Source organism: Lethenteron reissneri, chromosome 13 (genome assembly GCF_015708825.2).
Source record: "Lethenteron reissneri isolate LAM-NWPU_2019-01 chromosome 13, ASM1570882v1, whole genome shotgun sequence".
NCBI classification, from domain to species: domain Eukaryota; kingdom Metazoa; phylum Chordata; class Hyperoartia; order Petromyzontiformes; family Petromyzontidae; genus Lethenteron; species Lethenteron reissneri.
The window spans coordinates 6,183,046-6,255,134 of record NC_083791.1 but is presented as its reverse complement, the minus strand read 5'-3'; the positions used below and the strand labels follow the sequence as shown (position 1 = coordinate 6,255,134).

General features: G+C 46.7%; 2 protein-coding genes across 7 annotated transcripts; one reads left to right on the top strand and one right to left on the bottom strand.

Moving 5' to 3' along the window:
* The first annotated feature begins 12,078 nt into the window (after positions 1–12,078).
* Positions 12,079–57,624, top strand: LOC133342045 (cadherin-2-like). 2 transcript variants are annotated; one of them, XM_061550941.1, is made up of 18 exons: positions 12,079–12,251; positions 20,543–20,609; positions 32,910–32,998; positions 37,374–37,556; positions 38,333–38,488; positions 41,054–41,195; positions 41,421–41,584; positions 42,703–42,837; positions 44,020–44,205; positions 44,894–45,159; positions 45,514–45,656; positions 46,779–47,006; positions 48,334–48,588; positions 49,169–49,326; positions 50,890–51,383; positions 51,819–51,969; positions 54,210–54,307; positions 54,945–57,624. In XM_061550941.1, exons 1-18 carry the CDS (start codon positions 12,195–12,197, stop codon positions 54,997–54,999), a joined length of 3,027 nt encoding a protein of 1,008 aa, XP_061406925.1. In that variant the 5' UTR covers positions 12,079–12,194; the 3' UTR covers positions 55,000–57,624. The 2 variants fall into 2 exon arrangements, with proteins under 2 accessions (XP_061406925.1, XP_061406924.1); XM_061550940.1 differs by lacking the exon at positions 54,210–54,307.
* Positions 57,625–59,248: 1,624 nt separating this feature from the next.
* NAT16 (N-acetyltransferase 16 (putative)) lies at positions 59,249–70,099 on the bottom strand. 5 transcript variants are annotated; one of them, XM_061550936.1, is made up of 4 exons: positions 69,981–70,099; positions 67,308–67,585; positions 65,750–65,974; positions 59,249–64,330 (listed from the first exon to the last, which is right to left on the bottom strand). In XM_061550936.1, exons 2-4 carry the CDS (start codon positions 67,473–67,475, stop codon positions 63,770–63,772), a joined length of 954 nt encoding a protein of 317 aa, XP_061406920.1. In that variant the 5' UTR covers positions 67,476–67,585; positions 69,981–70,099; the 3' UTR covers positions 59,249–63,769. The 5 variants fall into 5 exon arrangements, with proteins under 5 accessions (XP_061406920.1, XP_061406923.1, XP_061406922.1 ...); XM_061550939.1 differs by having other exon boundaries at positions 67,308–67,505; positions 69,981–70,044; XM_061550938.1 differs by lacking the exon at positions 69,981–70,099 and adding an exon at positions 69,606–69,911.
* Positions 70,100–72,089: the final 1,990 nt, after the last annotated feature.

Sequence of the window (72,089 nt, the reverse complement as noted above, 5' to 3'; positions counted from 1 at the left end):
TTGGATTGTTCATGCTTGACATTAAATATTCATACTTTGACTTAGCCAATGACCAGATGAGGGCGGATAGTTCTGTATTTGCATGGGTGACCACCATGCACGCATCAGTTGGCATAGGGTATCAGAGCTATACAGTGGGAAGTAGAGCGTAGTGCAGCCAAATTCATTGTTGTACTCTACTTATATGGCTTTACATCTATGTGCCCCCCCAACTCGCCAAGGCTGGATTATGGACCGGGCCAGTGGGGCCTGTGCCCCGGGGCCTCGGACTGCCAGGGGGCCTCCAAGCCTCAGGCCACGTGCTGTGTGTGGCCCAAGACTTCCTATGGAAGTTGAACCCCAAGGCCCTCAGTGCGCACAGAGCAAGCTGACCACGAGGCCCCTGGGTGCTTATCGCGTGAGCTAACCACTCGGGCCCCCCAGACCCCTCAGCGCTTACAATGTGAGGGCCCCCCCAAACCCCTTGGTGTTTAAAACGTAAGCTGACCACTCGGGCCCCCAGGCCCCTCTGTGCATACATCGAGCGTAACACCTGGGGGCCCCTTGGTACACACAGTGCATGCTTAAAACGAGAGCCTCTCGAAGAGTGTAGTGCTTCTGTACAACTGAGCCACTGGATGGCACGCTACAATATGCTGTGACATTATACAATATTCACCAACAAGTCAGTTCATTCTGCATAATAGGACAGTTTGAAGGGTGTCATATTATGGCAAGCCGTTCGTTGTTTGACTTACTTTAACAAGCTATCCCTTTATTTTATCTAGCTGCCCATGTGATTCAGCTTGTTAATATAAATTAGTTAGCTAGCTGACATTTTTGCCAGCTAGCTGCCCTTACAACCAAATTAGCTGCACTAAAAAGCCAGCGAGTGAGACCGAGGGCTCGTCGTTTGTTGAGAGCTTAGTTAGCCATTGACAAATCCATTATTAAAAAATACAACGTGGTTTTGTGAAACTTAAAACAAATATGCCAAAAGCAATCTTTTTTCATACACTAACGCATATATAAGAGACCCGATCCATAATGAAAGATTAAGGAAAACCCCTTTAATTTTTTTCCATAGACGGTCTGTTTTTAGATCCACGGAAGTAGATAATGCTAACCTTGACAAGCAAATTGTCGACAGCTCTTACGAGGTTTTTTCCCCTCCCCATCGATGGGTTGTGGCCTATGTGCATCGTCTCCACAAAGTCATTTCACTGACTCGTCAGAAACCTTAGTTGGTTGTTCAGCCAATGGAAAAAAAGTTATCTTTTGAATTTCAAACAACATAATTCTCTCTGTGTCAGGCAGATAGACAAGACTCATTCCTAGCAGCAGCCTCAGCCGCACCAACCTCACAATAATAATACAAAACTCCGATCCAGGGGCCTACCTTGGCTCCTCCCCCCTCAACCAGTATATATACAAGGACGGGTCTCTTAGAATTTCTCTTACTTGATACAGCAATCGTGCTGTGACGGTTCTACCTGAAGACAGAAGCTTGTGTTGGCTCCGAAACGTCGTGATTTTTATTTTACTTTTATTAATTTAATTTTTTACCTACGTGACTTTACCGAAAAATCCTAAGAGTATGAATCCTTGCAGTCACGAAAGCTTCAAATCTAGAATTAGGTAGACAAGACATTTTTTGGTAGGAAAAGCCACAGACAGATACCTGTTTTCTTGCTTGTAACGCCACTGTAACATATTCAGAGACTTTTTCATCTTTTTCTAAAACAACAGCCTTTTAAAGGCTAGTTCAACAATTCATCCTAAGGGCTATTTTCTAACAGCCTTTTTAAAGGGTTCGGGTTATTTTTTATGTGCTTTTCTATTTTTTATTTTATCTACTCAAAGCTGCCTATAGGTACAAGTAGACTATAAAATACGACCACTTGATTGTGTTTTCCAACAACAGTATTTGAAGGGTGTTGTCATTATTAATATATATTAATTCAATTATTATTGAATAAGTATTAAGATATGCCATAAATATATTAATATAAATGGGAAACTAGTTATGAAATATCGATCACAAACGTTGGAATAGTGGTGCTTCCAAAAGGAAAGCCAAAAAAGAAAAGGAGGCAAGAGAGGCAGTTTTGCTTCAAAGTGTTCCACTCATTGCCAACTTCTTTCAAAAACCCTCTGATAGCAGAGGTGGGACAAAGTCATTGTTATGCAAGTCCAAGTCGAGTCTGAAGTCATCAAATTCATGACTCGAGTCTGACTCGAGTCCAAGTCACATGACTCGAGTCCACATCTCAGAGATGGGACAAAGTCATTGTTATGCAAGTCCAAGTCGAGTCTGAAGTCATCAAATTCATGACTCGAGTCTGACTCGAGTCCAAGTCACATGACTCGAGTCCACACCTCTGTCTGATAGTAATAATGATGACAACAGCACTATTGTCAGCTGTGACAATAGAGCACTAGTTAAATTTCCAGTAATGTTGTCACTCCCCCCAGAGCCATTCTTTGAAGGCGACCCCTCAACAGCCAATGGTATACAAGAACCATCATGATTTGAAGCTTTTATGACAGACAATTTCAAGCGAGAAGATGGGTACAAGCTAAGCAACCATTGGAATGACCGGTTCCACACTACAAGCATGCACCTACAGAAAAGTGACATTGACATCTCTGTAGCAGCACAGCTTTTGTCTTTGTTGAGGGATTTTGCGGCGGGACAGCGAGACCAGTTAGAGGTTTTTTTGAAAGGGCAGCCTTAAATGTGACAGGTTTCTCTCAGTCTTATAAGCACGATCTTCAGCGAAAGTGGAAACGCAAAACATGTGCAGATGAGAGATCAGAGCCAGGTGTGACACTTGAAGGGAGGGAGAAGTTCCAAATAGAAATATTTTATGTGGTCATTGATAAGCGAGTGGCATGCCTTGAACATCGCTTGGACGCTTACAAGCGTTTGACCAATCTCTTTTGAGTTCTATTTATGTCAGATCACGTGTCTAACAGTGATGTTATAGTGGAAAAGATAAATGCACTCTCTGCTGAATATTCATCAGACCTGGACATGAACTTTGCCAACGAACTCATCCAATTCAAGTCTTTCATGTCTGACTCTGAGGGTGAGAAGTGCCTAACTAAATTGCTTGAGACGTTGCAGGCACTTAATCTGCAGTCAGTGTTCCCCAATGTTTTCCTGGCACTTCGGATTTTTCTAACTTTGCCAGTGACAAACTGCCAGGGTGAGCGGACATTTTCCCTTTTAGGCAGAATAAAAAATGAGCTGCGGAGTAGCATGTGCCAAACACGTCTCAGCTCATTGTCACTTATGTCAATAGTCAGGCCTTGTCAGACAGCGAGATTTTGACGATCTATTGGATGATTTTGCGAGGAGGAAGGCAAGAAAGACACCATTATAGGAAAGCAGAGCGGGGGGGGGGGGGCTCCAAAACACATGTGCCCAGAGGCCTCACGGGACCATGATCCGGCCCTGCCCCTTGCCACCTGCACCAACCAACCCCCAAAATTAGCACCGTTGACTATGTACGGCGTGAAAAAAGTACGTACAAAAGGGGTGAAATATGATCGAACAATTTCCATGACCAAAATTGCTGTAGGGGTTGGTCCTCATCCAGCAGTACATCAACAAACGGGCTATACATGAAGTTTCACTAAATATTAGGCTCTAAAGCCATGTAAACTACACGCAATTTGTTTATGCCCTGGGCCACTTTCTGTTACGTATAAATGATCATGAACTTCGTATGGAAACAGCAAGGCCGTCCCGTTTCATGTTTAAGTATTTTTTTTCTTTCTTTTTGTAATTCCCACTTTCTACCTCTTTGCATCAGTGCAATAGTGTCTGGGATGTCAGTTGGCATTGAATGCTAAGGGCACTCGTTCACTTTTAAGATTTACTAAAACGGTCACTAAACTCCTGATATGACTGATTTTCGTAGCGTTCAAATTGAAAAGTTTAATGCAAGCTCCGATTATCCAATGAAGTTGTATAACGTATTTGGTGATGTAGCATTGTCAGGTGGTACAACAAGCACAATTAATAAACACTCAACACATTTTCCAATAACACTGTTTTAATATATATATCACTGTTCCACACACCTTTTCTGGCATAAGGTATTCCAACGGTTTTAAGGTAATTTTGGGGTGCTGATTCCAAATCTGGTTTTTGAGATATAAAATATTGCATTTTCAATAAAAACTGCAGAAGAAAGATATTAAATAAATGTGGATATCTGTATAAAATGATATTATAAACACACTATCCTAAAAATACACCATCATATTTTAATACCAGTCACTGACTCGCAACAACTTGCAATCATAAGTGACAGAGTTAATTTCGGGTAAAATCAATGAAAATGGGGTATACCGATAGCATAAAAATGAGATGTGATAGAGCAAATCTGAGATCAGATTTGGAATCAGCACCCTGAAATTAGTCTAAAACAGCTGCAAAAGTCCAGGCCATAAAAAAAAAAATTTGTTTACCAGTGTATTAGGCCATGTGTGTGGGCAATGGCTCTTCTTCAAAGCAGATGAAGCTGTAACAACCATGAATTATTGTAAAGCAAATATCTAATAAATTCCCCCATTATGAAGAAAGATATATGAAAGAGAAAATGAACTCTTCGTCAATATCACCATCATCACCACCATCCTTTTTCATTCTACTGATAGATGAAGCCCTCTGCTCTGACTGATTCGCATCACTGAGATAAAGCTTCACTTTGAATCATGTGTTTCTTTGTTCTTCCATCTCCCCTTTGGTTAATCCTTGTTTCGTGTTCTCCAGATTAATAAACGCTTCCAATTTTCCACTCCTTCGAAAATACTTTATGGCAAGAAGAGCATCGTTAAAATATTTAAGATATAACCGCTCAAGTAAGTACCTACGCACTTCAGGCAAACTGCATCCCAATTCGGGGTTTGTGATAGTGACTGCCGCATTGAAAAGACAAAAGTCCCTTTAGATGATAGAAAGTATTAAAGTTAACTACGCACACAGAGACTACTGTCATTTACGCAAGGATTATAAAGGTGCCTTGTTTACGACTGTTGTTTTCACCCATACAGTTAGGCAAATCAATTGAAACAGTGTGTCTCCAGGTGGGGCAAATCTACAATCTCTCTTCGCAGGTAATAAAACTAATAAAACTAAGTCAACATTGTCCATGTTGGCGAGATGTTAACTACCTCGCCTGGTATACAGGAGGTCGTGGGTTTAATCCCTACCCTGACGCCTGCTGTATATTTGGAGTTTGCGTGTTCTCTACCCGTGGTCGCGCGGATATTTTTTTTTTATTATTTGGCTGCTTTCGATTTAAAGCTTTCGTGACTGCAGGGATTCATCTTCTTGGTTCTTTCGGTAAAGTCACGTAGAAGGGAAATAAAAAAATAATAAACTTAAAACATAATAAAATAATTCTCACGACGTTTCGGCCACAACGCAAGCAGCCGTCCTCAGGTGAAGAACGGGTCTGTCGGAAAGACAGCGTCTAAAATTCAGACGCTGTCTTTATTATGTTTTATTTTTTATTATTTTATTATTTCCCTTCTACGTGACTTTACCGAAAGAACCAAGAAGATATTTGGCTGCTATAAATGTCCACGCGGTAGGCTACGTCGTTGAGTTTCTCATTTGTGGCCAGGTCGCTTCTGAAAAAGAGCTATACAGCTCAGTGGAGGCCTTACCTGGTAAAATAAAACAAATAGTACAGTAAATTACCTCCAAAAAACGCCTGCTTCCCCGATCATTCTTGCATTTCATAGCCGAATGCACACATGCGAATGTTGTGACTCCACATCAACACCTCCCTCCTACACGAGCGACTGGTCGAGTCACCGCTCTCAACAGAAAGCTGGGCAGAGTGCAGTATTTGTGTTTGTTCGTTATCCTAGTGATTCAGGTGACTGTTTGCACCTAATTTTATGGTTGGAGGCACTATTGCCGTTGTAAGAATTGGCCGTATGATCTGCACCGGGATTACTTCTGGTTCGAAGATCCACTTAGTTAGTTTATAATTCACACTACAGTAAATCTAAAATCCACAGCACTGGGCGTGTACTTGTTTAGGTATGGACTTTTGTGCTATTCCACTTGTGCATGACGTACATTTCAGTACCATGAATATGTTGCCTTTACACGGCGAGAATAACTTTTCTCAGGCCAGTATACAAATCTCATCAAATGTGATCAGATACGTGTCGCGAGCAAATTCGTGTTGGGTATCGTGCATACGGCTCAGAGAGCCAAACTGAAGCACGCTTAACAGAGAAGCTCAACATATTTGCAAAATAATACTGGTAGGAACCTCCTGGTTACACCAGCCCACAGGGGATTATTGTGTCCGTCCGTCCGTCGTGCAGGGAGGGGCTGGGTGGGGGGGGGGCTGGGTGAGGAGGGGAGGGTGGGGAGGGGCTGGGTGTGGAGGGTGGGGCTGGGTGGGGGTGGGAGGGGTGGGGCTGGGTGGGGAGGGGCTGGATGGGGAGGGTGGGGAGGGGCTGGGTGGGGAGGATGGGGCTGGGTGGGGAGGGGCTGGGTGGGGTGGGGAGGGTGGGGAGGGGCTGGGTGGGGAGGATGGGGCTGGGTGGGAAGGGGCTGTTCACCCCGTGATGCCCTTATAAAACTCAACGTTTAAGCTTGTGATATGCGTGCTTGCGTGCAACTTCCAATCTGGTGTCAGAGACAAAAAGAAATCATGGTTTTATTTCAACTACTCACTCACTGTTGCCGAACATGTTGGTCGACATTGAGATGCATGGTCGCATGCATGCCTGAGTACATACTTCTCCAGCTGCTCCGATGTGTAACCCGGATCTTTCCCGTATCGCAATGTTCAGCTGTCGTTCTGCATGAACTGCAAAAAGCCTCATAACATATACACACACACGCGCGCGCGCACACACACTCACTGGTTGGGCCACCAGCCAACAATGAATGCAGCCATTGGTAGTGCTTCTGTGGTGCTACATGTATGGAATTATTTCCGTAGCTGCGTTCGTTTCTTTATATGTGTTGTAAAATCGTCAAACGTATTTAATGAACGTATTTAATGTATCCTCAATTATCGACTGCATATTAAATGACTTATTTAATATGTCTTTAACTATCGACATCATACTACAGTATATCATTTTGAAGATGAACAAATATGACGTTGTTTACACTACATTATTTAAATAACTGATACAGCATATGTATGCTGAACTTCTTTCGCACTGTATGTAACCAACCGTGCTTATCGGATATGATGGACAATAGAAAATAATGTATACATTTCATAATCGGGGGCACATTAAATCGACAGGTATTGAACATGTTCAGTTATAAAACATGCTACATTTTTCGTTTTCGATTATCATGTTATAACGTATGCACACTCATTCATTCGTGGCACCATCATTCTGGAACAAACTACGTGGAGGCACTCTGAAGTACCGTTTTGAGACGAGGCACAAAAGAAAGCTGTCTCTGGTGTGGACCAATCAGTTTCAAAGACAATGCATATATTATCAGAGTGTGTTTTTTTGTCTTGTGGTTAATGCAGACATGATTCCTTGTAAAATGTTTCAGTTTTGTGTTTTAACATCTTAACACACCTGTTTTGTTGCCAGAAAAAAGATACTGGCAACGGAGGTCCCATGATACATCACCAATGAAACACACTCTCGTACTAAAAACCAGGACAGAGAATGCTAAACAGGAGGGAGTTTGTGCAACGCTGTTATCAGGTGCACACAGGTGCCAGCGATGCTTTGATCCATCGATAGTTCGTCGATTTGATCCGAAAGCTTACGAATACATGAATCGACATGTTTTAGTTTTAGATATGCATGTTTGTACATCGTGGGTTTACGTGGGCCCTCTATGAATGTGAATCACGACAACGTGTGGCGTGTCAACGGCGAGGGGTGAATTTGAACCTCCGTCCGTCTTTCTCTCTTTCTGAGAGATTTAAAAGCGACCCGCATTTAAGGCCATTTTGTAAGCGGCTGCCAAGATTGTGTTTTTTTTTTGTCGGAGCACATCGAGTGCGAATGTACAATAGGGGTGAATGTGCCGGCATGTGTGTACGTGTGTCTGTGTGTGTGTGCCCTCTCTGTCTCGCCACCGCGGAGACAAAGGCGGCCGGTTGCTGGCCACCCACCCACGCGTGTGCCACAGTGACGGCCTTCATCGGTGCCACTCCCTAACAGCACTTGCCCCAACAGTCCGTTAAGGCTATACGGGGAATAGTTGTCTTTGTGTCTGCATGTGTGAGACAGCTGCTTGCAGATTATCTGAACCAGTCCTGGGCCGCCCCTAGGTCGACTCAGCCTCAAATGAGTACACCTTGGTGCAGTGTATCAAACGTCGCCACTGGGGAAACAAAGGCGGCCGGGCGTGGTGTTGGCCACCCACCCCCTCGTGTGCCACAGTGCCGGCCTTCATCGGTGCCACTCGCTAACAGCACTTGCCCCAACAGTCTGTTTAGGCTACACGGGAGATCTTTGTCTTTGGTGGTGTCCTGGGCCTCCCCTAGGTCTACCGAAACAAAAGCGGCTGGGCGTAATGTTGAACTTCTTTCGCACCGTACGTAGCCAACCGTGATAATCGGATAATGGGGAGCGGTGGGTTAGCGGTTAGCGCGCTGTGCGACGAACCCGGCCATCCGAGTTCGATTCCCGCTCACGGCCACCAACACCGGTAACGATTTTCTAAAAACCGGCCCTGGACCTCCCCTAGGTCGACTCGGCCTCAAATGAGTATCTGGTGCGGTGTGTAAAGACCGCCACGAGGGAGACAAAGGCGGCCGGGCGTGGTGCTGGCCACCCACCACCTCGTGTGTCATCCCGGCCTTCATAGGGGCTCGCGAACAGCACTTGCCCCAACAGCCTGTTCAGGCTATACCTGGGGATCTTTGTCTTTGCGTCGGTGTGATTCTATTATTTTAATTGTAAAAATGTGAGTGAAGCATTGGGATTGTGTGGGGTTTTTTTTTTTGACCAGGCGGCTAATTGGGTGTCCTGGCCACTGCAGTTAAAAGTTGTCAAGGTGCTCTTCTCAATGTGAATGTGTGTGGTGTTGCTGTTGCTATTGTTGTGTCTGGTATCCTCAGCCTTGAGATGAGTCAGCCTGCTGCAGCTCATGAACACGAAGCACTGGGGGAGGGGGAAGGGAGAGATGGAAGCAAGGGTGCCGTGGCTTGGTGCTGCGTTACGACAAGCCGTGGTCAGGAATGTCGCATTTGTGTGTGTTCGTGTCTGTACGTCTGTGTGTGTCGATTCCCGCAAACGGCATTACACCAGTGACGATTATCTGAACCGGTCCTAGGCCTCCCCTAGGTTGACTCAGCCTAAAATTAATACCTGGTGCGGTCGGTATACATCGCCACTAGGGAGACAAAGGTGGTAGAGCGTGGTGCTGGCCACCCACCCCCTCGTGTACCGTTCCGGCCTTCATAGGTGCTCGCTAACAGCACTTGCCCCTGCAGTCTGTTAGGCTACACGGGGGATCTTTGTTGGGCGTGTTGGGGAGCGGTGGTGTAGTAGCGGTTAGCGCGCTGCGATACGAACCCAGGGACCACCCGAGTTCGACTCCCGCTCACGGCCATCAACACCACAGTGAAAATTATCTGAACCGGTCCCGGACCTCCCCTAGGTCGACTCGGCCTCGAATGAGCACCTGGTGTGGTGTGTAAATATCTCCGTGCCGGCCTTCATAGGGGCCGTCCATAAATGACGTCACGAACCTAGAGAGGGGAGGGGGGTCAGACATTTGTGACGATGTGTGAAGAGGGGGGGGGGTGAGAAATGTGACGTCACATCAAATGAGCAAATTTAAATAAATATGGAATTGTTATAACAACGCTAATTGTTATAACAACACTCCTACAACATCAGAGTGCAGCGCCACATTAAATACGCACTACAATGACAATAGTTTAAAGCGATTTGAAGCATGTTTTATTTTTAAAATGGAAATATGGTTTTGGGGGGGGGGGCAGAGCTTTGTGACGTCATACTTGAGGGGGGGGGGGTCTGACTTTTTGTGACGCCGTGTGACGAGGTGGGGGGGGGGTCAAAAATCGTCCAAAATCGCATGACGTCATTTATGGACGGCCCCATAGATGCTCGCTGACAGCACTTGTCCCCAACAGTCTGTGAAGGCTCGACAGGGGGATCTTTGTCCTTGTCTGTGTTGTGCATTGCCACACACACCACATCTGGTTCCATCTGGCTACGCAGAGATACAACTTTTCACCGCTCGCCACTGATGTGAGCTGTAGCCCAGCATCAAACTCAGTTGCGCACGGTTCGTAGCACAGTGTGCCAACCAAAGCGCCACCGCTCCCGCCTCGCATCAATACAGTTAATGCCATTTGCAAAAATATCAACAACAGTCCCACGACATGCACCAACACATGTCTGTTTGATCGGCGTGTCGTGCATAACTCGGTGTCTGAGGACAGTGGGAGAGGAGCATCGATAGTATTTATAGAATATTGCTGTTCGCTGCATATTTTTGGTATGGGATGGAGTTCAAGGAGTGCTCGTGCGTGTGTGCGTGTGATATGTGGTGTGGCCATGTGAAGACGGTAGACCCGAAGAGGGCTCTGCGGTTTTCTCCCACGTCGAAGTTGAGTTTCGTGCGGGGTCGGGGACGGTGGAAGCGGTGGAGTAAGAGTTGTTAACGCACAAATGGGGCAGGCTTCTAACACATTCCTGCGGAGGGAGCTGGTAGGAACGTTGGGTTGCTCGGTCAATGGCCAGGGTCAACGGCGGCGTGGTGTATTCCGCAAATATGCCCGACTGTGAGGGCGGGCACAAGCCGGCGTGAGTAGGTTAAACGTTGAGTTTTATAAGGGCACCACGGGGTGAACAACCCCTTCCCACCCAGCCCCACCCAGCCCCACCCCCCACCCTCCCCACCCAGCCCCTCCCCACCCAGCCCCACCCCTCCCACCCCCACCCAGCCCCACCCTCCACACCCAGCCCCTCCCCACCCTCCCCTCCTCACCCAGCCCCCCCCCACCCAGGCCCTCCCTCCCACACCAGCCCCTCCCTGCACGACGGACGGACGGACACAATAATCCCCTGTGGGCTGGTGTAACCAGGAGGTTCCTCCCAGTATAATGCCAGGTCTAATGCGTGGCCATAGGATATTCATGGCAAGTGTCACTTTCCACATCAACGTCCCTCGGTCCCATCAAGGCCACTGGAGCCGATGTCCAGTGGACGCAGTAGAATGGTTGGCATGCGCGCTCCTGGTGCAAGGAATTAAAACTGGGGGCTTCTCAATCAAGAAAGCAACATCAGAGGCAGCTTGCTGGGCGTGGTGGTGTGGGTACAGAGTGCGACGTGACAGCGATAATGTGGGGTGTGTGAGCGGAACAGAAAAACACGGTCATTGAAACATTTGATGGAACAAAAGCTGAAAAGTGCGCAAATTAAGAGCGTGAAGGCGCACACGTGGATTTACACTGCGGGACGGCATTGAGCTGTTTTGGAAGAGCAAGTGTGGTTTGAGCAGGGGCATGTCACCCGAATCAGATGACGCTCGGTGGACGAGAACCCACGCCGGCCACGGCGATGGAGGGGGGGGGGGGAAATGTCGATTGGACGTGTGAAAAAAGAGCTTCATTGCTCATCGGATTCCTCCTGCACAAATACATTTTCCGATTCTGCATAGGCCGTGTGTGCAGGAGACGGGTGGGATTGTTACGGCTTGGGGAGGAAGGCCGTCATCCAGCTACCGATAGGACCATGGCCGATGATGATGATGGCCCACAACGAACGGCCTTCATTGCTGTTTGTCAATGATGTGCAGTGTGTGTGTCCTCATAGAAGTTTGTCACGGGCGGCGTGAAGACGGGCTTGCGCGTAAGGGTGGAATGGATTTTTATTTGGTGGGGGGACAGCAGTTGGGGTTATTATCTCTGACAAGGGGGTGGGTGGTGGATGGGTGCGGCGGTGGTGGTGGTGTAGGTTGGGGGAGGACGCAGGTTTTTTTTTACTACAGGGCGTGGGTTTCAGTGCAGGGCTGGGTAGGTGATGTCACAGAGGGGCACGGGGCCCTATAAGCAATGCCAGGGAGCGTCCCTCGCTCACTTCACGTGGTGGGGTGACCCGCGAACACGCGCGCACGCTCTCTCCACCGTCGACTATTTGTGGAAGTCGCGGGGTCTGAAAGCAGCGGCCGCTTTTGTCCGGACAACAGCCGTCGCCAGCCCAGCGGAGACATGCAGGGCCCACGCACAGGCGCCTTGCTGTGGATGCTAAGTCTGCTTGCTGTGCAGGTGGGTTTGCATAAACCTCAATACTGGCCTGAATGTTTGTGGATCTCTTATTTTTTTGTTACGTGGCCATTTTAGGCGCAGCTTGTTTAGACGTTGCTGCCATCTGAGTTGAGTTGGAATGCATTTTTTTTATTTTGCAGGTAATTTAGTGTTGTGTTTTTTTTGCGTGAGAATTATTTGCAAAGATTTACATAGAACGCGTATGTATATAGTAATACGAATGCTACGTATAGAATAAGAAAATGAATTGTATGATTCCTTGCCAAACAGTACTGTATCTTCTTTTATCTGGGTCAAAGGTGATCATCAAGAGCTGTGATGTAGAAATATGCCGCGATGTTTTGACAATAATGTACCGTCATAAAAACAGAAAAATCTACTGCACATACAAAACGTCATTCAAATTAAAAGTATTTGAACGTAATGCCAATGAGTAATTTGTTAGTGTACACAAGGGCAGTGTTTAAATCAAGCCACTGTGTTCATTTAATATCGGCAGTGATTTAGAGATTTCAAAAACCCACAATCCAAGTAATGTAGAACATTTAAAGTAATTGATCATGCAATGCACAAAGTAAACATTTGGCCAGAGTTCAATGCCAGCAGATGAATATCTGTTTGCCGAAACTATTATATAAATAACTTCATAGATTAATATCTGAACACCGAAACTATTACATAGAGCACTTCACAGATGCTCCTTCCTTATGAAGAATATTGTTGCACCAAAACAATAAACTGAATTGGCATGCAATCTACAAATAACACTTACTCAAGCACTGACCTAAATACATAGTAACAAACAGTTTTTAGTGCAATGACACTTCTGATATTTTGCTGAGTGTTATTATGCACCATTGCCGATGCAGTATCACGAAAGAATGTTTAATATAAAAACGTGTTTCTTACAATGCAGCCTTGTTCTACTAGAGGACATTTTTGTGCCTTCTTGTAGAACAAGGGTGTGTTACTAACCCATGCTTTTTCAAATGTAGATAACAGTGTCGTGAAGGCTCAACCCGCTTCGTGCCTTGTTTAAACATCAAAAGTGGAAAATCCACAATGTTACTTGACACGTGTGCCAAGATAACTTCTTAAAGATGATTTTTAAAACATAGACTGCAAAGTTATTTTTTTTATATTATAATTACAACAATATTTAGACGTACAGTCGCTGGTTATCCATTGACTTGTTTAATCATTCACAGATGTTGGCATTACACTGTTAATTTGCATTGCAACGACCACAAACCTTACTGCTTGGGGTGGCATTTGGGAGCGGGTTGAGTGATCAGCTAAGCAGAACTCCTCACTTCCAGCGCCTACGATCATGACACCCAGGAGCTCCTTTCAGACACATTCAAAGAGAGGCCCTGCAAAAAGCCGTCATGATAACCAACATATAAGGACGCAGACTCGCCTGGTATACGGGATATCGTAGGTTCGATCCCGACCCTGATGCTTGCTGTATGTTTGTCGTTTGTATTGATTTTTCTCCGCGTCCTTGGGTTTTACCCTCCACATTTGGAATGAACATGCGTTTACAGTATTTGGCTGCTATACATTTCAACGTGATAATCCACTTTGTTGAGCTATCATTTGTTACTTCTGGAAGAGAGCTCCATAGCTCAGTGGGTCTTACCTGCTAAAATAATAAAAGTCGTTTTTCGTTTAGTTTTTTATATAATGCTCAATGCGCCACCGATAGAATCAGTTCATGCGCAAGTGCCAGGTTAATTACACTGGTCAACAAAAAAAAACATTTTTTTCTGGCCTGGACTTTTGCAGCTGTTTTAGACTAATTTCAGGGTGCTGATTCCAAATCTGATCTCAGATTTGCTCTATCACATCTCTTTTTATGCTATCGGCATACCCCATTTTCATTGATTTTACCCGAAATTAACTCTGCCACTTATGATTGCAAGATGTTGCGAGTCAGTGACTGCTTTAGTGTTAAAATATGGTGCTGTATTTCTAGGATAGTGTGTTTATAATATAATTTTATGTAGATATCCACATTTATTTAATATTTTTCTTCTGCAGTTTTGATTGAAAATGCAATATTTGATATCTCAAAAACCTGATTGATAGACAAAAGCTGATGACAGATTTGGAATCAGCACCCCAAAATTACCTTAAAACCGTTGGAATACCTTATGCCAGAAAAAGTGTGTTGACCAGTGTAATTAATACTATTGCAGCAGGATGGTGGATGGTGGTAGCGGCTTCAAGTGGCCTTCATCCAGCAGTTAATTGACCATGGACGAGAATAATGATGAATGCTCCACAGCAAATCATGAGTTTCCTTATGCTATTGCTTTTGCATTGAACAGGGTTCCCATATTTTACACGGAATGTTCTTGCCGATAATATCTCATAATCCAGCAGCATTTGTGTTACAAGCCTGACTGCTGATAAGACCAAGAAGGTCTAAGCTTGTCCAGAGTGCTACCTCATAAAATTGGTCTCTAAAGACAATAGGCTGATGGACATTTGTATGTATATGTGCATACACAGAACGGACTTTGCTTATACAGTAATTAATGTTATTATGGATGGTGAACATACAAAATTCGTATTTTTTGGTTTAAGTTGAAAGATATTTCTCCACACTATTATGAACATACAATGCATATGTGCTGTACAATCTAGATTTGAAGTTTTCGTGACTGCAGGGATCCATACTCTTTGGTTCTTTCGGTAAAGTCACGTAGGTATAAAAAAATATCTACGTGGAAGAACGTTAATCAACCAGGTAGGATGTTGACTGTTGAGTTAGCCGACTCTCTAGGATGTATTGCATTATATTTCTAAGTTTGTTATGTTTGTTTTCTCATTAATTCGTACCTGATGATGGTTGCTTGTGTTGCAATTGAAACGTCGTATTCGATTATTATTTGATTCATTTTCTTTCTACGTGACTTTACCGAAAGAACCAAAAAGAGTAAAGCTACGTCAGTTTTTTAATAATCAGTCCCGTTCTATCACTCTTTCCTGCACCTGCGATTAGCACGGTTGGCTACGTACGGTGCGAAAGAAGTTCAGCGTACATATACATAGAGGCTTCAGTTTAACCAGATGATACCCCATTCAAGATCATAGTTCTTTTGCAAGGGGAAACTCGACGGTTCAAAAGCTCAGAAAGGTGTTTGCAAACGGAGAGAAAAACATAGAAACCGCATTAAATGTTATTGTTATTCGTACAACACAAAACACGACCTGTGTAGGTCTCAATTCCGTGAGGTCTCGGCAATGATTGCTTGACCGCACTGCATCAGATTGGGTTGGCGCATGCGGGTAGCCACTACGTAAGGCTCGAGTGAGGAAGCAATGGGATTTTCCTCTTCTTGGTTCTTTCGGTAAAGTCACGTAGAAGGGAAATAATAAAATAATAAAAATAAAACATAAAATACAATTCTCACGACGTTTCGGCCACAACGCAAGCAGCCGTCCTCAGGTGAAGAACAGGTCTGTCGGAAAGACAGCGTCTGACTTGATTTGACCCAGACTGTCTTTCCGACAGACTTGTTCTTCACCTGAGGACGGCTGCTTGCGTTGTGGCCGAAACGTCGTGAGAATTGTATTTTATTGTTTTATTTTTATTATTTTATTATTTCCCTTCTACGTGACTTTACCGATAGAACCAAGAATATGAATCCCTGCAGTCACGAAAGCTTTAAATCGAAATGTAATGGGATTTTCGTTGAACCCACGCATCCACTGCCCACTGCGTAAGCCCCCGCAGCCTATAGCACCTCTTGTGCATGGTGGTGGCCCAATTTGAGCACGATTCCGGGCTTTAAAAAAACAACCCTGCTTTAGCCTCCCAGATGTTGACTAGATCAGCCATGTGGAACACTTTGACGTCTTTGCCTTGCGTACTTTGCGCTTCGTAACGCACAGTGCGGTCAACAGGTCAACGTTGCTAAGGTTCAAATAAAGACGTAGAAATGTCTACTTGTGTTAAGGAGGGAGGGTCGCTTCGTCAAGTTGTGTTAAATGTAACTATGCCATAGAACGTCGCGGTATTTATTTCAAATCATCTACGTTACATTTAAGTTAGAATGCAGTTTTTAAAAAAAATTCACACTGAAGATTCAAATTGCTTTAAAGTTAACATTTTACTTTGGCGGGGGGAAATTAAAGTTTCCGTGATTGTTTCTCCCTGAAAAATGGATATACTGTGATAGAATAATTAACTATTGAAGCGAACAACTGCAATTGCATAGTCTCTGGTTCTTTCGGTAAAGTCTCGTAGATAGAAAAATAAATAAAAGAACACGACGTTTCGGTCGCAACACAAGCGACCGTCTTCAGGCGATGATCCACTGCAATTGCTTTAAACTCAATACGTAACAAGACAAAGGTCCCCCGTGTAGCCTTAACGGACTGTTGAGGGCAAGTGCCGGCACGGCACACGAGGGGGTGGGTGGCCAACACTACGCCCGGCCGCCTTTGTCTCCATCGTCGCGATGTTTACACTCCCGCACCAGGTGCTCATTTAAGGCCGAGTCGACCTAGGGGAGGCCCAGGACCGGCGTAGATAATCGTCACTTGGCGGTGGTGTTGGTGGTGGTGGCCGTGAGCGGGAATCGAACTCGGGTCGCCGGAGATGGTCGCGAAGCGTCGTGCTCATCACAACCCATCGGCTAAAGCAGGTTTCTGGGAGTGTGTCTTATCAACTGAACACTCCTTTACGTTCACCTTGTTGAGGCAGTACTGTATGTGGACATCTTGTGCACCCACGGGATGCCACAGATGTGCCCTGCCAACTTTATCCCTTCAGGGGAGATGTAAACATCTCTGTAGAATCGTCTTGACTGAAATAGGCAACCTGTTCCAAATAAAGTTTTTTTTATAAAAACAACAGTGGATCCTTTGCAACAACAAAAACTTGCTACATGCAGAGAAAGAGGTTACCGAAGCCTTAATGGAGGGAAAAGTAAAATAAATAACAGAAGAATGCTGTGCTGAGGCCATGAGGTCATTTTAATGGAATGTGGCACGCGATCAAACACTTGGCTGGCACAGACAAATTCTACGCTTAGCAGAGCCCGACTCTCCTGGAGAAAAGACCTTGCCACAAACACATATAAACACGTAATAAACATCATGGGACCTCCTTTGCCAGTACCAAAATACGAGAATAGGTTTTCCCCTTTTTTCTGGCAACAAAACAGGTGTTAAGATGTTAAAACACCAAACTGAAACCTTTTACAATGAATCATGTCTGCATTAACCACAATGCTTGTGGTCAGAATGCAAACAAAAAACATACTCTGATAATATATGCATTGTCTTTGAAACTGATTGGTCCACACCAGAGACAGCTTTCTTTCGAGGCGAGTCTCAAACGGTGTTAGACCAGAGGATGTTTTTGTTTGCATTCTGACCACAAGTATTGTGGTTAATGCAGACGTGATTCCTTGTTAAATGTTTTAGTTTGGTGTTTTAACATCTTAACACAACTGGTTTGTTGCCGCAAAAAAGGGGAAAACCTATTCCCACATAATAAACAATTCAAGGCACAGGATAAATTCGATAATTAGTCCACAATGTTTTTAATGAACCCATACCAGGTTACTCTTAATTTGCAATCCGTATTTTTATACCGATATATCCATAATGCAAAATAAATGATGCCTCCTTCTCGTGTTTGTCCCTCCACACTAAGAAAATATATTTTGTTTGCACAAGCCATCGGGAGAAACGGCTTTCTGGGAGTGGATCTTCATCGCCAATATTGGTTCAACATGGGCAAGTCTCTGGACCGGTTTTGACACCCGGTGTCTCACCCGCAGCCAAGCTTGCTTGAACCATTGTTGGTGAACTATCTGATGTTCATAAGCAATGGCCCTTTCTGTAATTATGATACAGGCTATTACAAGCTGCACATTACTTCATAATTGAGAGAGAAAATCATTAAAGATAAGGCATTTATCGACAATAGAAGGCGTGCATATAATTTGTTGCAAATTTGCTGATTGCAATGTAATGTGATAATGTTTATAACACTAACGTGTGCAGACAGCATGCGTACACGTGGAGGCTGAATGAAAACAATCCTTCCAAAATATTTGTGTTTAATATAACGCTGCAAATAGAATAGGTATGTACTCGGACGTTAAATTAATGCATGACAAAAGGCCGGTAATTAACAACGTAAATGATTATAATTGTCGGGAGTGAATTAGTCGTGGTTCTTAAGTTTTCGTGACTGCAATATTCCATACTCTTTGGTTCTTTCGGTAAAGTCACGTAGGTATAAAATAAAAGAAAACACTTTTTTTTATAAAAAAAATTAAAAAACATTTTTAAAATCACGACGTTTCGGAAGCAACACAAGCTTCCGTCATCAGGTGGGAAACCCACAGCAAGAAATACAATTACTGTAGTGGACAAGAGCCGTTCGTAACAAGATATATTATATACGGCAAGGAAGGGGGGGTAGGAGCCAGGGAGGAGAAGCAGGGGGACGTGGGGGGGTGCGGGGTGATGGTGAGAGAGGAGTCAAAGTTCAACATTTCCAACGAGTTGACTGTGCGACTAACACACGCTGGTACGACCCAAGGCTTCGGTAGCCTTGGGTCGTACCAGCGCGTGTGTTAATGACGGAAGCTTGTGTTGCTTCCAAAACGTCGTGATTTAAAAACAAAAAAATTTCATATTTATTTTTTTATATAAAAAAAAAGTATTTTATTTTATACCTACGTGACTTTACCGAAAGAACCAAAGAGTACGAATTAGTCATCTTCGAATGTACAACCATCGCTTTACACAACCTATCTTATGATTCATATCCCCAATGATTCATATCCCCAATGAATAATCGAGAATGCATCACGTCGGCAGAACAAGCCACGAAGATTGTGGATGGGATAAACATGAAAAAAATGTTAATTGTCTTGACTATATTATCTCAACCCAAACATTAATGTAAACACATGTGTTTATTTAAAGAAAAACACGCAAATATGGATTATATTTTTTTTTGCATTAAAACAATCACATTTTAACTTACTTATTTTTTCAAAATTATGAGCAACCTGGGATTGTGACGGACACTCTTCTTCCGATATTAGGAAGCCACTGGAGTTCTGAATATTTAAATCTCGATAAAAAACTAATTTCTTTAGAACTGCTGTTTGTGTTTAGTGTGTTGTCCTTCCCCCACACCTCTGATAATGATCGCGGTTGGCTATGCACGGTGCGAAAGAAGTTCAGCATACATACATAGACTCGCATAGAGACCAATAGACTCACACAGAGACACATACATCACCATATTTGTCTGGGGCCTTTTATTGATTTGCTTTGGCTATTTCTTTATAATTTTCAGATTTATTTAGTTATTGATTTCCTACACTCCAGGAAGAGAAGATTCATCAATAGAATACGCTATGGTGCCGACTCTACGAGTAACTCAAGCCGAGGAGATTGTTATGAGTTATTGAACAATTTTGTCACGTTTATCAGAGCCACTGTCTGGCCTCACCTGAAAGTGTGTGAATGCTAAATTGGACGTTTGCCCACATATGCCAGGATGCTCGTTCAATAAGAATGTTTTAACGTCTGGGCACAAGCTTCTGATACAAACGGTAGCCAGCCTGTGTTGATCAGTCATCGTGTAAGACGTTTGTATTCTAAGAAGCCCTGGGAAAACACAAGTCACAATCAATTGTCAATTTGAGGGGGCGGGAGTGACTTAAAAAATGGGGGGGGGGGGGGGAATGTACACAAACTATGACTGCCCATACTCTTTGGTTCATTCGGCAAAGTCACGTAGGTATAAAATAAATCAAAATAAATCACCATGACTGGCCAGTACAAAAGAGGAGGAAGCTACAATGGCTTGGGCAATGTTGCTCTAAGACCAGATGCACTTTCCAATCCCGCCCTGCAAGGCCCAGTCGTAGGGATGAGTGAGAGAGGTTGACCATGGAGCAGCTAGATAAACTGTAAACTTTTTTTTCTTTTTTACAAGGTAAGGTCCCAGCTGAGCGATGTACAGTAGCTCTTTTTCAGAAGCGACTTTGGCATCACGAATGATAGCTCAACGAAGTGGAAATGTATCGCAGCCAAATATGCTAAACACACGTTCGTAAATGTGGAGGGGAAAAAAACCGGTTGCGGAACAGAGAGCCCCGGCCGGTGGCAGACTATTGCGTTGCGCATGTTGCAAATGACTGGGAAGTGGAGAGAGTTGATTTCTCAAGCATCGCTGGCATATCCACAGACCCACATGGCTTCTCAATGATGATGATGATGTGCACATGTTCTTCTAATTCCAGGTGCTGTGGACATCCGTGTCAGCCTGTCCAGAGCAGGGCTCCCACAACGGAGATGGCTCGCACGATGGTAAGTGCTCAGGTCGTTCTTTAACTGCAGGAATGGCTTCGAATGAACAGCTGAGGATACTTAATAATGCCAACCGCTTTTGTGTCATTTTTTTCCCACTATAGCTGCACTTCCTTTGTGCGAAGGCAAATCCGTCAAGACTCTTTAAAATGCGATGCCTTAAAACACCATTATCAGATCACATGACAACACGCGACTGACTGCGGCACAGTCCGTGTCGTCGACCTGCGGGTGATGCGGTGAATGTGCCCAACTCGTGGCACGCAATGAGACATCGCGCTGACTGACAACCGATGCGCTCGTCCCTCCTGACATTTATGTGCGGCACGTTTCGGCAGGAAGGAGTAGCTAAGTGAACAACAACAAAAAAACAACCTCCCAACAGGAGAAAAAGGCAGGATGTGAACTCGTGCCAACATCATGTTGCAATGACGCTTCTCAATAAGACGACATTAGATGCCTGCAGAGTAAACCAATTTTGTGCTGCGCTCTTAAGTGACCCACAGGGCTGCAACGCACCGTTAGGCGTATGGGCGACACCGTGTCGGATCTCGCTGGGCTGCATTGGCTTCCGGTTGCCCAACGATACATTACGAGGTCGCGCTCATTACACACAAAGTGCTTGCCGCAAATGAACCACAATCTCGTCAAGGAGCATAAACCATCACGTAAAACTCCAGTCATCCTTGCAGTGGCTTTTGGTTAGCCATTGAACAAAGACGGCCACCGCATGGCACGTGATCAGATGCGCTTCTGCGGCTGTCTGGATCACTCTTCTGATATTGGGAAGCTACTGGAGCTATGCAGATTAAAATCTAGATTGAAAACGAATTTCTTTAGAACTGTGTTTAGTTTGTTGTCCTTCCCCCGCGCCTGCGATTAGCATGGTTGCCTATGTACGGCGTGAAATAAGTTCAACATACATACCTACACAGACAACACGTGCCACTTACAGTACATGCCATGCGTAAAGCTCCTCGTATAACCTGGCTCAATTTCTACACGCTGTTCGTGTGAACATCTGCTGTGGTCTGCCTTACATGGTACATCAAAGGTAATGGCTGGAGCAGCCAATGCACCGCCTGGCTGCTTTGTTTCTGTACAGTGAAGACGGTTTTCTACGATTGGCCGTGGACTCAACAGGACAATGTCAAGTTTGCGTTTTAGGATTTTCGGACGGTTTTTACACGACCGCCGCGTAGTAACTGGATGCCTCTCGGTGCTAACGAAAGCGACATAACCCGACGACGCCGCGTGATGACAATACTTTTGATGGACAAAAATTCGTGGAGTTGGATGTAAAATTAGGGACGTGATTTCCCATGATAGCGCACTTTTTATAATCAATCCGAATTCCGGGTTTTTTTTTACCCGATTGATCCAGAATGTTGGAATGTATTCCCAATTCACGCACCTGGTTCTCCTTTCACTTTTACGCACACATGATCGTACGATTTAAAATACGAGCTATTATCATTGGGGGGGGGGGGGGGGCAATTTTGGCGACCGTGCGTGTACAAGTTATGGGTGGCGGCGGTCAACTTATGTGTGTGTGCAGCTGGTAAATCCAGTAATTGTAAGTGTAAAAGTCTCGACGAGCTAAATTGTCAACCGTTTAAGAGATTTTTTTTTTTTCTCTCTCTGTGGGAATGACATCAGCTGTGAAAATGGAACACGGCTAGATGTGACATGCCACAAGCTGAGAGAGTTTACACCCCCAAAGGGAGCAGCCGGGACATGAGCTATCAGTCTTGTGGTAGGTCTTAAAAAGTGACGCGTTATTAATGCTCAGATGATTTGACTTCCCACTGTGGTGATCATGGAATTGCCGTATACATACGGTAGCCTATAAGGAGAGTGTATCATTATTATAACTCGCACAATGTCCGGGTTGCAGTTCAGCAGTTTAAATATATTAAATCTGGCAAATGTACAACAATTGCTTTTGACCAATGCTTTGTAATTGGCCACTCGAATTATGATTGATGTAATTTTTTTGAAACAATTTGTTTGAATTTGTTCAAGAACATCCTTTTTATCTATATATATATCTCCAATTATATTCAATTACATGAGTAATCGGAACTCGACAGGTAACAACGCACGCACCGTGAAAGATTGAACCCAGGAAATGATGTCACAGAACCACATTTTAAGTGAATTCATAATCCCCTCTTCAAACACATTGGCGGTTGCGACGTTGATCGGTAGAAAGGGCACTGAGCTGTAACCGGGCAACCCGAGTTTGATTTCTGTAATGACTAACGTGAGTGGTGAGGCCGATCTGAATCACTCCTGTGCCGGTATAGTAAAATAACGCCCAGTGTGGGATGGCCTTAATTCAGCAGTGGATTGAACAAAGGGCTCCATATATGATGATGTTATTGGTTCTTTCGGTAAAGTCACGTAGAAGGGAAATAATGATAATTTTTATTGTTTTATATTAATTTAATTTTATTATTTCCCTTCTACGTGACTTTACCGAAAGAACCAAGAATATGAATCCCTGCAGTCACGAAAGCTTTAAATCAAAATATATTATGTTATTATGATTATTTTTATTCTCAGAGCTAGAATACGTCACTTAGAGTAAACAACTACATTGAATATTACGGGGTTACCTGTGGAGTTGTCGGTGACAAAAGGCTGACTTCACTGAAACTGCACCTCACTGCGCTTATGGACGGGGGATTAACCAAGGGTGGCTGAATCTCCATCTCCAGTTACAAACCTGGGGATGGCAGGACCTCTGGCTAGCGGTACTCTGACATGGTTATGAATCAACAGAACACTGGGGCTTGGTGTTGACAAATACGGTCGTGAATGGTGTTCTTGGGAGTACAGTTTAAACTCTTTCAGTCATTTCGATTTAAAGCTTTCGTGACTGCAGGGATTCATCTTCTTGGTTCTTTCGGTAAAGTCACGTAGAAGGGAAATAATAAAATAATAAAAATAAAACATAATAAAATACAATTCTATTATGTATTATTATTATTTTATTATTTCCCTTCTACGTGACTTTACCAAAAGAACCAAGAAGATCTTTCAGTCATCTCACAACTTACCCAAAAATGTGTCATGGCCACTATTTTCCCACTCTATATCACTATACTGTATCTCTCTCCCATTGCCATGAACTTTATCTCTGTTAAAATCCTTTTTTATTTTGATTGTTTCCTTGCAATTTAGACCTTTTACACATCTCCCCCCATTCGCTCCTTATTCCATGCGTTCTACGTTTAGCTATATAACTCGTGAGTGTTGCCTCGGTCCCTTATTGAATCGCACGTCCGTCTGAAACGCACCACATGGCATTCAACGGGGCCCTGCGACATGGCTGCCACTCGCGAGTGAGGTTACACGTGCGTGTTTCGGCATGGGGGCACGCAAACGCGGTCGCTATTCTGCCGATGTGCAGAATGCTATGCGCCATGCTCATAACCAAAATTGGGACAGGGGGGAAACTCACAGAGGCCACGTGTTTTCATCTGAAGCCAAGATACAAATGAATCGCTGTCGGGCAGCACAATTGCTACACACGCGTGACGGTTGTACACAAGAAGATTTAAATCATCGTTTGGATAGCAGGATTTGACAACGTTGTATGCTATCTCCCCTCCCAAAAAAACCCCTTAAAATCCAGCAGCAAAATTATTTTCATTGATACAGGTGGCAGGGATTGTGTGCCTTGGATAGGATTCTTCACAATCCATTTGATGAATTGTGATTTATTTCCTTGCAATTTACACCTTTCCATTTTGCTTGAAAAACGAAACTTTTTTTCTCCCATTTTTTATCACGTGATATGTTTTTTTAATGAAAAATAAGTAAATAAAGGTGCAGCCCTGAAATGTCACGCTCATGCCACTGCTGGCGGAAGGGCCTCCAACTAGAGCGGTGCTATTTAATCTTTACTTGCAGGCTGTTCTCAATCCTTAAAAAAACATTATAATGCTAATAAATACATAGGTTTGATGAAACAAAGTAGTTGTACTTACGTGCCCGTCCTTAATTTATTTTTTCAATGACTTACCTTCTCAAAAAGATCTGGCCACGTCTCGCACCCCCAGAAAGGCCATCTCGCACCCCCAGGGGGTGCAGCTTTCAAACCCGGGTTATGAACCACTGCTCTAGAGGGAAGCTCTGGAGAGCCCCCTCGAGCCCCTCAAGAGGGCCTGGCCAACTCTTTCCGGCTCGCCCATACTCCTTGGAAAGGGGTTGGGGGGGGAGTACCCACACTTTATCCCACGACACACGACCTGCATGCAGATTGACTGTGCTCTACCCATTTCTATTTCTGGGTGGACAGATGCGGTCTGGATGAGTGGGTGGGGTAGGTTCTATTAAACTTGCCCCATTCTATCCACTATTGTGCTGGGACCACCATTGGAACCTCCTTTGCCAGTAGCAAAATATGATAATTGGTTTTTTACCTTTTTATCTGCCTTTTGGCGTCATCTGGTCCAACACCATGTGAGACTAGGCTTTAAGAAAAGCTGTCTTGGGTGTGGAACAATCAACTTCAAGGACAGTGCATACATTATCAGAGTTGTGTTTTTTGTTTGCATTCCGACCGCAGGTATTGTGGTCAATGCAAACATGACTCCTTGTAAAAAAGGTGTCAGTTTTGTTGCCAGATAAAAGGGTAAAAAAAGACAATTATCATCGTGCTGGGAATATGGAATAGCAGTCGTGACGTCTGGACTGCAAGTTCGGTGGTGTGTGTGCTAACCATTACACCACTGCAGCATCCAGTCTTAGAATAATCTTAGGCAGTGTTCACGCACATCATCTGCAGTATTAATAACGCACTGAGGCAGCAACTGGACTCGCGCTAAATTGACACATTTCAATGAATGGTATTTCCATCATGAGCAGCACTGGTCACCACCACTGCCATGCAGCAAGCCCTAGCACGGTGCTGTGAAGGGCAAGTCAATTATCTCTGCGGGTTAAACATTTCTGATATCTACTATTAGAGCTCGCTTGTGATGTTGATGCTGTGATGTTGATGCTCAAGAGCAGAATCAGGAACCAGAGGTTTTGTTTTACCCTTCGCATTCATTTAAAACGTGGCACGTAGATATGTGCCGGTTTACATTTTCATTGGTCGGAATTTTTTCCATGCATATGAAATCTCAAATTATGTATTTTAGTATAAACAGACGTTCCTCGCATAACATGTGGCAAAGAAAATATTAAGTATCATCTAATTTAATTATTTTAGCCCTGCATTTACAAAAGACGTATAAATGTAATATTTAATTAAAAAAATTAACATTACAAAAAAATACTTCATAATGAGTTGAATAACAATTAATTAAGATGAAAACGATTGCTACTTTCAGAGATGACTTAATGAGGTATAACTTGAGGGCTTCTCGAACGTCTTCGTGGGCCACTTCTACTCAGATCTAAGACGGCTGCACCCGTGACGCGTGTGGTGACGTCATCAGAAACACGTGTGTTTTTTTATCTTCTTGGTTCTTTCGGTAAAGTCACGTAGAAGGGAAATAATAAAATAATAAAAATTTAACATAATAAAATACAATTCTCACGACGTTTCGGCGACGTCGTGAGAATTATTTTATTATGTTTTAAAATAATAAAAATTAAACATAATAAAATACAATTCTCACGACGTCTCGGCCACGTCGTGAGAATTATTTTATTATGTTTTATTTTTAGTATTTTATTACTTCCCTTCTACGTGACTTTACCGAAAGAACCAAGAAGATGAATCCCTGCAGTCACGAAAGCTTTAAATCGAAATGTGTTTTTACTTTAGTATTTAATAATCATTCAATCAATAATTTTATTACATTATTATATTTACATGGTTTTTTTGCGCGCATAACTGTGAAACGCATAGCGCGTGAGTGCGAAGTATGTCCCTACAAGATGAATCGCGTACAATGTGAATTCACGGGGGTGTATATTGCAGTAAATCTGAAATATTCAATAGAAAAATTGTTCAGCTCATGATTATTAATGAGGGGGGGGGGGGTTGCCCATGTGGAGTGACGTCACCCGCTAATGGTTATTGGGAAGGGGTGCGGCATGTGGAGTGACGTCACGCCCTCATGGTTATTGGGGAGGAGTGCGGCATGTGGAGTGACGTCACCCACCCATCATTAATAAGGGGGGGGTTGCCCCATGTGGAGTGACGTCACCCGCTCATGAATATTAACGAGGGGAGGGGTGCGGCATGTGGAGTGACGTCACCCGCCCATGATCATTAATGAGGGGAGGGGTGCTGCATGTGTAGTGACGTCACCCACTCATGATTATTAATGAAGGGGGGGGTGCGGCATGTGAAGTGACGTCACCCCCCATGGTTATTAATGAGGGGAGGGGTGCGGCATGTGTAGTGACGTCACCCGCCCATGATCATTAATGAGGGGGGGTGGGCCTCATGTGGAGTGACGTCACGCGCGGGACGGACAGACATTTCTGGGTGATTGTAGTAGGTAATTTGGAATGAACCCATGACCTTCTGTATATCAGGCGAGGTAGTTAACATCTCGCCACCGCGGCGCCCCCAGTTTTATATTGGGGAGTAGAAAAGGGTATAAGGGGAAAGATAAATAATGTCCTGGGAGAAAGAAACGGGGTCAGGGGAAAGGGGGGAACGGCAGGGGGCAGAGTGGGGGAAAAGGGAGGGCAAAAGAGTGGAAGACGTCTCATAAATTCTAGTTTTGAAGCTTTCGTGACTGCAAGGATTCATATTCTTAGGGTTTTTTCGGTAAAGTCACGTAGGTAAAAAATAACAATTAATAAAAGTAAAATAAAAATAAAATAAAAATCACGACGTTTCGGATTTTTATTTCATTTTTATTTTACTTTTATTAATTTTTATTTTTTACCTACGTGACTTTACCGAAAAAACCTAAGAATACGTCTCATAAACACCACAAAATGAAATAATTAACACGCGACATGCAAACTTGTGAACTAACGTCCCCACACGGCAGCACTCCGCTCCCGCACGTTCCCAGAAAAGGGGCCGCAGCCCCCCCCCCCGCAGCCCCCCACAAACAGCAGTACCCCCCCCCTCCACCCAACCTCCCCGCCAGCGGAACTTCAATTTAGACCCCCGTGTGGCCTCAAAACTCCCGTTCTCTGTCTTTAAGCTTGTGGCTTAAATTCTCCAATTACTGCAATGGCTAGGGAGGGTGGTATGCCACTGCTTCCACGAAAATGGGGTTTCGTGGCTTTTGTAGTCCTTTGTGAGTGCACATTGCTGATTGTCAGAAGGGCACTAAAGTAGTTTACAGGCAGTGGACATTGGCTCGTTCTTTTAAAAAAAAAAACATCATCATAAGCCACTTCGATTTAAAGCTTTCGTGACTGCAGGGATTAATCTTCTTGGTTCTTTCGGTAAAGTCACGTAGAATGGAAATAATAAAATAATAAAAATAAAACATGATAAAATAATTATTTTATGAAGTTTTATTTTTTAATTTTATTATTTCCATTCTACGTGACTTTAAAATAAATAATTAAATACAACACTATTTAATAGTTATTTTATTTAATTTTTTATTTTATTATTTTATTATTTCCATTCTCCGTGACATCACCGAAAGAACCAAGAAGATAAGCCACTTCGTTGAGCTATCATTTGTGGCCAGGTCACTTCTGAAAAAGAGTTGCATAGCTCAGTGGGCCTTACCTTGTAAATTAAAAACAAGTCTATAGTCTTATATAGTTTATAATTTTTCTACCTTCACCTGTCGGCCCAGCCCCGGATCGCGCAGTGGTTAGAGTACGCGGCTCGCAATCAGAAGTTCAAATCCTGGTTGAGGGTAAATTCAGCTCTTCACTCACCCCCACCGCGTTCCCCTGGATGATGAGAAAGCTCCGGAAAATAAGACGCACATCAAACGTGTTCCAGGTGTCAATAAAATAATACAAATCTGGTTACATACACACGCACACACACTTAGCGGAACATAAGATGCCCCCGCTCTCAACTTTTGATTTAAAATGCAGGAGGAATTAAGAGTGTGTCTTGTAATCCATAGAATATGGTGCCTCTTTCTACGGTACCAACATCAATGCTTGTCCTCTGGAAAGGTTTGCCCTTGCCATACCAATGTGGAATTTCGAATTAATGTTCAGGTCTGTAAATAAATAGATTGGAAAATGCCTCGCACTCAACTGAGTGGGGAAACCACTGATTTATTCTGCTATCCCATCAATGCGGTGTGGATCTGAGTTACTTTGGCTAGATGTGGGAAGAGGCAGACCTGAGTCAAGAGGAGTCGGACTTTATACTCATTCCCTTCGTAACCCTCCGCACCACACTCAATGGTATTTCACCACCAACCCGTAAACATCAGACTCGGTTTTCTTTCCAGTGACTAAAACCTTCCCTCTGTACCGGATAATTATTGCTACGGTCTCATATAAAACACAAATTCAGCTGAATTTGGAAAATTGCCGTCATGTCTGAGGTGACGCACCCATGTCCTACCCCGCTGCGCTCAATAGAATTCAATGTAAAGCAGTTAGACGGATTGACGATCCAGTCCTCAACGATTCACTCTCACCGGTGGTCAGTCACCTCCTAGTCACTCTTCTCTTTGTATAACCATGGTCACTCTTTACGCGAACTTCTTCACCAATTGATTCCTCCACTCAATTCGTGGACTTTGTCACCAGACACCGACTGGTTTGTCTCGTCCACACTGTGTTCGGACACCACACTGCAGGTCACAACACCACACAAAGCCAAAGATACCCCTATAGCCTTAAAAGACTGTTGGGGCAAGTGCTGTTAGCGAGCACCTATGAAGGCCAGAACGGTACACGAGGGGTGCGTGGCCAGCACCACGCCCGACCGCCTTTGTCTCCCCAATGGCGATGTTTACACACCGCACCAGGTACTCATTTGAGGCTGAGTCGACCTAGGGCAGGCACAGGACCAGTTCAGATAATCGTAACTGGGTGTTGACCGTGAATCGAACCCGGGTCCCCGGGTTCGTAGCGCAGCGTAGCGCTAACCGCTACACTACCGCTCCCCACTACAACACCACACACACACTCACCCACCCACTCTCACACTCATCCACACTCACCCACACACACACTCACCCACCCACTCACTCACACACTCACCCACACACTTACCCACACTCACCCACACACTCACCCACACTCACCCACCCATTCACACACTCACCCACTCACTCACTCACTCACACACTCACCCACACTCACCCACACACTCACCCACCCACACACTCACCCACACTCACCCACACACTCACCCACCCACACACTCACCCACCCACTCGCTCACACATTCACCCACACCCACCCACACACTCACCCACCCACATACTCACCCACACACTCACCCACTCACATACTCACCCACACACTCACCCACCCACTCACCCACCCACTCACCCACACACTCACCCACCCACACACTCACCCACACACTCACCCACCCACACACTCACCCACACACTCACCCACCCACACACTCACCCACACACTCACCCACCCACACACTCACCCACACACTCACCCACCCACACACTCACCCACACACTCACCCACCCACTCACCCACTCACACACTCACCCACACTCACCCACACACTCACCCACCCACCCACTCACTCACCCATACACCCACACACTCACACACTCACCCACACACTCACCCACCCACATACTCACTCACACACTCACCCACCCACCCACACACTCACCCACCCACATACTCGCTCACCCACTCACCCACCCACACACTCACCCACCCACTCACCACACTGCAGATCACGACACGTCTCTTTCCACTTCTTCCCCTGCACTGCTCAACTTTGGAATTCTCTCCCGACGTCACTTTTCTCTCCATTCGAGAAACGCATTCGCTCGTCCGTGTTACGACTTTAATAGTGCCGCTTGTTTGCTGGCCCCACTGGCGTTTTGGGCCTACGCTCAGCAACTGTTGAATAACAACAACCCACACACACTTGGAGATGAGCACATGCATTGTCCCCATGACGTTACCGAGCCCCACACACGCCCGTTCCAGACGAGCTAAACTGCAGTTTTAAGCAGTTATAATCGCCTCTTTTCTTAATAATTTGCACGCTAATTAATGTGGATTATGATGTTCATATAAACGCCAGAGACGACGTGCTGGCTCCGTCGGCCTCCATCCACATCTCCCACTTTACGCCTTTGGATGATGAACATAATTACAGGGTAATACGACACCCACCCTGTGACACAATGCCGGGTCTTCAATCAACCCTTTAATCTGAGCCGCATTTTGCCTCAATTCTAGCGTTGAGTAGACGTGCGGCAAGCAGGCTTCGAAATGTCCAAATCCCACATGCTTTCTCCCACCCCAAGTGAGAGTCATTTGGGAATTTCGACATCCCGTCAATGTGAAAGCGTTCGGGTTAGATAAGAATTGGGGTAGATAAGAATTGGGGTGACCATTTATGGCCTTGTCCTGTGGACAATATCTTGGAGCCTCTGTGAAGTGCACAATAACCCGCGTGGGATGTATAAAGCTGACGGACGTGAGATGGCATTTGCTGTGCTCAGCGTTAGAGTATGCTTTGTAAGCGCATATGCATGTCAGAATTCATATTGGCGGTACTGCATTGTGTATGAATTTTAACGTTGACAATTTATGATAGGGAAGCACAGTAAAATTGCTCTGCATGTAGGTATACAGAGCACAGTTTCAAAATTAGTTGATTTTTTTTCTCAGCACCACGTATACCCTCGATCATAAAACACCACGTATCTTGTATCATACGTCGCTTTAGTAGGCCTTGGAAGCTAAGCCGGGGACCAGCCTGGGTGTGGTGGGCAGCAGAGGGCAGTGCAAAATAAAAAATAAAAAATCTGTCGTACTGCACATGCACGCTTTCACATTTGTGCTCCCCACCTTCACCAACCTGCACTGATGAGAAAGGTGAAATATGGTCAAGTATCCCCCTCGACCTCGGATGGCTTGTGTACAGAACAATGGAGAGCTACGCTTTCTACATTTGCCACCCCAGGTGGTACCCACAACCCTGCCCCCTCCCTGTTGGCTCATGACCTAAATGGTGAGGTCATCCCTGCAGAGACTAAAATTAAATGTTGTGTGGCCCATGCTTACGATGACACCTGTGCCAAGATGTCTGGACTCCGCTTGTACTCGGGGATTACTGTGATGGAAGCAGCGCCACAGCAATGAGCTCATTGCCTTGACGAATGAGGCAGCTAAATCACAGCAGCAGCAGCAACACCCATCACACTTTTAACATATGCCTAACAGGAGGCCAGAAGTGGCATTGCACAATACAATACAATTTGAAACTTGATTTGAAGCTTTCGTGACTGCAGGAATTACTCTTTGGTTCTTTCGGTAAAGTCAAGTAGAAAGAAAATGAATGAAATAATAGAATACGACGTTCCAAGCAGAGTTCAAGTTCATTTATTAGGTATAGCCCTGTGAGCCATTCGGCTCTTGAATCGGGTGCAACCGCAACAAACAGAAAATACAAGAAAAGACAGCAAAATATTGCAGAAAAAACACCGTACACCAACGCTGTGTGCAAAAATCCCAGTGGGATGCAAGTCAAACAACCAACAAGAGAGAGACAACACAGAGACACACAGAGAGAGACACACAGTATAGACACAGAACAATACAATTTCCACGTAAATTTTGATTTATAAAGCATCTAAATGCAATTGCATCTCATTCGCACTCCGTATAATAACTGTGTTTTTTATGATATATGATCACCATGAATATCAGTTGCAGTATGAGGATAATGTATTTATATATATATAACAATGATCCGTCCTCATCGGTTTACCCAAGGATGAACTCTCATAGCCTAACACAGGGTTTCACATGATACTGGTCGTGCATGTGATTTACATTAATACGCAATGTATTAATATGCACACAAACAACATTTCAACGATTATATCTGCAAACTACAACCTACTGTTGTGATGCATGTTAATTGCCCGTTTATGTCCAGTTCAGGGTAGATTACAAATCATTCGCAGAATCAGATGGATGGATGTTCTTTGATATTCCTCTCAAGAGACGACTTCCACGTGTACAGATCGAGAGCACTGTCCCTGCATGCAGTATTACAGGTGAAAGAATCGAAGGAGCCTACGTTAATTGGCTTTCGTTAAACCCATGGCCTAAAAACGAGGTCTCAGCGGAGGACCAGGGTGTCCGCGGCGAGGTGCATCTCTTTGCCGTGTGTCGTCGCTTCACCTCACGACCCCGGTGTTCCTCCTTTCCCACTGCCAGACACGCGACGCTGCAACGAGAGCGTGCAGCATGGGGAGGGAACACCCCAGCCAGAGGTCCATCATCTTGAAGACAGGAAACCGCTCGCGGTAAGCACGCGTCTTTCTCCGGGCGTCTGCGAATCGGCACAGCAGCTCATTTCAGTACCCTCCGATTAGCACGGTTGGCTACGTACGGTGCTAAGGAAGTTCAACGTACGTACGTACGTACATTAAAGAAGCCCTGAAGTTATATTGATCACGAGTGCAGTAGAACACCTTTTTTCCCTGACCACATTGTTCGCTGTTCCTGTTAACCATAGGCCCCGGGCAAATCTTGTGAACCTTTTAGAGCTCGTTGTCCTGTTTTTTTTATGCTAGATTCGCTTCTGTTATCTTCCTGTTTTTTCTGTTTATATAATAGGTAAGAGGAGTTCCTGAAAAGTGGCTGCAGATAGGGGGAGTGTATGGAAAATTCATTGCATTATCCACATTTAAAAAAATTGGCTGTAAATGTTATTATTTTTATAGATAGTCATAAATAAACTAATTTGGTAATAGCACCCCACATCATTACAGATAATTTGAGTTGTATTCTTTGCCTCTTTACTTGATTTGACAAACACATGCTGCATCCCTAAAAAAGGTAAAAAAGGTCATTTAAACTAATTAACTTTCATTTAAGTTATGAGAAACGTTCTCATTCGTGAAGCAGTACTACATCTGGCTTATTTTTTTAACATAGCCCATAGGTCATTCATAGTAATGTAAAATTTATAGAAATGATCCCGAATACGTGAACTAGAGAGCAATATGCAGGTTTAAAGACATAATTCAAACAGTTGAGGAATGTTAAGTGGGCTAGGGTAGGACCCGTTGCTGTAAGGCATGATCGCCCACGGTCAAAGTAATAACAGCGTCATGGCCCATGGTCAAAGTAATACCAGTGGCATGGCCCCTGGTCAAAGTAATAACAGTGGCATGGCCCACGGGAAATTAATAACACGGTGGCAGTGAAGGAAAGGAACGTATCTGAGAGGACATCCAACACAGACATGGAGTGATGAATTCAGCTCACGTGCAGAGGGTGCCAGGTTGACTCGTACATCGCAGGATCATGAGAGGTGGCGGCAGCTTGAGGAGGTCTTCATCCAGCGATGGATTGACCATTGGCTGACGATGGCAAGAATTACAATCAACTGATGCGTAGGGCTTCTTTATCCAATGCTGCGCACACACATTGTTATATTTTGGTCCGTTGGTCAATTAATGAAGGGTCATGGGCCTTTCGTGGGTTTTGTAATAGTTTGAGTGTTTGAGGACTGACTTATTCTTTTCAAAGAAGTTGGCCACATAATATCGAGCCATCACAGGAGTTTGCTCTCATATTGTAAAGGGCTTTGAGGCCTTGTGTGAGTTTATGATTATTATTGTTAAACACACGTTTTACACCTATGCAGCTTCACGTTCCTCTCGTGTTTGAATGATGTCATGAACCTGCGTATATGTTTGATTGGTTTGACCCAATGGGTGGTATTTGCTTGAAATTCATTTTTCTCCTCAACGCTCATACATACGGTATGAGTGATCCTTTTATGAATCACTCAGTGATTTCATTCCCTTAAACATGAAGGGTGTGCATTTTAAACGCCACAATTACAGCTTATTCATTATTTGTGCGGGGGGGGGGGGGGGATAGTCATTCATAAGAATAAAAATAATAATTGAAGACATTCCAGAGCATGATTTAATGGGGCCCCAAATTTGCAACGTTTTGCTGCACTTTGCGTCACCTGGCAAAAGTGGCTTTAATGAAGGGATTAGGCCAGCCCAGGCATGGATCGTGCCCTTGATTAAAACACCTGGTATGAGGCACACAGTGGATTTAACTAACCACAAAGCACCGCTCCAAACCCCTTGTGACTTATGCACAGTGTCGTGTAGAGTAAGGGCACCACGGTGGCGAGATGTTAACTACCTCACCTGGTATGCAGGAGGCCGTGGCTTTCGATCCCGACCCTGACGCCTGTTGTATATTTGAGGTTTGCTTGTTCTAACCGATGGTCGCGATGATTTTTCTCTGGTGTCCTCTGGTTGTTCCCTCCACATTTAGAATCAACATGCGTGTAGAGAGTATTGGCTGCGATAAGTTTCCGCACGATAAGCCGCTTCGTTGAGCTATAATTTGTGGCCATGTCTCCTCTGCAAAGAGCTGTATAGCTGAGTGGGCTTTCCCTGGTAAAATAAAAAATAGTTTGATCCTTTCTACGTGACTTTACCGAAAGAACCAATAAGATGAATCCCTGCAGTCACGAAAGCTTTAAATCGAAAAATAGATTGTGTTCAGTTTTTTAGAGAAAGCACATCACATTTTCACAAGTACCTCTGTACGTGTGTATGTTGAACTTATTTCGCCACCGTACGTAGCCAACCATGCTCATCGGAGGTGGCCGGGTGACTCAGGAGGCTGGTGCCAGAACACTGAGCCGGCACCGCTCAGGTCTTTGGCTCCAATCTGTGTCGATGGCCACGGTCTTGATGGGTGCAGCTTTGTTGCCAACAACTGTCTGAAAATATACATCGTCCATAATATGAATTATATGAAACTTGCATCGTATAAAATGTTAGTTTTTCACCGGAGCTGCACATTGCAACGGTGGGATTTAATAACGAAACAATTACTTTGAATGATAATGCGTCGAGCACTTTTTGCGGGTCCACATACGAGGCACGTGGTAATGATGACGCCTTTGAAGAAACTTGAGAAGAAGTGGGGTGAAGTCATCTTCCAGGGCCGTCTGACACAAAGTGAAACACTGATAGCTGTGAGAGCACCACGTGCGAAATTACCTTCTCACGTTTATTGCCTTCTTGGGCAATTTAAATATAATTGGAAAAAGTGAAATGTTTTTTTGTATTTGAACAACACGAACAACATCATTAATCACCATCTTTCCCGGACCTTTTTTTACATTAGGCTCTCAGCACACATTGATCTACGATTCTTGTGAAGAGCTAATATGAGTAAATATTCATTTACGAGCCTTGTGGTACACATGATGGAATATTATGGCATATGGTGACAAATGCGCATTTTTACGTAAATTCACTCTGGTTAAAAAAAACTTAAGGTAAAGTCAAGATGCTGTGTTCTTTGTGAGTGTGTCTTGATTTTGAGTGCAATGGCAAAAATGCCGTGCCTGCTGCTCTCTGTCTAATGAGTTTCTCATCTATTGCAGAAAATGTTGAAAAAAAATTTGGTTCAGTGCTGTCGAGATTATTACATTGAGGCCGATGTATTATTTTCTGTGTTGTATGGCTCACTTCTTTCCACGTGCTGCTTGAATACTTTGCCTTGTGCATGCACTTGTCTGCACGTGTGCACATCAAACATTGCAGTTATGTATCATGGGATCTTTTTCGCCACTATCAAAGTATTAAAAGTAAGAATAGGTTATACTCTTTTTGGCAATAAAACAGGGGTTAAGATTTAGATTTAAAGCTTTCGTGGCTGCAGGGATTCATATTCTTGGTCCTTTCGGTAAAGTCGCGTAAAAGGGAAATAATAAAATAATAAACATATAAAACAAAAACAATCTCAATCATCATCAGGTGTGATTGCGTGTGTTGCAGTCGAAACGTCGTGAGAATGTTATTGTTTTATATTTTTATTATTTTATTATTTCCCTTCTACGTGACTTTACCGAAAGAACCAAGAATAGGAGTTAAGATGCTTCAAACTCCAAAGAGAAAACTTTGGCAAGGAATCAGGTCTGCATCAGCCACACATACTTGTTGTGAACATGCAAACAATTATCAGAGGATTTTTTTTGCATGTTGCATTGCGAGAAAGGGTAAAATCTATTCTTATTTTTTCATACTATTACATTTATTTTATGAAGCGATTTCAGCGGAAAGGATTTCTGTGAATTGCATTGAACACTGAAATCAGAAATGGAGTTATTTTTAGAATGCATGTCCCTTACGAAAGGTTATTATGAACATAACCACCGTTAGTAACACAGATCCAAGGCTGCGGTGACATTAGATTTAGAAAATTACAAATTGTAATTGGATAGGGGTCAGATGAGGAGTGGCGCAGTGCTTCATGCACTGCACTGTGACTGCATTGTCCCGAGTTTGATTCCTGATCACAGCCAACATCAGATTAGGACGGTATTTATTGACTGTGTTCATAACTACTTTACGAATTTGAATGGCAAGAGCTGACTGAACGTGCTAAAATTAGAAACTCAGTGTTGTCGTTGCCTGGTGAAAAATATTCGCATCTAGCGCCCGATTAGTGCTCCCAAGATGCTCGCAGCGATAGATACATTTCATTTTGCGGGTCGTTTTGAGGCGGGCCAGCCTCACGTGGCCACAGGGCCGGATGTAATGAAGTCGCGTGGAGTAGGTTCCTCGACCTCTGTGGCAGGCCCTTGACTCTTCCAGAAACGCTAATCGCTGCGATTGACCCCGCCGGCAGGTCAGGGTGAAGCATCCGGGCGGAGCCGGCAACTCGGCGGTGCACCCACGCTCCCCCGTGCTGCACTGGGATGAGCTCGTGCCCAGGACGGGGTCATCGCGCCGACAGAAGCGCCAGTGGAACATCCCACTCATCAGCCTCTCCGAGAACTCACTTGGACCCTTCCCGGAGTTCCTTGTCTCTGTGCGTGCGAGGGATGGGGGGGGGGGGGTCCACGTTCGTTGTCATCGTTATCGGCAGCAGCAGCAGCACCACCATTAGAATCATCATCAGCAGCAGTAGAATCAGCAGCAATCGCATCATCTTGTTTAGCGGTACCATCAGCAGCAACATCATCTTCATTAATCAAATCGGCAGCAGCATCATCAGCAGCAGGATCGACAGCAACACCATAGGCGGTTGTCATAGTCAGATGCGGGGCTGTGCTACGTTGTAGGCAGCGGACGCCATGCAGCATAATTATTGTACTCTACATCTATGCGTCCACGTCTATGATCCTTCACGAGCCGGCACTGACCTCAAGTTTAGTGACATAATCCCCACGACGCACATTGCTGGCGATGAGTGGGCCCTCATCCTGCAGTGGATTGACTAGACGGCTGAAATTGTGCCTTTTATTCGTGCATACAGCAATATGTTCAGAAGCTAAATGCCAATATTGAGGTCTGCTGGCCAGGATAAGAGAGCACCACGGGAGACAGTTTGCGTAGTTTTGCTATTTCTCCTCGATTGAAGGAGCGCAGATTACAGTGGTTAACTACATGGTCCAAAGTTTGGGTTGCACGGTCACAATGGTCCGTGATAGCCGAAGAGCGATCAAGGGACAGAACCGGAATGAGAATATTTAAACTGGAGTAATCCGATGAGCTATAAAGCTCTTTTTCACACATGTCCAGTAGGGGCACAGGGGTCAGAACGTTACAACAACAAACACGGGACGCCGTGTGGATTGCACGCAGATCGAGTCGGACAAGTCCGTGACCTACGACCTGCGCTACAGCATCACGGGGAGTGGAGCGGACCAGGACCCTGTCGGTCTCTTCATCATCGACAGCAACACGGGGGAGCTCAAAGTGATGCGCTCCATCGACAGGGAGGAGTACCAGATGTTCAGGGTGAGTGCGTGAGTGAGTGTGCGACTGATTGGTCAACTCAGCCCCGATTGAGTACCTGGTGCGGTGTGTACATTTCTCCACTGTTGGAGACAAAGGCGGTTGGGCGTGGTGCTGTCCACCCACCCCCTCGTGTGCCATCCCGGCCTTCAAAGGTGCTCCCTTACAGCCATTGCCCCAACAGTCTGTTAAGGCTATATGGGGGTTCTGTGTATTTGTGTCTGATTGAGTGAGTGAGCTGTAGTGTGGCGGTGAGCGTGCTGCGCTACAAACTCGGCGACCCGAGTTCGATTCCCATACCATGAAGACGGTTATCTGAAGAGGTCTTGAACCTCTCCTATTTCGAATAAGTCTCAATTGAGTACTTGGTGCGGTGTGTAAACATCACCACTCGGGAGGCAAAGATGGCCGGGCGTAGTGCTGGCCACCCACCCCCTCGTGTGCCGTGCTGGCTTTCAAAGGTGCTCGCTAACAGCATTTGCCCCAACAGTCTGTTACAAGCTATGTGGGACATGTTTCCCTTTTGAGTGTGTGAGTACGTGGGTAGGTGCATGGAATTTAGCTGCAAATCTGGAAACTCTCCCTGCTGCTCGTTCCTTCTGAGTCACTCATTCAAAATTCCGCTTGTGTCTCGTAAAGTGCGGCAAGCAGCGGAAAGTTCAGTGCCGGTTTCCTCATTACCCCCCCCCCCCCCGCACACATCAACCCCTGCTCCTCCACCACAGTAGGTCGATCGGCAGGTGGTGGGGTTTAAGTGTGGGTACTCCTACCTCTTCCGAGACGTCTGACCAGTCTGGAAGAGTAGGCCAAAACACCCTCCAGTGAACTCTCGAGAGCTTCCTCCAGTCCCATCCGCCAGCAGTAGTGAGAGTGAGCGATTTGCAGGGCTACGCCTTTACTTTATTGCTGATTTACGTCACTGCTGGTCAACTCTCGGTCACCGGCTGTAAATTGTGGGAGTGGTGGCCCAGATAAAAACAAATTTACGGATAACACGAAGCATCCGTAATAGCAAGTATTGCTCACCAACACAGAAAGCGAGTGATGGCCAGGATGTGCTCTATGCTGGTATTGTTTGTTAAATTAATTCGCTTACTTTCTGACATTTGCCGCGATGTGGGAACTGAGTAAAAAATCTGGAGCTCAACGAATGATTAATTTTTGACAAGCATGGTTAATCCGCAACCTGCATTTAATACCCATGGATATGACTGTACCATCATCATTATCATGACCTGTACCATCATGATCATTGTGAAACAGGCTTTAGGGAGCTCTCAACTGGTGCCACCTCACAATGAGCTTTCAGTTGGTTTTTAAATCATTCTTATTCATGTCGTATGGCTGATGTAGTTGCAGAGCAACAACTACAATTTCACATTCAGGGGTTCAAGCCAGACAACCACGTCAGCAGCAGTGGAGTGTCATCGCTGTGATTTCTCCTTCATATTTGTGGACCGGGCATTGCGTCGTTATACGTTTCACGGTCTATTCTGGATGTGGCACATTAGGAATGGACCACTCTTTTAATAAGTCCGTCTGTGCTGCGCAGTACATCAACGCACGTGTGTACACCAGCATGTGATGACTGAGTTGTGCTGGTAGGTGGCTAGCAGGGTTATTGACTAACCGGACTTGTACACCAGTCACATGGTTAATGGCGACTCGGCTGAAGATTGCTGTGTGTCTGTGTGTGACGCACGTGCTGTTGCATCTTACAGATTGACCACAAATGTGTTTGCCCTTGGTTTGGAGCACCTGCCGCCCACGTCATTCATTTTGAGTGTGCAACATGGATGGCCACAGTTGTACACTCCTGGAGAGTTTTTAATTTTCCATTTGTGCATCTGGTATCCGCATCTGCCATGGTTTGTTAAATCATTGATAACTATCATCGCCAGCAGAATCTTCTATGACCACATCACCCTACATGCATTCGATATGAAATCACCAAGGCCCGGCAACATTTTGAATCTGGCTAGTACTTGGATGACTTGCATTGCAGTCTGTCCAGGAGATAGCTGCATGGCAATGAAATAATGAATACAAATTGTGCGGAGATTTTAGTCTTAAGCTATCACGTTGAGTGGGTTGTCTCTGGGTAAGGCAGTTTTCTCCCATGCACATGCCACATTGGTGACACATCTCAATGCAACACCCTCCTGAATAACAGCTTGTTGAGACTCAGTGGGGCTTTCCTTAGCAAAGCGCATTGATATTCTACCAACGATGCCAAAGTACGCATTTCAGAAAGTTTAATATTTTATTGATTTAAGCCTTACAATGATGGAAATAGGCGATATTTGGAGAGTCCATAGCCATCTTTTCTCTACAATCTTCATCTTTGTTGAAGAGCATATGCTGACAGGTGGGTATGACCAACATGTATTGACAATCATTTAAAACTGTTGTCGTTCCACCCCCTCACCAATGCGATCCCAGTCGTGCTACCGCCATTTAGGCGCAGCAATCAGAGCTGCGCGTCACGTTGAAGGAAACGACCCTTTCAAGGGGGCTAAGTCTTCACGTGCACGGCCCCCATTGCAAATGTGTGCGTTTCTCTGGCAGCTTAAAGGCCACGCCATATCCACCAGTGGCCTGCAAGTGGAGGAACCATGCGACCTGAAGATCACCATCATTGACCAGAACGACAACCCGCCCGTCTTCAACACCTCCTTCCAGGGCGCCGTCAAGGAGGGATCTCTTCCCGGTAAGCCAGGCCGACCCCTGCAGCAACCCCATAGCACCGCACGCTGTCAGCTTTTACTCCGATCTCCCAGTGAGATGGCAATCTCAGCATCAGAACTTCAGGATTTCAACGGTGCTAGCTCAGTGCTCTGACCTCTCTCTCGAGCCGCCCGGCCACCTTCCCCCCCCCCCCCCCCCACCTTCACTCGTTTGAATTTTCATTCCTCGCACATCCCCTGACTTGCAGGCACCGTGGTGATGCAGTTGATTGCCACGGACCGGGATGACCCGAAAACGGCAAACGCACGGCTCTTCTACAAGATTCTGAGCCAGACTCCGTCAGGGAAAATGTTCGCTGTCAACGAGAAGACGGGCATCGTCACCACATTATCCAGCGGCCTCGATCGTGAGGTGAGACTGCCTCCTCTTTCATTTGTTAACAACTGACTTTAGCCGCCGCCCCCCCAACCCAACTGATATTCTGTGTTGAGCGAGGGGGCGAGACGCTTAGAGGGTCTCGTTACCATCATCATCGTCGTCACGATTCGTTGGCAGATAGCCCGGAGTTGTCCACTGCACTTTTCGTCATTATAAATGTATTTCGGTCTCTATTTGAGACCGAAAACAGGAGGATTTCTCCACAACTCTGGCTGTCGCCTGATGAGGCTGGTTGTAATTACCGGTGAAACGTCGTACTCGAGTGGTAAATGTTGTGGGTTTACTCTCCAACACACCGGTGTGCTGAACTTGTAACTAATTGGAATGCTTTATTTACGTGACAAACCTTACTAACTGACTTTTGGGTGGTCGCGGTTTTAACGACACATTTATATTTATGCGATCTGACCCAAAAAAAAAACTCTCTTTTATGGATAATAAATACATGTTTGGTTCATGGTCAGCAAACCGGGCATGTACTGTGTTTTAAACGATGCCAAGAATAAAATGTTGCTTCTGTTCAGCGGAGGGAAGGTGGGGTGACGGTGCAATGGTGTGGTGGGACTACGGGGAGACGGGGGGAGTGGGCTGAGTCCACGGCACCACACGGCTGTTGAAATATTTGGACGAGAAATCAGGCGCTTCGGGGGCCGTGTCGAGCTCAGCTCTGATTTGTAACGGCCGTGGAAATGTCTTCGTACCCCTAGTTATGGGTACAGAAAAAAATACTAAGCTAGGAAGGATTTAAAAATCGAATCACATCGTAAGAACATTGTGTATTACGGCGCAAGGCTATCACGGAAGCGCTGCGTTGCACAAAGCCGGCAGTAGTTTCACATTATGGGGCGACGTTTGAGTTAATTGAGTTAATTGCTGGTAATTTTAAAAAATTCAGCTAATTTTGGACCACGACGCTGGCCCACAATGGCCCACCCTCGCAGAGGGTCCCTGTAACGTCCACTGCGAAGCAGCATGGCGCGCGTTAACGCCTGATTGCTCGCGCAGTATTAACCAGGGCGGACGGAGGGTTCGAAGCGGCCCCCCCGGGTAACACGAGCCGGCGTGTGTGCACCACCCGCATCCTCGCGTAGACCACGTCGAGCTACTCGCTGTCCGTGATGGCGACGGACAGCATCGGCGCCGGCCACGGCCTGAGCAGCATGGCCTCCTACACCGTCCGCCTCATCGACATCAACGACAACGCCCCGGTCTTCAGCAGCAAGAGCGTGAGTGCTCGCACGTGCGCTCGCGGCAGCAGCAGCAGAAGAAGCCGGGCTCCATCTGCCTTGCGACACCGATGAGGGTGGGGCGGGTGTGGAGCGGGTGGTTTGGAGCGGGTGGGGGGGTTGGAACGGGTTGGGGGGGCGCCGATGCTGTTTGTCTCGACGCGGTGAGACGTGGCTGCGATCCAGTGGTGTGGGATGCGGCCATACCGAGGTCGACTCGGCCTGAAGTCGATGGACTGTGCAGACAGCAATGGGGACGTGAAGGCGAAGGTGGCCGGTGGTGGTGGTTGACCATATCACCGCCCCCTCCCCCCGCCCCCTAAAGTGGCATGCCACCCTTCGGAGTTGCTCGTTGATGGCACTTGCCCCCACAGCCTGTGTGAGCTACACGGGTGGTGGGGGGATCTTTGCCTTGGACTTTTTGTGATGCCGTTATATTTGGACACGATACAAGCAAAAATTGTACAGTGTGGACCAATCAACTTCAAGTACAGTGCACATTATCAGAGTTGTGTTTATTGTTTGCATTATGACTGCAGGTATTGTGGTCTATGCAAACATGACTCCTTGTAATAAAGTGTCAGTTTTGTTGCCAGATAGAAGGGTAAAAAACAATTATCAGTTATTATATTGTATTATTATCTGTTTATATTTTTGAGCATTGCCCGTTCTTATCGTAAACGACGCCCAGGGTGGATGAAGGGATGTAACCAACCGCCCAAAAATGTAAATTGTCCTCCGGCAATAACCTCGTCGTTTGTTGTCGTTCATTCTTCATCACGGGAACCACTGCGTGAAAGATGCCACCACATTTATAGTTTAGGTGAGTTTGATTTGCATCTTTTTGTGAATTGATTTGTTTACCTTTCCTACACTCTGTACTCCTATCGTGTTTTGTATTGTTTGTTGTTGTATAAAGTTTTGACCTGTCCTGACCAGACATCTTCGTAGCTCATCGGATTCCTCCAGGATGAATAAATATTTTGATTCTGATTCTGACTGAATCGGGCACGCCCCCCCCCCCCCTCCACAGTTTTGTATTCTGGGCATTTGCCCAGATCACCTGGCTGCTAAGGCCAGTCCTGCTCTGCCTGCACGTTGATTTATCCACTCTCCGTTTAAATCTCTTGTCTCGCCCTGTCCCCCCCCCCCCGCTCCATCCACGTCTATCGACGCCTGCAGTTCTCAGGCACAGTGGTGGAAAACATGGTGGGTGCCACGGTGGCCACGATCGCCTGCAGCGACCGCGACGAAGAGTTCTCCGCGAACTGGCGCGCCGTCTACACCATCGTGAGCGGCAACAGCGGCGGCTGGTTCGCCGTGCGCACCGACCCCAAGACCAACCAGGGCATCATCACCACCGTCAAGGTCTCACCTCGCACCGCACCACCCTCCAGCACCAACCTCCGCCAGCCCCTCACATCAGCGGCTCTTACACAGCTGGCCAGACAAAAACACTTACAGAGTTGCCCGCAGAGCTACAGCCTGGCCTAGAGATATTACCCGCCAATGCCAAAGTTGATACATATTGGTGAGATGCGCGATAATTGAACGAGCGATACAGATGAGAGACAAAGAGGTTTTCAAATGAGATGTAGATGAGAGATACGTTGGTAAGAGATGACAATTATGGATGCGATAGATAGAGAGATGCACAGCAGACAGAGATGAGAGGGAGACGTAGACACGAGATTGCGATTAATGATACGAAAGATGAACGAGACAGAGATGAGACAGCTGAAGACAAAGAGCACAGATTAGTTGTCACACGTACAGATGTCATGACGTCGCAACAACACGAGACGCCGCTAAAACGCATGACGTCGCATGCCCGCAGACGCCTCTTTTATTACGTTGCCTGCCAAAAGTATTTGAAGAACCGTGCCTTTACACACTCGGGCAGTAGCATGCTTCTCAACGTACACCTCAAAGATGCACGTGACCCAGGTTCGCCAGCGGCGCCACCTCTGCCCTCTGACCTGTGACCCACCCGGGCTACCCCATGTTTTGCCCTTCTCCCGATGCTCACGTTCTCACGGCTGTCCCCCTTTGGCAGGCGCTGGACTACGAGTCCATGCAGAAGGCGCAACTGGGCGTCTCCGTGCAGAACGAGGTGCCGCTCCTAACCAGCACAGGCCAGGTCATCTCGGGCTACAAGTACGACTCTAGCACCGTGTCGGTGACCGTGTTGAACCAGGCCGAGGGGCCCGTGTTCATGCCGCCTGAGCGCCAGGTCTCCATCGCCGAGGGCGTCGCCATAGCAACGCTGCTCACCACCTTCACGGCCCAGGACGGAGACAGGGACCCCAACGCTCGGATTCGGTGGGTGCGACCCGCCCGCCCGCCCGCACGCGCGCGAGCACGCCCGGAGCTAACGGCTAGAACCCCGAAGCAGCCATCGAACAAAGACGGTTACCGCATTGCTCGCTTTCAGATGCGCTTCTGTGGCCGTCTGGAATGCTTCTTCCTTCCAACATTAGGAAGCCACTGGAGCTATGCGCATTTAAATCTAGATTCAAAACGAATTTCATTAGAACTGCTTTTTATGTCTAGTGTGTTGCCCTTGCCCCCGCACCTCTGGTTGGCACGGTTGGCTATGTACGGTGCGAAATAAGTCGAACATACATGCATTCTGATTAAATGACTCGCTAATCCATAGCCCATCTCGCGCTGCAGATACCAGAAAATCATGGATCCCGCAAACTGGCTGCGCATCGACCCTGTGACCGGCGCGGTGTACACCACCGCCGTGCTCGACCGCGAGAGCTCGTACGTGCACAACAACACCTACACCGCCACCATCCTGGCCATCAAGGACGGTAAGCCTTCCGCCGGGGTTGTTGTCGACGCACGACACCGAAAAGAGACGGTCGCCGTAGGTGAAGGGGAGCGGTGCCGCGGCGCGTGACGGACAACGGTCAGCAGAGGGGTTGCAACCATTGCCGTCCGCGGAGACGAAAGTCAGGCCCCAGTTATAACCGTGGTCTTTTAAAATAGCCGGCATTCGCGCACCGCCCGATAACCAAATTGGAAAAGGTGAGTTAAAAACCCAGTTTTTTACCGCTTTGCCACACATGTAGACACGTCTACAGCAATGAACGTTACATCTCTTCCCGGGGTAAACTGCGAAAGGAAGAGTTGCTGCCGTGCTGTTGGTGGTCAGCACGCGGGAAACAATGGCGCAAGTTTCTGTAATTCCTCCCCGCCGCCTCGCTCTAAGACAGCGTTGCCGCGTGCAGCGCTTGACGCGCTGATCTCCGCACCTCCAATTGGCACGTTTGGCTGCGTACGGTGCGGGAAGATGTTTGACATACGTACACGCACGCACTGGGCGCGCGCGCGTCACGTACGCCCTCATGGACCGGCGCGTGTTTGCGGCCGGCTTGGCGCTTCTATTGCCAGCAGGTGTCGCGCAAGGCCCATTTTCACAGGCATGAGTTGGAAGTCGCGGCTTTTGGCTCGCCATCAAACAAAGACGGTCACTGCATCGCGCGCTTGCAGATGCGCTTCTGCGCCCATCTGGAACGCTCTTTCTTCTGATATTAGGCAGCTGCTGGAGCTATGTGATTTTAAATCTAGATTGAAAATTTTTTTTTTAATCTGCTTTTTGTGTTTAGTTTGTTATCCTTCCATCACACCTCCACGGGGCACGGTTGGCTATGTACGGTGGAAAACAAGTTCAGCGTACATACATACATACACATACATACATACGTATACATACGTACGTATGTATATATACATACGTATGTATGTATACATACATACGTATGTATACATACGTATGTATACATACATACGTATGTATACATACATACGTATGTATGTATACATACGTATGTATGTATACATACGTATGTATACATACATACGTATGTACGTTGAACTTCTTTCGCAGCATGACGTACACGTAGCTAACCGCCTGCCCCGTTCGTCCGCAGGCTCTCCGTCGATGACGTCGACGGGAACGCTCGTGCTGACGGTGCAGGACATCAACGACCACGCGCCCGTGCTGCTCAATGGCAACGTGACATCGTGCACGAGCGACGACCCGACGCGGGCCAACATCACAGCCATCGACCGGGACAACTACCCCAACGCCGGGCCCATGCGCTTCGAAGTGGTCGGGAACGAGGCACAGGCTTTGTGGGCCATACAGCCCATTGACGGTGAGGGCGGCATTGCCATCGTCGTTACCACTGACACTTCAGATCAAGTCGTGATTTCACAAAGGCACCGCTGTATTTCAGAGACGTAGTTTGTTGTCCTTCCACCGCACCTTCAGTTGGCACGGTTGGCTACGTATGGTGAGACAGAAGTTCAGCATACATACAGGCAGTTCCTGATTGTCACGATAGATGCGTTCTTGAAAATCTTCGTGGAAGGTAAAATTACATTAATAAATTTCACCATTCTATGCAGCTCTTTTTCAGAAGCGACCTTACCACATATGATAGCTCAACGAAGTGGCTCATCATCTGGAAATGTATAGCATGATTCTATATATCGAGACAAAAATCAGAGGACCCGGATAAAATCCACGTGATCACGGAGAGAACATGCAACCTCCAAATATACAGGCATCAGGGTCGGCATCGAACCCACGACCTCCCATGATATTCAGGCCAGTAACAGGGCACAGCGGTAGAGCGAGGGGCTCTTAATTGGAAGTTTGCGAGTTCAAATCCTGGAATGGAGGGGTTGACTCAGCTCATCCCTCCGGGGTTGAGAGACCTGTCCCCGCCATAGGAAATTGTTTATTTCCACCACTGGCTCAGGGCTGTGTTGGCGCATGCCTTCAAAGCAGAAAGCACAATGGAGAAGTTGTTAAAGCAAAGATGTGGACTACACCTGTTCTATGTGTGTGGGATGCAATGTTTACCCCCCCCCCCCCCCCCGTTAGACGTGTGGGTTTTCACCAGGTGCTCCGTTTTCCTCCCACGTGTGAACACTCATTCATGTACCCGATAACACCTTAATATATAAAGGACCGTGCAGCTGTGACAATTGTTGATTCCGGCTCACCGCGTGGCTGCCTTGCCACTAGTCTGTGGTTGCTCACGCCTCTGAGTCGTTCTTTGCCGACGAAAGAGCGAATACTGTGTGGTACCGAGTTGCAAGTAGAAATGACTCAGAGTAATTACGTGCACCACTTTCATGCTCATATGAGCAGGAATTCACTCTTGACCTTTTGAACACAATCTTCTGCCTCCCGTCCCCCGTGTGCGTGCGTGACCCATCACACACACGTGGGGAGCGGTAGTGTAGCGCTTGGCGCGCTGCACTCCCACTCATGGTCAACGCCTGTCACGATTGTCTGAACAGGTCCTGGGCCTCCTCTATGTCGACTCAGCCTCAAATGAGTACCTAGGGCAAGTGCTGCCCACCCACCCCCTCGTGTGCCGTGCCAGCCTCCATAGGCGCTCGCTAACAGCACTTGCCCCAACAGTCTGTTAAGGTTACACGGGGGTTCTTTGTCTTTTTGCGCCGTCACAGACCGCTCGGCGTACATCGTGTACCGCAACGGGAAGGCGCCTGGCACCATCCACGAGGTTCCTGTGCGCATCCAAGACCGGCAGGGCAAGGCCAGCGAGCACATGGTGCGCGTGGGCATTTGCGAGTGCTTCGACAACTCGGACGTGTGCCAGGCGTGGCCCTTCCTGCCTCCTGCTGCCCTGGTGGGCGGAGCCGGGCTGAGCCCAGGGGCAATCGCTGCCCTCGTCCTCTCACTCCTCCTGCTGCCTCTACTCGGTACGGACGGGTCGGATGGCTGAGCGCCGTCAGGCTTTGATTTTTGTTTAGTTTTTTTTAACACGCTCCTAACTAAGGCTGGAAGTGTCGTTTTATACGTTCGCTCCGTCCGTCTGATGATGACCTCTCGCCTTCGGGACTTGTCAGCCCTTAACTTCTCACTGCCGGTGTAAAACGCCGGTAAAATATGTGGGAAAACTAGCGATTGCTAACGGCTCTGAACAGATCTCAGCGAAAAGAGACAGGAGTAGAGGGAGACCGAGGGTGAGATGGAAGGATGTAGTGGACATGATACGAGGCCAGTGGATGTGACGAGAGAAGAGGCGCAGAATGGAAGCTCATGGAGGGAGAATATCCTCGCGGCTGGCCCGTGCACCCAAGGGAAACACAACATGATCACAATCGTCGTTGCGGATAACATAAGCAGAACAAAATCAGCAGACAATATTGCCTCCCATCGAGATACCATGGCCGATAATTATAACCGGTTTCCGTTGAGCGACGGTCAATCGCCTCTTTGAACCCTGACCTCCGTCCGACCTCCCCTCTCTCCACCGTCACATCCCTCGATGCCCACCAGCGCTGCTGCTCATGCTGCTCTTCTCCAAGTGCTGCCCCATGGGTGTGGCCGGCGCCGGTGGAGCCGGGAAAGGGAAGCTCTTCCTGGTTCCCGCGGACGACGGTATCAAGGGTTCCCTCATGTCGTACCACGACGAGGGGGCCGGAGAAGTGGACAAGGTGCGCGCGTGCGTGTGTTTTGTTATAGGGCGCCGCGGTGGCTAGATGTCAACTCCCTCGCCTGGTATGCAGGAGGTCGTGGGTTTAATCCCAACCCTAACGCCTGCTGTATATTTGGAGTTTGCGTGCACTCCCCGTGGTCGTGTGCATGTTTCTTCAGGTCCTCCGGTTTTCCCATCCACATTTATAAAAATGTCCGCGCGATAAACCACTTCTTTGAGATATAATTGATGGTAGCCAGGTCGCTTCTGAAATAGAGCTATATTGCTCAGTGGGCCTTACCTAGTAAAATAAAAATAGTTTCATTTGGTAGTTTAGTTTTTAAATTGTGGTTGCAGATGCAGCCGGGTGTCGCCTTGCTCCTCTCGGAGTTTGTCAGTCGGCCTGTGGTGTCGTTTACCGTTACCGCTGGAGGAGAAAGAGAGGGAAAGATCGGGCCAGGCTCGAAGGCCCAACACGCCAAGTGATCGGCAGCAAACTACACTGTGGAAGGTGTCATACATAGGAGCATCGTACTACAATTGTACATGTTGTGGGGTTACTCTCCAGCACATCGGTGTGCTGAAGTATAAACTAATTCTAAATTTGAAGCTTTCGTGACTGCAAGGATTCATATTCTTAGGTTTTTTCGGTAAAGTCACGTAGGTAAAAAATTAAAATTAATAAAAGTAAAATAAAAATAAAATAAAAATAAAAATCACGACGTTTCGGAGGCAACACAAGCTTCCGTCTTCAGGTGGAACCGTCACAGCACGATAGATCACTAGATACAGCTATCGTGCTGTGACGGTTCCACCTGAAGACGAAAGCTTGTGTTGCCTCCGAAACGTCGTCATTTTTATTTTATTTTTATTTTACTTTTATTAATTTTCATTTTTTACCTATGTGACTTTACCGAAAAACCTAAGAATATAAACTAATTGGCACATTTTGTTTACTTGACAAACCTTACTGATTGGCTGTATAGGGTGGTGGTGGGTTAACGACACATTTGTATTTTCGCAATCTAACCCAAAATAAGCTTTATAATGAGTAATAGATAGGAGTTGATACATTTGTTTAATTGAGCAAGGTTACGAGACCTTGTGCAAAGAGACGATGATTTGAGCAGCGCGAGGGAAGGATCAAAAAGAGAAAAGTTGTGACCTGCAGTGTGTGCGGTTGAACGCAGCGCGGATGAGACAAAAAATAGTCTTCAACATGGGTGTAGGAACAACTAACTTACGTTTCCGTAAAAACCATGAATGATGACAGTAGTGATGGGAAAAGTGTAAAGGGGCGACTGACCACTTGTGAGCGAGTGACTGGGAGTGAATCAATGAGTCGCATTTACTTTCCACATTTCACAACCATATGAGATATTGCTTATGCAAACACTACCACGCCCAAAAAGGGGGGGGGGGGGGGAGTATGATTTTACAATGTAGCACATATGAAGTGTTTGACCAGGTGCAAAAATCTCACCAAGTCTCCAGAAACTTTATTAATCGGTTGACTAAAATGTCCCGTACTATTTTTTGCATTTTATTCATTCATTCGTGGATCTTTTTTTCCCCTCCCCAGAATATGGCCCTGTCGTCCCTGCATGGGGCCCACGCGCACAAAAACGGGGGCTCCGTCGCGTCCGACGCCACGTTCTCCAGGCTCAACCAAATGGTCGATGGCTCTGCGGTCGGGGGCATGGCGGCCGGCGCTGCTGCGGCGGCGGCGGCTGGCGGGGCGGCAATGGGCGCCGGAATGGCGGGGGCCAGCGGGTCGTCGGAGATGCGGAACGAAGTCACCAAGACGGTCACCACGACTCAGTCCTCGTCGGGGGCCCACAATGCATCGGGGCACGCGGCCGGAGCGGTCGGAGCGGCCGGGGCGGCCGGGGCGGTCGAGGCGACAGGGGCGGCTTTGATGGCAGGAGCGGCGGGGATGGGGCAGGGCAGGTCAGCGGGAGGAGACGTACATTCCGGCTACGCCACCACGCGGTCGCACGGTTACTCCACCGGCGGGCGTTATGGCGCCGGCGCCGCTGGGTTCGACGGCACGGAGGTTTACGGCGCTGACTATGGGTGAGAAATGAATTTCGCCTTGAGGCTTTTCTTTTTGAGTTTTTGAACAGTGGGTCAAGGTTAAAGTGCAGCGCTGTCATCTCTTGCTTACGTCATTGCTCTAGAGGTTGAATTAATGTATTAATTAATGCATTATTTATATTTGACTGCAAGTAAGAAACATTGATTACACCTTCCATGCCCTTAACATCTGCATAGAAAAAAATAATCGTTATCAATAGCTGTGTTAAGGTAAAATCGTGTGATAAGTTTTTTGGGCAATAGTGCATATTCTCTGCTCTGCATACGGACCATTGCGTAAATCAGTCTTGTGTCCGAATGCAATGCCAACGATGGGAGCGGTGGGATTCTTTTGACCACTGCTCAAACTCGACCGCCCGCGCCGACGCCCCACGCTTTACGCGAGGGTTGACATCGCGTCCGTGCCCGACACAGGCTGTCGGATCACGGAACCTGGGCCCACCCGGGGAGGCTGCGTCGAGTGGAGGCTCCTCCCGTCGTCACCGAGTCGACCTCGTCGTACCACTACCGCTCGCTGCAGAGTCACAGGGAGGGAGTCAAGAACGTGGAACTCTTCCTTGGAGAGGTAGCCCCCCCCACCCCACCATCACCCTCCCCCACCGGGAACAGAGACCTTTGGGCGACGCTTTGCTCCCTAAGCAGGCCTTTCCACGTCCCGCCCACGTTCCTGCCGATACGACGTGAGCGGCCTTCGGCACGACCCAACAATAAAACCCCCCAACGCGGAGTGGTGACAACAGCGCAATCCGTACAGTGGCGTCGCTGTCGAGTGCGCAGGCGGTGCAACTGTGTCGGGGAACCACGGGCCGGGGGTGGGGCAGGCGGCGGCGGGCTATGAAGAATGGGGACATTTTTATTTTTGGTTTTTTTTCCGGTAAAGTCACGTAGGTAAAAATTGTAATTTAATTAATGAAAACAACTAAATTAAATCACGACGTTTCGGAGGCAACACAAGCTTCCATCTTCAGGTGGAACCGTTACAGCCAAAATCACTGTAGTATGGAAGTCACCAATTGAAAATCACTGTAGTACAGTGATTTTGCCTGTAACGGTTCCACCTGAAGACGGAAGCTTGTGTTGCCTCCGAAAAGTCGTGATTTAATTTAGTTGTTTTCATTTTTTTTTTACCTACGTGACTTTACCGGGAAAAAAACCCAAAGAATATGAATCCTTGCAGTCACGAAAGCTTGAAATCTAGAATGGGGAAATTGTTTAGGTTGGGCCCCGTTGACATTCGGTGTACCAGGGCCCGTTCCAGCCACGCCGCATCGCTGTTCTATTCTTGCGTGTGGCAGCAGTGTGTTGAGGAGCTAATCGTCAATATCGAGGTCTGCCAAGCACAACGAGAGGACTTCAGGAGAGATTTTGTGTTGTTCATTTTATACCAGCGAAGGAGAAGCGTGCATTGGCCTGTTGATCTTCCGATTCGTTTGATGGCTGCGACAGCGTCTTCGAGGAATGGCAAAGCTATGCCACTGCAGCCATGGGACTATCGTCTTCATTAGGAGCAGCGGGCAAACGCATCATTGCAATACTAAAAGTAATAGTTAACAAATCTTTGTCAATCCACTGCTGGATGTAGGCATCCCCACACTGTATCAGTTTATAGGGGTTTCGATTTAAAGCTTTTGTGACTGCAGGGATTCATCTTCTTGGTTCTTTTGGTAAAGTCACGTAGAATGGAAATAATAAAATAATAAAAATAAAACATTATAAAAATGTTCTCACACCGTTTCGGCCACAACGCAAGCAGCCGTCCTCAGGCTGCTTGCGTTGTGGCCGAAACGTCGTGAGAATTACGGCTGCTTGCGTTGTGGCCGAAACGTCGTGAGAATTATTTAATTATGTTTTATTTTTATTATTTTATTATTTCCCTTCTACGTGACTTTACCGAAAGAACCAAGAAGATTTATAGGGTTGTCTAAGCTTACTTCGCCACGCCGGTCAGTGCGGGTAGGTGAAGGGGAGGCAACCCAAGACTGATTCCAGATGTAATCTGCCACCGATGTTGGCCATGGTCGAGAATGGATCTCAAGATCACTCCGGGTTCGTAGCGCAGTTTGCGAACTGCTGCGCAAGCACTCCGCTGCCGAATAGCAACGATTTCCATTGTTTGCATCGATTTTATTTACAAATAACATTGTTTTGATTTGAAGCTTTCGTGACTGCAGGAGTCCATACTCTTTGGTTCTTTCGGTAAAGTCACGTAGGTAGAAAAAAAAATCAAAATAAATCACGACGTTTCGATAGCAACACAAGCAATCGTCATCAGGTGAGACAACCACAGCAAGTGCGATCGAAACATCGTGATTTTTTTTTCTACCTACGTGACTTTACCGAAAGAACCAAAGAGTATGGATTGTTTTACTCAAAAGTTGTGTTCCTGTTGTGCTGCATCTATCGGAAACTAACACCTCCATCATTCCTCGTCTCTTCTCAACAAATCACGCTTACATTTCCATCTCCTTGACACTTTCATTTATGCACAAGTCGGCACTTTTTGTTTCTTGTTGTGCAGATTATCGGAGTGTCGTGTTGTTCCCATATCGATGGGAATCACTGTGCACGCACAGAGATGGGCACAATGAGTGAATAAGTGAAAGTTCCTACGAGTGCCAGATTGTTTTTTGTTGTTGCGGATGTTGGTGACTCGGGCAGAGACCGCCAAATTGACCGAAATCAATTTATAGTGGGGGATGCATTTGAGACCGGTTATAAACTGCCCCCCCCCCCCACCCCTCCAGCATAGCAGGCAAGAGCATTTCCTGTGTAGGATAGAGAACGTATTTGACAATGTTCCCACAGAACCCTATCACAGGGGGGCCGAGATGGGGGTTGGAACCAGTCACCAATGGACATGGAGGCGAATGTCCTGACCCCCTAGACTGCCCAGCCGCCCCCATGTGAGTTAGCAGTGTGGTGGCCGTGCCCAGTGATAAGTGTAAAAGCCAGGCAACACGCGAAGGCAAATTGGTCCGATTAGCACGGTTGGCTACGTACGGTGCGAAAAGAAGTTCAATGTACGTACGTGCAAGTGACCCGCATTTCCCTATTGATCCGGTCTCACCCTTACAGAGCGGTACTCTGTGGGCCCAGGGTACATTTATCACTGGTGCTTCTGGTTTTCCTTCACTGTTTCGAGAAGCGGCTGGGCTTTTCTCTTTCGCTCGTGATGTTTCTAATAAGTGTTACCCACACCACGAAGCTTTGCTGGGTCAATACCATTGGCACTTTAAAAATTACGCGCAATTATATTTGCCTAAGAAAAACGTATACACAACTGGTCGTCAAATTCATTTGACAAATGTCGATTTACATAAACTGTGTGAAAATGTTGAATTATTGCACTGTATTCATTTTTCGCGAGAGTAATTTTTGTTAAAATGTGATTCTCAAATGTCCGTCAAAAAGACAACTTAAATCTTTTACACGACTCTAAATAACTTAACAATTAACCTTCACTTAACAAATGCGTAATAGCGTCGCTGCCAGTACTGATGGGCACGTGCTTCTTGCGTGCTCTTTCCGTTGCCTCTCTAGGCCAAGAGCCTGGCCGACAGGGACCCCTCAGCGCCCCCATACGAGACACTTCTGATTTACGACTACGAGGGCAACGCCACCCCCACCGACTCACTGTCCGTCTGCTCGGTCATCGTGGACGAGGAAGCCAGGACGTCGCGGTTGATCTCCTAAGGGCTCGCAAGCCCGTCTCAATGGCTTCATCGTCATCAACGGTTTTTTTGGTTATTTTGGTTTAGGTCCCCGATGACGCTGGCGCAGCATACGAAACGCCGGATGGACGACGCGTGCCGTTGTTCTTTTTCAGTGTTTTTTGGAATTCGTTTAATTGATAGCACTTGCGAAAAGTGCTTTTCGCTAGTTTTGTAACAGATTTTTTTTTTTTGGCCAGTACTGTTTACTGACAATTTAATCACAAGATTCATTGAATGGATTGTAATTCAGACCGAAAAAAATATCGGTACATTTAAACTGGGAAAGTATGAAAAAACCCTTGTCTGTACATCTTAAGCATTTTGCGCAACGATTGTACATTACCACATCCAGCCGGTCAGTTTAAGAAAATTCAGAACACATTTATGCAAACAATCACCTGCTTTAATCAAAAAAATATCAATAAAGTATTATTAAGGCTGTTACCTCTGAAACTAAGTTTCGGACTGCCTTTATCATTTAAACAAAAATTAGCAGGAAAATGGGAATGTTTCTCCGTGGATTTTGACATTAAGCTTGTAAATCCACATTGCAGTTAATTGTTTTTTTATTAATGTTAATTTTTTTTGTCAATGAAATCTCATTTTTGGGCCAAGACGTTTTATATAGAAAAAAAATCAACAAAGATTTTATAGACAACAGTTCTCAAGTCTGGTTTAAAATCGATCACACCATTTCAAAAATGAAGGTTTCTTTTTTTGTAACTGGATGACTATTTATTTGCAATCGGCGACATTCTTACGGGGAATCTTACGGTTATCTACATTGCAACGGAATAACATCCCTCTTCATATTCACTTAATTTGCAGTGTTCTTCACGTTAATTGGCACCATTGCAATGCTTTATCTTTCAAAAATACGTTGGTGTAAAAGAAATGTAAAAATGTTATCGATTTCCCCCTCCCACCCCTTCCTCTCCCCACACCCCTTGCCAACAAAGCTACTAACTCGGTGCACATATGAGGCTAGAAGAACAAGTTGCTTCACTGCTTTCTTGTAAAAATATTGTAACTCAAGAGGATGCCATGTACACTTCTGCAGCAGGTTAGCGAAGACTTGGTCACATTGTGCTCTTGCAGAATGATAAACCCATGCACGCGCATTTGTCATCAGTGCTCCAAATAAGCAGCCGTAACTGGGAATTCCGCTCATTAAACACACGTGGATTATTTATTTTTACGTGGCATTATCAACGTGACGCGTGGCAATGGCATTTATCGAAAAAATATCGCTCCGAGCAGGACGATCAAATGCTCGAAAGGAGGGCCCGCGTGATGCGTTGAGCACGATGCGTCTGACGGTGCCAGGGTGCCAGAACCCTGTAGGCCCACTGGCAGGGCTGAGGCCTGTCGGCTTGAATTGGCAGTCGCGTGACCCTAGCGGCCCATGAGGAGGCGTCCGTCTGTAGTTTGTGTTTCTTTAGGAGTAAACAAAAACAATGAATGAACAAGAAACTAATTTTTTTTAAACATTCTCATTGAGAAACTTTGAGGTTGTGCCAACTTTTTGTATCGTACAAAGAACCATTTCTGTTAAAATGTAAGGCTCTACCATACGTTGGCATTAAGAGATTTGCAGTATTCATCTAAAGTCCTCACGACGTCAAGGTAATGTTGCATGACCCTTATCTGGAGCGCTGGTTGTCACCCACAACCCACTTTACAAAACACTCACACATTCCCTGTCAAACTGATGGTGTAACTTCGTTAAACGGTCATACCTAAAAAAAAAAACAAGGTGTCGTGGCATACGTGATTAATCATTTTAATTGAAGGAGCAACATGAAACGAGGATGTAAGATACAAAACGTAGTTTTCCATATCACTTACAAATTTACCAAAACACAACTGTTGCGAATGCGTTGTTTTTAAAGTTATGCTTCCACAGTACTGTAGGTTGTAGCTGCAACTGCTCTGCTACTCAGCATTATGGTACTTTACCCGTACCTCTGTCCTATAGGATGTGTGCGCAGTGACCACGGACCATGAACCTGGCTTCAAATGCCACAATTATTTTACAGTATTTCAATATTAGTCACCCCGTCACGGCATTTGGTATCGAGTTCATTTCAGCGAGCATTGAGCTAACAACCGTGCCATTGAGGCCCTATGCACGCAGATTCATGTTCGTGCCAGGAATGTTCAGATATTCTTTTATTCGCTCAAAATGCGCTTCACTGCTTTCGATTAGGGCAGCACAGAACGTGGTGAAAGACGCGTCCAAGGATTAAACCTCTTTTTGTTGTTGCAAGTTAAGTCTTGAATATTGAACTTGCACATCATGATTATAGCCATGGAACTGCACTGATTTGCCATTCACGGTTTATCGATGACTGCGTGCAAAATGGAGAAACGGCTTCACAAAGGGCATTCTCTACAATCAGAGTGCGGCCTAAGCAACGAAGTCCGCTGCTGAGGGGTGAACAAAGCTTTGCTTTGCTTATGTTTGTTATACATGAAAAAAGGATGTGTCACTTCCGCTAACACTGCTGCATTTTGTGTTATGTTTTGTTTGTGCGTGTGTGTTTTATTCATGTTTTATCTGGTGTTTTTACACGCTTTCGCTGCCTTCTGTACTCGTTTTTATTTTAAAGAAGTCATTATTACGTGGATCTGCTACGATTCACACTCTTTGGGGGGCGGCGGGGGTTAATGCTTGTGCCTACTTATCCAAAGATAAGTGTAATTCATGAATGTATGTACGTTGAACTTCGTTCGCACCATACGTAGCCAACCGTGCTAATATTTGTATAACATTGTCAACTTGCAATGCGCCGCACAGCATTCGCTCACTCTGGGGGAGAGAATGACTCGGAGGCACGGAGAATCACACGCAAGCGGGAAGGCAGCCACGTGGTGGGGCCGGCGTCAACAATTTCTGCCACAGTTCTGCGGCCCTCCACACATATTAAGGTTGTCATCGGCCAAATGACTGAGTGTGGTTTACATGTGGGAGGAAACTGGAGCATCTGCTGCTGCCTTTGCTCCTCGCGAGCCACGCTTACGGGGACACCGCGGCGCTCACGGAAGGCAGCTTCAACAACATTCGTACGATTCCACCAACCTTTCGTTGCTGCCTCCTGCGGTGCCGGATTTTTTTACGGGCGTGATCAATACACAGCGCAGACTGCATGTTTTGTTTTTGTTATGCCTAACACCCCCCCCCTCCCCCCGTCCGCAAGGATGTATTTTTCATGAGTGATGCCGGTGGATGATTAATGCACTGCTCCGTTACCATGTTAAACGTCGAGGACAAAAATTTGCTCCGTAAATAAATCAATAAAACCACGTGCTCATGCAATTTTCACCTTTACGGCCCGGTGCTTAATTTCAGCCACGTCGGTCTGGAACATTGTTCATGGAAGTGTATTGGCACGTCACATCCATCTCGCCTTATTTTGCCCTCATGATACGTCTACACCTGTTCATTGGAATATTTGGTTACAATAACATAGGATCATTAATAACATAAGAATAGTCATACTGTAGGTGTACCGTGTACCCGAGTGGTATTTAATCCTTACTCCAAGCTAGCCTAGCAGCACTCCATAAAATACTGCATGAGCTAGAAAGCCCTGCTAACACCTTTTGACAAATATTAACTTTGTGCAGTAATGTGACTGAAAAAAACAAAGATCCCCTGTATAGCTGGAACAGACTGTAGGGGCAAGTGCTGTTAAGCGAGCACCTAATGAAGGCCGGAATGGCACACGAGGGGGTGGGTGGCCAACACCACGCCCGACCTCCTTTGTCTCCCGAGTGGAGATGTTTTACACACCACACCAGGTACTCATTTGAGGCTGAGTCGACCTAGGTGATGCCCAGGACCGGTTCAAATAATTGTCACTGGTCTTGGTCGTGAGTTGGGGATCGATCTCGGGTCGCCGGGTTCGTAGCGCAAGCACGCTAACCGATGCACCACCACTCCCCATAGTGTGACTGAGAGCACAGGACTATGGTTCATAATATAGGTTTTTGGGTCAGATCGCGTTATTTATAAATGTGTCGTAACGCTCCACCACCCGACACGGCCAATCAGTAAAAAAGTGATTGGCCGTGTCGGGTGGTGGAGGGTTACGACACATTTATAAATAACGCGATCTAACCCAAAAACGTTTATTATGAATAATATTGGTCGCGAAAGCCTACAACGTGTCAAACAGTACTATGGTTACGTGCCTGTGAGATAGAGTGGATTTGGATGGCACTTGTGAACTCCCATAGCAACATGGGTTTTACTGACAAGACCAGGAAAACCAAGACCTGCTTACAATATTAATATTCACGCTATTGCATTACACTTATTGTCCTAGGTTTATCTACTAGGCCTTATTTACTAGGTCTATGTGAGTAGGCGTTGCAGAACGTGCACACTCGGTGAAGTTTTCATTCCTTCTTCATGGTGGGCAGCAGAGGACAGCGTGGCAAAAAATCCACCTCTGTGCTGCACTTATTCTATGACGCACTGGTGGACAATCCTAGAGGAGTCGGTAAGCCACGTGAGCAGCCCTCCTTGGCCTCAGTGGGCCGCAAGCTTGACTGTGCTTGTGCAACAATCGTGACCCCCACGCATCACCCTCTTGCAAGGAATCATGTCTGCATTAACCACAGATACTTGTGGTGAACATGCAAAGAAAACACACTCTGGTAGTAGATGATGCATTGTCTTTGAAACCGATTGGTCCTCACCAGAGATAGTTTTTTTAGATCTGGTCTCAAACAGTTTTAGGCCAGAGGACACCAAAAGGCAAACAGCACAAAGACAATGCCACTATCAGGGCATTGAGAGCTCTGGGCGAGCAGCTACATCATGGGACCTCCCTTGCCAGTATATCAAAATATAAGAATAGGTTTCACCCGTTCTGGCAATAAAAATAGTTGTGTTAAGATGTTAAAACACCAAACATAAACCTTTTGCAAGGAATCGTGTCTGCATTAACCAAATATACTTGTGGCGAACATGCAAACTAAAACAAACATGCTCTGTCAGTATATGTGTAGGACTCGTACTGAGTCGACAGCTTCGTCTTTCTCGTCTCTTTTATTCACGCATATAGTTCACACCTCCTCCTCGTCATCACTCCATGCCTCTCCGTTCGCTCGCTCCGCTCCGCGACTTCGCTCGCTTCTCTCTCTCTCCCCCAAGGTCCGTTACTCCGCTGCTACCCTACTCTGTACTCGCTCCGTCCACTGCTACCCCATCTGTATTCTCTATCCACTGCTGCCGTACGCTGTACTCTCTCTATCCACTGCTGCCCTATCTGTATTCTCTCTGTCTACCCTTATCACATCTATTCCTGCTCCCTGCTGCTCCGTCTCTATCTCGGGCACCAACAACTCCGACTCCAACACCAACCAAGACTCCCGTCTCTCCGTTACGCTGTGCCTTTATACCCAAACCAATCAGTCACAATTAATTATCTCATCCCCCGCTTCACTACTCGCCCCCAGGCCCCCAGCCTCACGTGATGTCACGTGATGTTGTTTTCGTAGACACTTACTCTCTCGACCAATCACCGGCCTGCGTCCTTAGTTGGCCTTAACACCTGTGGCGTATCTTCAAGACCTCCCCCTTAATTGGCACAACAACAACTCTATGTCCTCAGTTACCCCCACTGTACGTTGCTCGCTCCCCCTAGCAACAACGCGTGGCGCGTGACATTTCAAGTCCTACATATGCATTGTCGTTGAGACTGATTGGTCCACACCAGAGACAGCTTTCTTTAGAGCCTAGTCTCAAACAGTATTAGACCGGAGAAAGCCAAAAGGCGACCACAGCACAAAGACAATGCATATCAAGACACTGAGAGCTCGGGGTGAGCAGCTACATCATGGGACCTGTTGTGAAATGTGATCGCGTTGACGACCAACGACCCACGGGGCAAGGGGGAGATCCTCGTCCAGCAGTGGATTGACAAAATAGATTATCGGTGCTTCTTTGTCTTTTTCTAAATTATTATTCAATTGAACTATCAATGTCATATTGTGGAATTGAGGACATTTCCACCTCAAGTTTACAGAAACCAGTTTTAAACAATGCCCTCTGGAAGATAATAACAGAGCTCCCTTGAATTACATGTGTAGTGCTCGAACCGACACGACAGCTTCTTGTCTTTCCTCTTTACTTTATTTCGCGTATTTCGATCAACACTTCTCCATCCAACATCGCTCAACGTTCCTCCCGCTAACACCGATCCACAGTTCTCCTCCACGCTCTCCGCTCGCTTGCCGCGTTCCGCCAGCCTCACTCGCTTCCCATCACTCTTCCGTCGACTCTCCTCTCCACTCTCTCCGCCACAGTTTGGCTGCTCGTTATCAGCTCCGCCGTCCCACTCCGTCGTAACTACATCAGCTTCTCTTCCCACACTCCAGCCGCTTCCTACTGGCTTCGTCGTCTCACTGTTACTCTACGCTTCTCCACTGCTACCCTACACTTCTCCACTGCTACCCTACGGTTCTCCACTGCTACCCTAAGCTTCTCCACTGCTACCCAGAGGTGTGGACTCGAGTCATGTGACTTGGACTCGAGTCAGACTCGAGTCATGAATTTGATGACTTCAGACTCGACTTGGACTTGCATAACAATGACTTTGTCCCACCTCTGAGGTGTGGACTCGAGTCATGTGACTTGGACTCGAGTCAGACTCGAGTCATGAATTTGATGACTTCAGACTCGACTTGGACTTGCATAACAATGACTTTGTCCCACCTCTGCTGCTACCCTACACTTCTCCACTGCTACCCTACACTTCTCCACTGCTACCCTATGCTTCTCCACTGCTACCCTACGCTTCTCCACTGCTACCCTACACTTCTCCACTGCTACCCTACACTTCTCCACTGCTATCCTATGCTTCTCCACTGCTACCCTACACTTCTCCACTGCTACCATATGCTTCTCCAATGCTACCCTACGCTTCTCCACTGCTACCCTACGCTTCTCCACTGCTACCCTACACATCTCCACTGCTACCCTACACTTCTCCACTGCTATCCTATGCTTCTCCACTGCTACCCTATACTGTTATTAGCTCTGCTGCTCCGACTCTTCCATCCTCTGTCTCCTCCCAGGCGCGAACCCCCGTCTCCTCCAAAAACCCCTGTCTTTATCCCCGAGCCAATTAATCCCCAATTAATCAGGGGCATCCCCCGCGACGCCCCTCGCCCCCAGCCCCCACTGCCACTTGGCATGTTTTTCCAGACAATGCGGCGCCACTCCATGACAACAACACCCTCTCGGCCAATCAGCGCCCTGCGTCCTTAATTACTCCCTGCCACCTGCTACCATCTTCAGACAGCGCGGCCCCACATCTCGACAACAACAACAATGACCAGCCAATCAGCGGCCCGTGTCCTTATTTGCTCCCACTGTACGCCGCATGCGCGCACACCGACCTCCGCGCGTGACGCGTACTTTCAGGCACTACACATGCATACCACTCAAAACTATTTAATTATTTTATATTTAACCAGAGCTGTTGCATCCCAATGTTTCTATGGATTGTCATGCCATGAGGCAAAGTGCTAATTCTGATCTATTGTAGAGCAGTGCACCGCTTACATTCAGCGAATGCTCCACAGAAGTGGACATGACAGAGCAACCTCTGAAATTCCTTAAAGTGACCGTTCACACAGCAGAGGGCAACGCTTTCACACCTGTTGTGCAAAACAAATATGTTAATCCAAAGAGCTGGAATTTTGATAAACTAAAGTGCAGAACCAAATTCATTGCGATAGTTTTATGGGGATGGGCAGGCATTGATGACCCGGCTAAGACCATGGACACGACGGTAGCGAGATGTTAATTACCTCGCCTGTTATGCAGAAGGTCGTGGGTTCGATAAAAACCCTTGACACCTGTATATTTGGAGTTTGTATGTTTTCCCCGGTGTTTCCCTGCCTATTTAGAATGAACATGCATTCAGAGTATGTGACTGCTATAAATTCCCACATGATAAGCCACCTCGTTGAGCTATCATTTGTGGCCAGGTCGCTTCTGAAAAAGAGCTATATGGCTCAGTGGGCTTTATATGGTAAAAAAAAAATAGTTTATAAACTCGATACACTTGAGAACCCAATCGAACCATCACTTCTCAACAATGCCGGATCTGCTCCAACATGGCATTAACTGCGCGAACAACCCAGCCACGTTTCGTCCACTGAATTGTGTGCTTTTAGGCCACATTATTACTGAAGGAATTAAACATTTTCCAAATCAAGATCAGGTTCAGGCCTCCTGTTAAACCTCCATCTGGAGCGCTGGATATACGCGTTCACAAGTTATAATCACGTCAATGATTTAAGCTCTATAACATTTGCAACAGCTTGTGTGCCAAGATGACAATTCTGATCGAAGACCCAACATTTGTAATGGTGAATACTATTTATTAAACCTTGAATTTAAATTTAGAGGTCATCACACATCTAAATGTAAAAATTATAATCTCTCTACGCCAGACTACTTTGGAGAAGAGCCTCGGATTATGTGCGATGTCCCACATACTCCAAATAGTTAAAATTCTACGTAATAATTTACGCGGCATTTGACATTTAGAAATCGGACGCCAAAATGAACGCGGCCCATTTCACAGAGATTACACGGCTACGAAAACAAGAAATGAGCTCACAACCTCCTTACAAATCTACTTCCAAAAGCTTCTGCTCGAGTCTATCGATCAATGCGGCCGAGCCAAGGACCTTGGCCAAGAAGCCATGGACCCCATCGGCCAAGGCGCTCTCCACGCTCACGTACAGCACAACGTTGCCTCCAGGAGCATCCTCCGGTGCCCGTGCCAAGTGAAACGCTACCTGCGCATTGACCGCTGCAAGGCAGCAGCTACTCTTGCTGCTGCTGCTCAAAACGTCGACGTCCTGCCGCCACCAGCGGCTCGGCTTGGGTATGGGAAAAGCGCGGCCGCAGACGCTCAACACGGAGGGCTCGCGCGGGTCGTCCGTCGCCCAGGCGAGTGCGAGACGTCTCAGAGCCGGGAAGTTGACCGGGTCGGGGCGGCAGGGCTCCCAGTTGTGCACGAAGAGGCGCGCGGGGAGGAGATCGTCGATGACGGCGGCGTTCAGGAGGATGGCCTCCGCCTCGCTCTGCCGCACCTCCAGAGACAGCGAGCGGTCGGTGAGGGCGGCGGCTCGGGCGACGGTGGCGGCCATAGCCTCCGATGTCACATGCAGGTGGAAGATCACCTGCAGGGGAGCGGTGGCGAAGCGGTTAGCGCGCTTGCGACCCCCCCACCTCCCAAAGTTCGATTCCCACTCGCGTTGTGACGAGTATCCGAACCGGTCCCGGGCCTCCCCTAGGTCGTCAACTCCGCATCAAATGAGTAACCGGTGCGTAAAAACATCGTCACTGGGGGAGACAAAGGCGGCCTGGCGTGGTTGCTGGCCATCCCCACCCCCCTCGTGTGCCGTTCTAGCCTTCATAGTTGCTACTCGCCAACAGCACTTGCCCCAACAGTCTGTTAAGGCTATACGGGGGGCTCTTTGTCTTTGTAGCCGAACGTTACAAGAGGGGTCCCCGTTCAGGACGTCGCCACGCAGGGCCAATTACCGAATTGAGAATTCGCCGCAGTGGTCAAATTCACTGATCACGTAATGAAATAAATTGTAAAGTAAAAAAAATATTTGAAGGGTTAACTCTACGTTTGTTAGCCAAGTCAGTGGCATGTTCATTCCTACTTCATTCAATGGCCTACCCAGTGCTGATCAACAACATGTAGGCAGGTGCATAGAAAACTTCTTATCTCCATCGATATATGGGGAAGATGCTGGCACAGCCGATCCACAAATATAATTCCGAAGTTATCTGCAGCTAAAGTGAATTTGCCATTACATCTGAGTCACTCCTCTTTAATAGTCAATTTTGATCAGTAGCCTAAAAAGGAAACAGTGGACATCACAAAAAGTATAATTGTACATTTCAACGTTTTTTAAACAAAACATTCTTATGAACTTCGGATCGTGCCTCAAGCTGAACAAGATGAAATGACCACGGTAGGGTGACGTGTCACACAACCGTGGGGCAATCCTTGCAGCCAGGATGGGCACCACGCCACCACACAACAGAATCCCCACCACTCTGCTCGCGATCCACCCGCCAAAGCCTCACCGGGGTGAGGAGTGGCAGCGACACCGCGAGAACAGATCTGACGATTGTGAATCTCAAGGAGACGGGTCGCAAAGAGCGACAGCGAGGCATGATGAGCATGCGATTAAGCGGTGAGGACACGAGGTTAAACGGTCTTAACCACCGGTCTCAACCCAGGTGAAGAAGAGCAGGTTATTCAAACCATCCCATCTAATTATGCAGATCTAGGGGCGGTTCCTGAAATGTCTAGCTTTATAAATAGGGCCCGACATTATATAGGAAAATAAAGTATGTTTATGGCTGGCACGTGGAGGGTGGGGGAGGGTGGTGACACGTGTCTTCCATCTGCTCTTCTTCACCGGGGTGAAACTGGTGGTTCAGATCGTTTAATCTCGTGTCCTCACCGTTTAATCGCTCGACTCTCAGAGTCTCCCACTCCACCTCACCTCCCCCCGTCCTGGTATCCACCACCGATCGCAAAGAGCCGCTCGCGAGCTGCCGCAGGGCCACGGCCTCACCCGCGTGAAGAGCAGCCGGTGGCTCTTGAGCACCTCGGGGCCCAGCGTGTCCCCGCGCAGCACGTGCTTGCGCACCACGCCGGAGTGCCGCTGCCGCACGTGCTCCAGGGTGTGGCGCTGGATGAGGCCGGCCACTCCTTTGCCCCGGTGCTTGGGGGCCACGCGGAGACCACCGACGAGGGCCGTCGCCCCCCCGTCCGTCAGCAGCAAAGATTCTAGTGCCACCTGAGAACGCAGGGTGCTCAGGGCTCAAGAGCTTCGAGTTGGCACTGCTAGGGTGCCCGCGGTGGCCAGATATATTAACTACCTCGCCTGGTGGTGTACAGGAGGTCGTGGGTTCGATGCCAACCCTGACGCCTGCTGCTGTATATTTGTGTGGCACATTAGGAAGGGACCACTCTTTTAATGATATCCTTGTGCAGCAAGGGAGTAAAGTGGGTTTCTGTGAAAGTCCTGATGTGTTGTGCAGTGCATCAATGCATGTGTGTACAGCAGCATGTGATGACTGAATTGGGCCTGTAGGTGGCTGGCAGGGTTAATGATTAAGCAGACGTGGACACCAGCCACATGGTTAATGGCGACTCGGAAGAATTGCTGTGTGTGACACACGTGCTGTTGCATTTTACAGAGTGATGGTGCTGTTCTTCACAAGATTACTATTAACCACAATAAATGTGTCTGCCCTCGATTTGGAGCACCTGCCCACGTCCTTCATTTCGAGTGTACAACATTTGGAATTTGCATGTTCTCCCCGTGGTGGCGTGGATTTTTCGCCGGGGTTTTCCACATTTAGAATCAACGTGCGTTTAGAGAATTTGGCTGCTATCAATGTCCACACGATACGCCACTCCATTGGGCAAGAATGTGTGGCCATACTCTTTGGTTCTTTAGGTAAAATCATCATCTGATGACGACCGCTTGTGTTACAATCGAAACGTCGTGATTTCATTTATTTTATTTTTTACCTACGTGACTTTACCGAAAGAACCAAAGTGTATGGATCCCTGCAGTCACGAAAACTTCAAATGTAGATTGACATGTGTGGCCAGGTGGCTTCTGAAAAAGAGCTATATAGCTAAGTGGGCCTTACCTGGTAAAATAAAACAATGTTTAGTTTACATCGTGGGTTCGTATTCGGGTTACAGCTACCAGCAGGAAGGACCTGAGTTTGATTCCTGACATGGCAAACTTTTGTGTGGCTGTTCTTTATGGGTTTACTCCCATCACTTGTTGTGCTTTCCCCAAAATTCCATCCTGATTGTGCCATCAGTGGCATGATACGAGACAAAGTACACATTGGAATCTCTTGCAGAGCAGTGCAACATTTAGTGTCAAGCGAATGGTCCACGGAAATAGATATCACAGAGCGATTACTGACAGCCCTTCAAGTAACCTCCGGGCCACCAAATACAGTAGAGAGCAGTACTTTCACACCCAATCTGCCACGTGAGAGTTGTCGGTCATGGTAACTCTACGTTTAGCCTCGGCAAGATCTCGAAGTGTACCTAAGTGTACTTAATCGTACGCGTAAGACGGGGCAAACGGACGAAACACTTACGATTCTTCCCTGTAGCCGTGCGAGCATCACGGTTCTGTTTGGGTCCTTGAGCCAGTCGTGGTACACGCTTGGCAGGTAGTCTTTCCCTTCGTAAATGCCTTCAGACATGCGCATCACCTCTCCGTAGTCCTCCGGCTGTGCCAGGTTGAATACTAGGTCTTGCTCCATCCCCTTGTGTGTGCTCGACTGTGCTCTGACCTTCGAACCGCAACGCCTTATGTGAGGACTTTGAGCAATAATAGAAAGTGCCAGTTGAGCTTCATAAACTGCTGGCCTCGCTGGTGAAACAGAACACAAATTGCACATCTTGAAATAAAGCAATTATTAGCTTGAGCAATGTTTACTTGGACGCGTGTCAATGGTCTTTACATGGCAAGATAGCAAAACAGTTTTAATTGTATATATATTTTAAGTGATTTGTTTTTACCTTTTCGATACTTTTCAGCCATATCGTGTTGTTGTATTGTCTGGTGTTGCAACGGTCCTGACCTGCCCCTACTGGACAGCTGTGAAAAAGAGCTTCACGGCTCATCGGATTCCTCCAGTATAGACAAGTATTTGATTACTCTAGACGCATTCGAAACGTTTTAGAGATGAATATGCCTTGCGCCTGTTTTAACATGGAACGTGGGGCCAACATTAGGCCCGACGGTTCCCAAACGCGTTCCAGATTTGCGTCCAAGGTTGCCGCGTTTACTGGGCTACGGTCCAGAGATGGATTATATTCGTCAAGCGGTATATGTGGCACATCAGGAATGGACCACTCTTTTATTACACGCTTTCATTTAACTCACTTTGTCTGTTATTGTTGCTGTCGTCGTTGTTGTTGTTGTCGTTGTTGTATCCTCAAATTTTGTAACTCAATTTTAAACCACTTCCCAATGTGGTATCGACTGCAAACTTGGTTTACTTATGTCATACTGATGACAATACTATCATAAAAAAATATTTTACATTATTTTTTATATGTTATGTTTCGGCTTGGGTCTAATTGTCCACGGTCAACTGACGTTGGCTGTAATTGGCCACGGTCCTTACGTTGTGGCAAGCTTCGGGGTCACTTCCTAGAGTCGTGGAGTTCTTCCATCACTAGTACATTTCATAAAAGCGTGTTTAAAAAAAGTTTTTTTTTATATATTACTTATCTAATAAGTCCTTATGTGCTTTTGCAGTACATCAATGCACGTGTGTACACCAGCTTGTGATGAGTTGGGCCTGTGGGTGGCTGGCAGGGTTATTGATTAACTGGACTTGTACATCAGCCACGTGGTTGATGGCGACTCGGTTGAGGATTTCTGTGTGTGACACACGTGCTGTTGCATCTTACAGATTAACCACAATAAATGTGTTTGCCCTCGATTTGGAGCATCTGCCCACGTCCTTCATTTCGAGTGTGCAACATATACCGTCTCACAATGCGACCCGTCACGTGTAGAATGAGGGCAGGCGAACTCAACAAACTAAGAACAAGACGGGCAAGCACATCTCTCCGTGCCGATCATCGCGAACAGAGTGGAACAAGGGGGCATGTCCGGAATAATGTACCACCGCCTTGCATCAGTGGTTCACTGCACACAACCTAGTCCTTAATCCGAAAAAGTCAGTGGCCATCATGTTAGGTACCAAGCAACGTCTCAACTCATCAGCACTCCCAACACACATACACATCTTCGGTCACAGCATCAGGTTCACCGATAACTTCTGATACCTCGGTTTGATCCTAGATTCAACTTTATCCTTCAACAGTCAAACCAACCATATCATCAGTTCATGTAACTTTCACCTGAAGGCTCTCAGACACCTACGTCCTCTCATCTCCACTGAAATTGCCAACACATTGGCATGTTGCATAGTTGGGTATCGCCTCGACTATTGCAACTCCGTCCTAGTCCAGACCTCCGCTGGCAACCTAAAATAACTTCAAAGACTACAAAACGACCTCGCACGCGTCGTCATTGGCCACACTCATCCCCGTCTCGACTCACTAGCCTCTCTCCGTGCCCTCAACTGGCTCCCCATCGCCAGTAGGGTCACATACAAGACCGCCTGCCTCTGCCACAACGCCTTCATATCCGCCTGCCCGCCGTACCTTTCTTCATTATTGACGACTTGCAGCTCAGCACACGGCAGATGCCTGCGCAGCGCGACTCACGACCTCCTCTTGATACCAAGATCCAGGATGGTCACGTCTATGTGCCGCTTCTCAGTGGCAGCCCAAAAGTCTAGAAAGCCATCACCCCTATACACATTCGCAGCATCACTTCAATCGCCTCCTTCAAGAGAGACTTAAAGACTCACCTCTATAACCACGTGCGTTCGAGCGACTCTGAGCTTGGCTCCGCGCCTCTGAGTTGCGGCCGTTACGTCCGCAAATTTGCGCTCGTTACAAATGGCATTATTATTATAAGCGCCTCATTCGAGACGCAAACAACGCAACCTCCTGGCCGTGATATTTTCTCCAAAAGGACACCGGCGATAACGTCAACCGCATCAGAACATCAACAGCAGGTGGATGCGCAAACATCGCCTTCACGAATGAATATTGTAAGGAAAGGCACAGTCGTGGCATTGTTGCGGCTATGCGACCCCAACAAACATGGACCACTACAGTAAAACAGCCTACACCCCTTCAACGGAGGAGGAACAGCAAAAAGTGAAGAATAGTCTCCGTACCTGAAGCCCGCTCGCTATGGCTATCAGACGTCGACGTTGGTATTTATCACCTGAGCACACTGATGCTCAGCGCAGCAATGTACAGCAGCAATTGATTTCGCCTTTCACGAAACGGTGACTAACACCATCGCAATTTACGATTAACCGTGGAGCCGTACCATATAACCCTCATGTTTGGCCAAGACCAAAGTAAAACCTTTTATGACTCCAGTTGTTACAGCAACAGTCAGCGCCGCCACCACCACAACCATCAAGCACAACCCGCACCACAACCCGCACCACCACCGCAACCCTAACCACCACCGCAACCCTCACCACCACCACAACCCTCACCACCACCACAACCCTCACCACCACCACAACCCTCACCATCACCACAACCCTCACCACCACCACAACCCTCACCACCACCGCAACCACCACCACCACAACCCTCACCACCACCACAACCCGCACCACCACCACAACCCTCACCACCACAACCCTCACCACCACCACAACCCTCACCACCACCACAACCCTCACCACAACCCGGACCACCACCACAACCCACACCGCCACCACAACCCACACCGCCACCACAACCATCACCACTACCACAACCCTCACCACCACAACCCTCACCACCACCACAACCCTCACCACCACTACAACCCGCACCACCACCATAACCCTCACCACCACTACAACCCTCACCACCACAACCCTCACCACCACCACAACCCTCACCGCCACCACAACCCTCAGCACCACCACAACCCTCGCCACCACCACAACCCTCACCGCCACCACAACCCTCAGCACCACCACCACCACCACAACCCTCACCACCACCACAACCCTCACCACCACAACCCTCACCACCACCACAACCCGCACCACCACCACAACCCTCACCACCACCACAACCCTCACCACCACCACAACCCTCACCACAACCCTCACCACCACCACAACCCGCACCACCACCACAACCCGCACCACCACCACAACCCTCACCACCACCACAACCCTCACCACCACCACAACCCGGACCACCGCCACAACTCTCACCACCACCACAACCCTCACCACCACCACAACCCTCACCACCACCACAACCCTCACCACCACCACAACCCGCACCACCACCACAACCCTCACCACCACCACAACCCTCACCACCACCACAACCCGCACCACCGCCACAACTCTCACCACCACCACAACCCTCACCACCACCACAACCCTCACCACCACCACAACCCTCACCACAACCCTCACCACCACCACAACCCTCACCACCCGGCTTCCATGCTCCACGGAAACGAGGAGCTACCACAGAAGAAGATAATGGTGATATAAGTGATGTTTCATAAAACATAACTATAATATATAATACTTCACCGAATAATTAGAATCATATCTGATACGCCATGTACAGTCATCCAAATACTGAATAATTATGGATCCTTGTATTGGCTATGAAAGTCCACATTTAGGGTACAATTCAGCTTACCAAACAGCAGGGGCCACTACGGTGTATCTTCCCAGTCACATTTATACCTTGTGTACATTGCCTAACAATGATGTAAAAGAGTGTCTTTTGTGCTGTACGGTATTGAAGTTTGTTTTCTGTTCTATTCTCATCAACGTAACTGGCCCAAATGTCACTCTCCTGGAGAAAAAATTGCTATTTCCGCATCAAAAATAACAAAAAAAGTCAACACATTCATTAGGAACACTTTTGTAAATGAAAACTATAGAATTAAATTTATTTGTATACGTTGGTTTTCACGAGCAATATTAGGATACATTATTAGTTATTTTTGAGGTGGGAAGGTCGTGTCCATGTTTAAGGATGTCCCTCCACCACCCGACAGAGCCAATAAAAATGATTTTGTCACGTGGGCGAATGTGCCAGTTGTTTCGGTTCATCGGCAAAACGAAAATGTCGAAAAATTCGAGCAAAATTTGGTAATTCTTAAAATTACATTCAATTTTAATTTGTGTGCGTGTGCGCCACAGACAAATACGCTGTTGAATTAATCTCGATAATCTGCGAGGCTTCTCTTCATGAAGAACATCATGATTACATAATATTTGTTTAAGTGATGCCAATTGAGTTTG

What these genes read in the sequence shown, in the direction of transcription:
- LOC133342045 (XM_061550940.1), top strand. Translation starts at nt 12,195, where the DNA reads ATGCAGGGCCCACGCACAGGCGCCTTGCTGTGGATGCTAAGTCTGCTT. An exon ending in CATCCTGGCCATCAAGGACG is followed by an intron (nt 45,657 to 46,778) that starts GTAAGCCTTCCG and finishes GTTCGTCCGCAG; the next exon opens with GCTCTCCGTCGATGACGTCG. An exon ending in GTTTACGGCGCTGACTATGG is followed by an intron (nt 51,384 to 51,818) that starts GTGAGAAATGAA and finishes TGCCCGACACAG; the next exon opens with GCTGTCGGATCACGGAACCT.
- NAT16 (XM_061550935.1), bottom strand. An exon ending in CACGGCTACAGGGAAGAATC is followed by an intron (nt 65,975 to 67,307) that starts GTAAGTGTTTCG and finishes CTGCGTTCTCAG; the next exon opens with GTGGCACTAGAATCTTTGCT. An exon ending in ACCGGCTGCTCTTCACGCGG is followed by an intron (nt 64,331 to 65,749) that starts GTGAGGCCGTGG and finishes GCTCCCCTGCAG; the next exon opens with GTGATCTTCCACCTGCATGT.